General features: G+C 30.1%; 1 protein-coding gene and 4 long non-coding RNA genes across 15 annotated transcripts in view; 2 read left to right on the forward strand and 3 right to left on the reverse strand.

The window, feature by feature from the left end:
* Positions 1–580: 580 nt before the first annotated feature.
* On the reverse strand, positions 581–14,748 carry LOC126749661 (uncharacterized). 5 transcript variants are annotated; one of them, XR_007665242.1, is made up of 3 exons: positions 14,608–14,748; positions 13,231–13,402; positions 581–702 (listed from the first exon to the last, which is right to left on the reverse strand). It is a non-coding gene; the product is annotated as an uncharacterized LOC126749661 (long non-coding RNA). The 5 variants fall into 5 exon arrangements; XR_007665243.1 differs by lacking the exon at positions 581–702 and adding an exon at positions 2,150–2,252; XR_007665241.1 differs by lacking the exon at positions 581–702 and adding an exon at positions 2,303–2,424.
* LOC126749660 (uncharacterized) lies at positions 9,052–12,025 on the forward strand. Its single transcript, XR_007665240.1, has 4 exons — positions 9,052–9,189; positions 11,061–11,346; positions 11,401–11,535; positions 11,607–12,025. It is a non-coding gene; the product is annotated as an uncharacterized LOC126749660 (long non-coding RNA).
* Positions 14,749–15,002: 254 nt separating the features above from the next.
* Positions 15,003–28,144, reverse strand: LOC126749662 (uncharacterized). 3 transcript variants are annotated; one of them, XR_007665246.1, is made up of 3 exons: positions 28,004–28,144; positions 25,939–26,110; positions 15,003–15,124 (listed from the first exon to the last, which is right to left on the reverse strand). It is a non-coding gene; the product is annotated as an uncharacterized LOC126749662 (long non-coding RNA). The 3 variants fall into 3 exon arrangements; XR_007665247.1 differs by lacking the exon at positions 15,003–15,124 and adding an exon at positions 16,229–16,331; XR_007665248.1 differs by lacking the exon at positions 15,003–15,124 and adding an exon at positions 24,588–24,734.
* Positions 21,523–38,121, forward strand: LOC126749659 (uncharacterized). 5 transcript variants are annotated; one of them, XR_007665236.1, is made up of 4 exons: positions 21,523–21,897; positions 23,769–24,054; positions 24,109–24,243; positions 37,703–38,121. It is a non-coding gene; the product is annotated as an uncharacterized LOC126749659 (long non-coding RNA). The 5 variants fall into 5 exon arrangements; XR_007665239.1 differs by lacking the exon at positions 24,109–24,243 and adding an exon at positions 37,497–37,631; XR_007665238.1 differs by lacking the exons at positions 23,769–24,054; positions 24,109–24,243 and adding exons at positions 37,157–37,442; positions 37,497–37,631.
* A 16,178-nt stretch (positions 38,122–54,299) lies between these two features.
* Positions 54,300–72,089, reverse strand: part of LOC126749658 (ATP-dependent RNA helicase WM6) — a 17,922-nt gene continuing 132 nt past the window's right edge. Inside the window, exons 1-4 of the mRNA XM_050459352.1 lie at positions 71,283–72,089; positions 70,863–71,009; positions 65,194–65,449; positions 54,300–54,536 (exon numbers count right to left, since the gene is read on the reverse strand). The exon at positions 71,283–72,089 is cut by the window's right edge and continues 132 nt beyond it. Of these exons, the coding sequence (XP_050315309.1) occupies positions 54,523–54,536; positions 65,194–65,449; positions 70,863–71,009; positions 71,283–71,411 (546 nt within the window). The 5' untranslated portion in view covers positions 71,412–72,089 and the 3' untranslated portion in view covers positions 54,300–54,522. The remainder of the gene's footprint in view (positions 54,537–65,193; positions 65,450–70,862; positions 71,010–71,282) is intronic.

Genomic DNA, 72,089 nt, shown 5'->3' on the forward strand with positions numbered 1-72,089 from the left:
ACACATCTCGTGAGAGTTGCACATAATTATCAAAATTTAAAAAATTATAGTTTTTGAGAAAAATCGAAATTTCGGTTTTTACAATTAACATGTACTTTTTTAGATCGAAAATTTTGCATAACTTTTTTGTTATTAAAGATAGAGCTTTCATTTAAAAACTGCCAAGTACTCCTTGCAAAGGTGCATCTTGTACGTAATTATGAAAACTAAAAAAATTATAGTTTTTGAGAAAAATCAAAATTTCGGTTTTTTACAATTAACATGTACTTTTTTAGATCGAAAATTTTGCATAACTTTTTTGTTATTAAAGATAGAGCTTTCATTTAAAAACTGCCAAGTACCCCTTGCAAAGGTGCATCTTGTACGTAATTATGAAAACTAAAAAAATTATAGTTTTTGAGAAAAATCAAAATTTCGGTTTTTTACAATTAACATGTACTTTTTTAGATCGAAAATTTTGCATAACTTTTTTGTTATTAAAGATAGAGCTTTCATTTAAAAACTGCCAAGTACCCCTTGCAAAGGTGCATCTTGTACGTAATTATGAAAACTAAAAAAATTATAGTTTTTGAGAAAAATCAAAATTTCGGTTTTTTACAATTAACATGTACTTTTTTAGATCGAAAATTTTGCATAACTTTTTTGTTATTAAAGATAGAGCTTTCATTTAAAAACTGTCAAGTACTCCTTGCAGAGGGGCACCTTGTACATAATTATCAAAATTAAAAAAATTATAGTTTTTGAAAAAAATCAAAATTTCGGTTTTTTACAATTAACATGTACTTTTTTAGATCGAAAATTTTGCATAACTTTTTTGTTATTAAAGATAGAGCTTTCATTTAAAAACTGCCAAGTACTCCTTGCAAAGGTGCATCTTGTACGTAATTATGAAAACTAAAAAAATTATAGTTTTTGAGAAAAATCAAAATTTCGGTTTTTTACAATTAACATGTACTTTTTTAGATCGAAAATTTTGCATAACTTTTTTGTTATTAAAGATAGAGCTTTCATTTAAAAACTGCCAAGTACCCCTTGCAAAGGTGCATCTTGTACGTAATTATGAAAACTAAAAAAATTATAGTTTTTGAGAAAAATCAAAATTTCGGTTTTTTACAATTAACATGTACTTTTTTAGATCGAAAATTTTGCATAACTTTTTTGTTATTAAAGATAGAGCTTTCATTTAAAAACTGTCAAGAACTCCTTGCAGAGGGGCACCTTGCACATAATTATCAAAATTGGAAAAATTATAGTGTTTGAGAAAAATCGAAATTTCGGTTGTTTACAATTAACATGTCCTTTTTTAGATCGAAAATTTTGCATAACTTTTTTGTTATTAAAGATAGAGCTTTCATTTAAAAACTGCCAAGTACTCCTTGCAAAGGTGCATCTTGTACGTAATTATGAAAACTAAAAAAATTATAGTTTTTGAGAAAAATCAAAATTTCGGTTTTTTTACAATTAACATGTACTTTTTTAGATCGAAAATTTTGCATAACTTTTTTATTATTAAAGATAGAGCTTTCATTTAAAAACTGTCAAGGACTCCTGGCAAAGGGGCACCTTGCACATAATTATCAAAATTGGAAAAATTATAGTGTTTGAGAAAAATCGAAATTTCGGTTGTTTACAATTAACATGTCCTTTTTTAGATCGAAAATTTTGCATAACTTTTTTGTTATTAAAGATAGAGCTTTCATTTAAAAACTGCCAAGTACTCCTCGCAAGGGGGCACTTTGCACATAATTATCAAAATTGAAAAAATTATAGTTTTTGAGAAAAATCGAAATTTCGACACATCTCGTGAGAGTGTACTTTTTTAGATCGAAAATTTTGCATAACACTTTTGTTATTAAAGATAGAGCTTTCATTTAAAAACTGTCAAGTACTCCTGGTAAAGGGGCACCTTGCACATAATTATCAAAATTGAAAAAATTATAGTTTTTAAGAAAAATCGAAATTTCGGTTTTTTTACAATTAACATGTACTTTTTTAGATCGAAAATTTTGCATAACTTTTTTGTTATTAAAGATAGAGCTTTCATTTAAAAACTGTCAAGTACTCCTTGCAAAGGGGCACCTTGTACGGAATAATCAAAAACTAAAAAAATTGTAGTTTTTGAGAAAAATCGAAATTTCGGTTTTTTACAATTAACATGTACTTTTTTAGATCGAAAATTTTGCATAACTTTTTTGTTATTAAAGATAGAGCTTTCATTTAAAAACTGTCAAGTACTCCTTGCAGAGGGGCACCTTGTACATAAATATCAAAATTAAAAAAACTATAGTTTTTGAAAAAAATCAAAATTTCGGTTTTTTACAATTAACATGTACTTTTTTAGATCGAAAATTTTGCATAACTTTTTTGTTATTAAAGATAGAGCTTTCATTTAAAAACTGTCAAGTACTCCTTGCAGAGGGGCACCTTGTACGTAATAATCAAAAACTAAAAATATTATAGTTTTTGAGAAAAATCGAAATTTCGGTTTTTTACAATTAACATGTACTTTTTTAGATCGAAAATTTTGCATAACTTTTTTATTATTAAAGATAGAGCTTTCATTTAAAAACTGTCAAGTAACACATCTCGTGAGAGTCCTTGTACGTAATAATCAAAAACTAAAAATATTATAGTTTTTGAGAAAAATCAAAATTTCGGTTTTTTACAATTAACATGTACTTTTTTAGATCGAAAATTTTGCATAACTTTTTTGTTATTAAAGATAGAGCTTTCATTTAAAAACTGCCAAGTACCCCTTGCAAAGGTGCATCTTGTATGTAATTATGAAAAATAAAAATATTATAGTTTTTGAGAAAAATCAAAGTTTCGGTTTTTTACAATTAACATGTACTTTTTTAGATCGAAAATTTTGCATAACTTTTTTGTTATTAAAGATAGAGCTTTCATTTAAAAACTGTCAAGAACTCCTTGCAGAGGGGTACCTTGCACATAATTATCAAAATTGGAAAAATTATAGTGTTTGAGAAAAATCGAAATTTCGGTTGTTTACAATTAACATGTCCTTTTTTAGATCGAAAATTTTGCATAACTTTTTTGTTATTAAAGATAGAGCTTTCATTTAAAAACTGCCAAGTACTCCTCGCAAGGGGGCACTTTGCACATAATTATCAAAATTGAAAAAATTATAGTTTTTGAGAAAAATCGAAATTTCGGTTTTTTACAATTAACATGTACTTTTTTAGATCGAAAATTTTGCATAACACTTTTGTTATTAAAGATAGAGCTTTCATTTAAAAACTGTCAAGTACTCCTGGTAAAGGGGCACCTTGCACATAATTATCAAAATTGAAAAAATTATAGTTTTTAAGAAAAATCGAAATTTCGGTTTTTTACAATTAACATGTACTTTTTAAGATCGAAAATTTTGCATAACTTTTTTGTTATTAAAGATAGAGCTTTCATTTAAAAACTGTCAAGTACTCCTTGCAAAGGGGCACCTTGTACGTAATAATCAAAAACTAAAAAAATTGTAGTTTTTGAGAAAAATCGAAATTTCGGTTTTTTACAATTAACATGTACTTTTTTAGATCGAAAATTTTGCATAACTTTTTTGTTATTAAAGATAGAGCTTTCATTTAAAAACTGTCAAGTACTCCTTGCAGAGGGGCACCTTGTACGTAATAATCAAAAACTAAAAATATTATAGTTTTTGAGAAAAATCGAAATTTCGGTTTTTTACAATTAACATGTACTTTTTTAGATCGAAAATTTTGCATAACTTTTTTATTATTAAAGATAGAGCTTTCATTTAAAAACTGTCAAGGACTCCTGGCAAAGGGGCACCTTGCACATAATTATCAAAATTTAAAAAATTATAGTTTTTGAGAAAAATCGAAATTTCGGTTTTTACAATTAACATGTACTTTTTTAGATCGAAAATTTTGCATAACTTTTTTGTTATTAGAGATAGAGCCTTCATTTAAAAACTGTCAAGTGTTCCTTTTGAAAGGGCATCTTGTACCTAATTACCAAAAACTGAAAATTTTATAGTTTTTGAGAAAAATCGAAATTTCGGTTTTTTACCATTAACATGTACTTTATTAGATCGAAAATTTTGCATAACTTTTTTGTTATTAGAGATAGAGCCTTCATTTAAAAACTGTCAAGTGTTCCTTGTGAAGAGGCATCTTGTACCTAATTACCAAAAACTGAAAAATTTATAGTTTTTGAGAAAAATCGAAATTTTGGTATTTTTCTATTAACATGTACTTTATTAGATCGAAAATTTTGCATAACTTTTTTGTTATTAGAGATAGAGCCTTCATTTAAAAACTGTCAAGTGTTCCTTGTGAAGGGGCATCTTGTACCTAATTACCAAAAACTGAAAAATTTATAGTTTTTGAGAAAAATCGAAATTTCGGTTTTTTACCATTAACATGTACTTTATTAGATCGAATATTTTGCATAACTTTTTTGTTATTAGAGATAGAGCCTTCATTTAAAAACTGTCAAGTGTTCCTTGTGAAGAGGCATCTTGTACCTAATTACCAAAAACTGAAAAATTTATAGTTTTTGAGAAAAATCGAAATTTTGGTATTTTACTATTAACATGTACTTTATTAGATCGAAAATTTTGCATAACTTTTTTGTTATTAGAGATAGAGCCTTCATTTAAAAACTGTCAAGTGTTCCTTGTGAAGGGGCATCTTGTACCTAATTACCAAAGACTGAAAAATTTATAGTTTTTGAGAAAAATCGAAATTTCGGTATTTTACTATTAACATGTACTTTATTAGATCGAAAATTTTGCATAACTTTTTTGTTATTAGAGATAGAGCCTTCATTTAAAAACTGTCAAGGACTCCTGGCAAAGGGGCACCTTGCACATAATTATCAAAATTTAAAAAATTATAGTTTTTGAGAAAAATCGAAATTTCGGTTTTTACAATTAACATGTACTTTTTTAGATCGAAAATTTTGCATAACTTTTTTGTTTTTAGAGATAGAGCCTTCATTTAAAAACTGTCAAGGACTCCTGGCAAAGGGGCACCTTGCACATAATTATCAAAATTTAAAAACTTATAGTTTTTGAGAAAAATCGAAATTTCGGTTTTTTACAATTAACATGTACTTTTTTAGATCGAAAATTTTGCATAACTTTTTTGTTATTAGAGATAGAGCCTTCATTTAAAAACTGTCAAGTGTTCCTTGTGAAGGGGCATCTTGTACCTAATTACCAAAAACTGAAAAATTTATAGTTTTTGAGAAAAATCGAAATTTCGGTTTTTTACCATTAACATGTACTTTATTAGATCGAATATTTTGCATAACTTTTTTGTTATTAGAGATAGAGCCTTCATTTAAAAACTGTCAAGTGTTTCTTGTGAAGAGGCATCTTGTACCTAATTACCAAAAACTGAAAAATGTATAGTTTTTGAGAAAAATCGAAATTTTGGTATTTTACTATTAACATGTACTTTATTAGATCGAAAATTTTGCATAACTTTTTTGTTATTAGAGATAGAGCCTTCATTTAAAAACTGTCAAGTGTTCCTTGTGAAGGGGCATCTTGTACCTAATTACCAAAGACTGAAAAATTTATAGTTTTTAAGAAAAATCGAAATTTCGGTATTTTACTATTAACATGTACTTTATTAGATCGAAAATTTTGCATAACTTTTTTGTTATTAGAGATAGAGCCTTCATTTAAAAACTGTCAAGGACTCCTGGCAAAGGGGCACCTTGCACATAATTATCAAAATTTAAAAAATTATAGTTTTTGAGAAAAATCGAAATTTCGGTTTTTACAATTAACATGTACTTTTTTAGATCGAAAATTTTGCATAACTTTTTTGTTATTAGAGATAGAGCCTTCATTTAAAAACTGTCAAGGACTCCTGGCAAAGGGGCACCTTGCACATAATTATCAAAATTTAAAAAATTATAGTTTTTGAGAAAAATCGAAATTTCGGTTTTTTACAATTAACATGTACTTTATTAGATCGAAAATTTTGCATAACTTTTTTGTTATTAGAGATAGAGCCTTCATTTAAAAACTGTCAAGTGTTCCTTGTGAAGGGGCATCTTGTACCTAATTACCAAAAACTGAAAAATTTATAGTTTTTGAGAAAAATCGAAATTTCGGTTTTTTACCATTAACATGTACTTTATTAGATCGAAAATTTTGCATAACTTTTTTGTTATTAGAGATAGATCCTTCATTTAAAAACTGTCAAGTGTTTCTTGTGAAGGGGCATCTTGTACCTAATTACCAAAAACTGAAAAATTTATAGTTTTTGAGAAAAATCGAAATTTTGGTATTTTACTATTAACATGTACTTTTTTAGATCGAAAATTTTGCATAACTTTTTTGTTACTAGAAATAGAGCCTTCATTTAAAGACTGTCAAGTGTTCTTTGTGAAGGGGCATTTTGTACCTAATTACCAAAGACTGAAAAATTTATAGTTTTTGAGAAAAATCGAAATTTCGGTATTTTACTATTAACATGTACTTTATTAGATCGAAAATTTTGCATAACTTTTTTGTTATTAGAGATAGAGCCTTCATTTAAAAACTGTCAAGTGTTCCTTGTGAAGGGGCATCTTGTACCTAATTACCAAAAACTGAAAAATTTATAGTTTTTGAGAAAAATGGAAATTTCGGTTTTTTACCATTAACATGTACTTTATTAGATCGAAAATTTTGCATAACTTTTTTTGTTATTAGAGATAGAGCCTTCATTTAAAAACTGTCAAGTGTTCCTTGTGAAGGGGCATCTTGTACCTAATTACCAAAAACTGAAAAATTTATAGTTTTTGAGAAAAATCGAAATTTCGGTATTTTACTATTAACATGTACTTTATTAGATCGAAAATTTTGCATAACTTTTTTGTTACTAGAGATAGAGCCTTCATTTAAAGACTGTCAAGTGTTCTTTGTGAAGGGGCATCTTGTACCTAATTACCAAAGACTGAAAAATTTATAGTTTTTGAGAAAAATCGAAATTTCGGTATTTTACTATTAACATGTACTTTATTAGATCGAATATTTTGCATAACTTTTTTGGTATTAGAGATAGAGCCTTCATTTAAAAACTGTCAAGTGTTCCTTGTGAAGGGGCATCTTGTACCTAATTACCAAAAACTGAAAAATTTATAGTTTTTGAGAAAAATCGAAATTTCGGTTTTTTACAATTAACATGTACTTTTTTAGATCGAAAATTTTGCATAACTTTTTTGTTATTAAAGATAGAGCTTTCATTTAAAAACTGTCAAGGACTCCTGGCAAAGGGGCACCTTGCACATAATTATCAAAATTGAAAAAATTATAGTTTTTGAGAAAAATCTAAATTTCGGTTTTTTACAATTAACATGTACTTTTTTAGATCTAAAATTTTGCATAACTTTTTTGTTATTAAAGATAGAGCTTTCATTTAAAAACTGTTAAGTACTCCTTGCAAATGGGCACCTAGTACGTAATTATGAAAAACTCAAAAATTTACGGTTTTTGAAAAAAATCGAAATTTCGGTTTTTTACAATTAACATGTACTTTTTTAGATCGAAAATTTTGCATAACTTTTTTGTTATTAAAGATAGAGCTTTCATTTAAAAACTGTCAAGTACTCCTTGCAAAGGGGCACCTTGAACATAATTATCAAAATTGAAAAAGTTATAGTTTTTGAGAAAAATCGAAATTTCGGTTTTTTTACTATTAACATGTAGTTTTTTAGATCGAAAATTTTGCATAACTTTTTTACTATTAAAGATAGAGCTTTCATTTAAAAACTGTTAAGTGCTCCTTGTGAAGGGGCACCTTGTACGTAATTACCAAAAATTGAAAAGTTTACGGTTTTTAAGAAAAATCGAAATTTCGTTTTTTTACTATTAACATGTACTTTTTTAGATCGAAAATTTTGCATAACTTTTTTGTTATTAAAGATAGAGCTTTCATTTAAAAATTGTCAAGTACTCCTGGCAAAGGGGCACGTTGCACATAATTATCAAAATTAAAAAAATTTTAGTTTTTGAGAAAAATCGAAATTTCGGTTTTTCACAATTAACATGTACTTTTTTAGATCGAAAATTTTGCCTAACTTTTTTATTATTAAAGATAGAGCTTTCATTTAAAAATTGTCAAGTACTCCTGGCAAAGGGGCACCTTGCACATAATTATCAAAATTTAAAAAATTTTAGTTTTTGAGAAAAATCGAAATTTCGGTTTTTTACAATTAACATGTACTTTTTTAGATCGAAAATTTTGCATAACTTTTTTGTTATTAATGATAGAGCTTTCATTTAAAAACTGTCAAGTACTTTTGGCAAAGGGGCACCTTGCACATAATTATCAAAATTGAAAAAATTATAGTTTTTGAGAAAAATCGAATTTTCGGTTTTTTACAATCAACATGTACTTTTTTAGATCGAAAATTTTGCGTAACTTTTTTGGTAATAAAGATAGAGCTTTCATTTAAAAAATGTCAAGTACTCTTAGTAAAGGGGCATCTTGTACGAAATTATTAAGAACTGAAAAATTTACGGTTTTCTTCAAAAATCGAAATTTCGGTTTTTACCATTACCATGTACTTTATTAGATCGATAACTTGGAGCCCATCTTTCGCCTCAAAAACGAGGTCGAAGAAATACCCGATTTCTTAGTTCTGCTCGGATTTCCTTATAACCCGGTATTTTCGTGATCTACCTAATGAGAACAATCCGCTGGTATAGTTGTAATAATGGAAAGGAGGGAGTATATAATTTCTTACTGAAAAACAGTGTGGGGTGGGTGGGGGGAATAAGGGTTGACTCACTCGTTCACATCTGACCGAACCTTTTATCCTTCAGCTCTCTCTGCATCGACCAGGACCAACCTCTAAAAATGACCGAAACAGTGGTGGGGGACGTATATCGAGACATGCAGCACAGTTTGTCATGGATCGTCTCCTTTATGGGCCTATTATTCGGTCGGACCTGATACACCAGAGGACGTTAGTGGTCGCTTTCTTTACCTACTTGATCAAGGACAATGTAGAGAGCAAACAGGCGGTTTTGATAAAAAATCTACTGGAGATGATTCTGGATGTCCAGCTGGACCAGAGCTGCTTGGTGCGGAAGATTGGGGTTCAAGGATTGGGGTATGCTGCGGAGAATTTGAGTAAGGAGCTCGTAGTGCGGTACTGCAATCAGATACTAAGCATTTTGATGAACTGCTTGGATTATCACAATTTAGGGTAAGTTTCTTAACTTTTCTCAAAAATCTTCTATAACTCTGTTATTTTTTGTTTTACGGATAAATGTCGTTTTTTATGATTTGTTCTATTTTTGATCAGGAATTCAATGCTAAAAGAAAATTTTCCATATTCGTACTGGTTTTTGGAGAAAATGAGGAAAAACTGTTTAAAGGTTTTTCCCCATTTTCTAGAAAACTGTTGGACTTGAAAATGATTTTTCTACTGTATCTTATGCGCATTAAGATTCTAAACAACTTTTGTTTAAACAATTTTTTTTTCCAACCAATAGTTTTCTCGAAAAAAAAATAAAAACCGTAATTATGAACATTTTTCCATGGGTACCCCTTGGATCTCTTGCAGACAATTTTTTGGGAAAATTGGGTATAACTTTTTATTGGTAAATTTTTTAAAAAAGTTTTATGAGACTTTTTTGAAGTGTTTTCGATGATTTATCGGTTTATAAAAAAAAAAAAATTCAAAAATTTTTTTTTCAGTTTTGACTTAAAAATCGTCAAATTTTTCAAAAATTTCTCATAACTCCTTTATTTTTAATTTTTTAACTAAATGTTATTCTTTATGATTTGTTCTATTTTTGATCGGGAATTCAATGCTAGAAGAAAGTTTTTCATATTCCCATTGGTTTTCGATAAAATGAGGAAAAACTGTTTAAAGGTTTTTTCCAATTTTCTGGAAAACTGCTGAACCTAAAAATTATTTTTCTACTGCATCTTATGCGCATTGAGATTCTAAATAACTTTTGCTAAAACAATTTTTTTCTCCAACCAATAGTTTTCTCGAAAAAAAATAAAAACCGTAATTATGAACTTTTTTCCATGGGTACCCCCTTGGATCTTTTGCAGACAATTTTTTGGGAAAATTGGGTATAACTTTTTAGTGGTAAATTTTTCAAAAAAATTTTATAAGACTTTTTTGACGTGTTTTGGATGATTTATCGGTTTCCAGAAAAAAAAAAATTTCAATTTTTAAAAAATTTCAAATTTTTTAGAAACCTTACCATAAGTCCTTTATTTTTCGTTTTATGGTTAAATGTTATTCTTTATAATTTGTTCTATTTTTAATCCAAAAAAAGATTTATTGTTATAAGGTGTTTAAATCATGGGCAGAATGGCAGGTTTGGCACATCAATAACTTCTTTCGCGTATATGACACCTTTGAAGAAGAAGAAGAGAAGTAGCAGTAACGAGAGTGAGAACGAAACGAGGGTGAGAAAGGGACAGACTACTGGTTTATACATATACAGATATCTGGTTTCCCCGACTTCTGTAAGCGTTTCAATATCTGTCCCTTCCCTTCTCTTCCCTCATTTCTCTTCTCACTTTGGTTACTGCTACTTCTCTTTTTCTTCTCTTCTTCTGGAAAAAATTATTGATTTCTTACAGGCAGTTGAGGCCAAAGTTTCTTTTTATTCTTCTTCTTCTTCTTCTCCCTCTTCTTCTTTAAAGACCTGAAATACCTGGGTGACCTTTACACATACTTACTTTAAATAAATCTCTTCCAGGAGAATCACAAATAAAACATCTAATTTTGACAGTGACAATTTATTAATTGATTGATTTTATTGACTGATAAATGACCGGCAAGCTTTCCTGATCTTGTTTCCTGTAATTATCACTGACTTTGTTTCTGGTGATCAAATCTCGATATGGATTTTATTGAGTTTTTAGTCCACATTATCAATATTGTCCATTTTCTAAGTCAATTCAGTGAAAATTCCAGGATTTATTTCTTAATAAATAAATAGGACCTGAAGAAATAACTCGACAACGATCAACTTAACCGTAGGTTCCTTGAAAGATCCTATTCTTATTTTAATCATTTACAAAATGATGGACCTATTCTTCCTTATCTAGGAACGAAAGCGAGCTGATCCTGGAATCGTTGCAATCCTTCTCGAAACTCCTGAACAGTTTGCCAGGGTACAAATTCCATCCCTTTCAAGTTACCGCAGCAGTGAGGATCAAGTTCCTATTCAGTCAAGAGGATCCACGTCTAAGGAGGACTTCGATCCAGTTATTAGGAGATCTGGCAACGTCCCTTGGTTAGGAGACCAATTTGGAGGCATCCAAGGAGCAGATCCAAGGGAACCTCATCACTTTACTTTTGCATCTATGCGATCCAGACGTGTATGTTGTCAAGGTATGACTTTTTGGATCATTTTACTCACTTAACTCATGCATCTACCCCATTTAGGCCTGTAAAAGTACGATCCAGAAGGTCGGCCCTTATCTGGATTGTCTGGAGGTAAACCGCATGATCCAGGAGTGTTTGGGCGACGAAACCGACTTGATGTTCACGGATTTTATTAAGGAGTTAATTAAACGCATGGTAAGTAAATGGCAGCACCTTAAATGTAATATTAATGCAGTTCGTCTGTAATATATTTTGAATTTAATTAGGGATATATGGAATCAATGATATCAAGGTTATCTGGGGGTCAAATCGAGGACGAACTGGTTTAAAGGTCGTGTCTAAGGGCCAATGCCGCCCTTGTCACCGGTTTGTTCTACGCCGAACTACTACCCGAGAATAAACCGAAAGTTCCATTGGAAACTGTCTGTGATAAACTGATCAGACTGATGCAAGACGAGTCAGAAGAAGTTAGGATTAAGGCAAGTCAAGCTATATCATGTTTGTTTTTATAATTATTGTAGAACGGATTGTGCTAGGGGGATAGTATGAATAAGTCTTTTTATCGAAATTTCGGTTTTTTACCATTAACATGTACTTTATTAGATCGAAAATTTTGCATAACTTTTTTGTTATTAAAGATAGAGCTTTCATTTAAAAACTGTCAAGTACTCCTTGCAGAGGGGCACCTTGCACATAATTATCAAAATTAAAAAAAATATTGTTTTTGAGAAAAATCAAAATTTCGGTTTTTTACAATTAACATGTACTTTTTTAGATCGAAAATTTTGCATAACTTTTTTGTTATTAAAGATAGAGCTTTCATTTAACAACTGTCAAGTACTCCTTGCAGAAGGGCACCTTGCACATAATTATCAAAATTGGAAAAATTATAGTTTTTGAGAAAAGTCGAAATTTCGATTTTTTACAATTAACATGTACTTTTTTGGATCGAAAATTTTGCATAACTTTTTTGTTATTAAAGATAAAGCTTTCATTTAAAAACTGTCAAGTACTCCTTGCAGAAGGACACCTTGCACATAATTATCAAAATTAAAAAAATTATAGTTTTTGAGAAAAATCAAAATTTCGGTTTTTTACAATTAACATGTACTTTTTTAGATCGAAAATTTTGCATAACTTTTTTGTTATTAAAGATAGAGCTTTCATTTAAAAACTCTCAAGTACTCCTTGCAGAGGGGCACCTTGCACATAATTATCAAAATTGGAACAAATATAGTTTTTGAGAAAAGTCGAAATTTCGATTTTTTACAATTATCATGTACTTTTTTAGATCGAAAATTTTGCATAACTTTTTTGTTATTAAAGATAGAGCTTTCATTTAAAAACTGTCAAGTACTCCTTGCAGAGCGGCACCTTGCACATAATTATCAAAATTGGAAAAATTATAGTTTTTGAGAAAAGTCGAAATTTCGATTTTTTACAATTATCATGTACTTTTTTAGATCGAAAATTTTGCATAACTTTTTTGTTATTAAAGATAGAGCTTTCATTTAAAAACTGTCAAGTACTCCTTGCAAAGGGGCACCTTGCACATAATTATCAAAATTGGAAAAATTATAGTTTTTGAGAAAAGTCGAAATTTCGATTTTTTACAATTATCATGTACTTTTTTAGATCGAAAATTTTGCATAACTTTTTTGTTATTAAAGATAGAGCTTTCATTTAAAAACTGTCAAGTACTCCTTGCAGAGCGGCACCTTGCACATAATTATCAAAATTGGAAAAATTATAGTTTTTGAGAAAAATCGAAATTTCGGTTTTTTACAATTATCATGTACTTTTTTAGATCGAAAATTTTGCATAACTTTTTTGTTATTAAAGATAGAGCTTTCATTTAAAAACTGTCAAGTACTCCTTGCAAAGGGGCACCTTGCACATAATTATCAAAATTAAAAAAATTATAGTTTTTGAGAAAAATCAAAATTTCGGTTTTTTACAATTAACATGTACTTTTTTAGATCGAAAATTTTGCATAACTTTTTTGTTATTAAAGATAGAGCTTTCATTTAAAAACTGTCAAGTACTCCTTGCAGAGGGGCACCTTGCACATAATTATCAAAATTGGAAAAATTATAGTTTTTGAGAAAAGTCGAAATTTCGATTTTTTACAATTATCATGTACTTTTTTAGATCGAAAATTTTGCATAACTTTTTTGTTATTAAAGATAGAGCTTTCATTTAAAAACTCTCAAGTACTCCTTGCAGAGGGGCACCTTGCACATAATTATCAAAATTGGAACAAATATAGTTTTTGAGAAAAGTCGAAATTTCGATTTTTTACAATCATCATGTACTTTTTTAGATCGAAAATTTTGCATAACTTTTTTGTTATTAAAGATAGAGCTTTCATTTAAAAACTGTCAAGTACTCCTTGCAGAGGGGCACCTTGCACATAATTATCAAAATTGGAACAATTATAGTTTTTGAGAAAAGTCGAAATTTCGGTTTTTTACAATTATCATGTACTTTTTTTAGATCGAAAATTTTGCATAACTTTTTTGTTATTAAAGATAGAGCTTTCATTTAAAAACTGTCAAATACTCCTTGCAAAGGGGCACCTTGCACATAATTATCAAAATTGGAACAATTATAGTTTTTGAGAAAAATCGAAATTTCGGTTTTTTACAATTATCATGTACTTTTTTAGATCGAAAATTTTGCATAACTTTTTTGTTATTAAAGATAGAGCTTTCATTTAAAAACTCTCAAGTACTCCTTGCAGAGGGGCACCTTGCACATAATTATCAAAATTGGAAAAATTATAGTTTTTGAGAAAAGTCGAAATTTCGATTTTTTACAATTATCATGTACTTTTTTAGATCGAAAATTTTGCATAACTTTTTTGTTATTAAAGATAGAGCTTTCATTTAAAAACTGTCAAGTACTCCTTGCAAAGGGGCATCTTGCACATAATTATCAAAATTGGAACAATTATAGTTTTTGAGAAAAATCGAAATTTCGGTTTTTTACAATTATCATGTACTTTTTTAGATCGAAAATTTTGCATAACTTTTTTGTTATTAAAGATAGAGCTTTCATTTAAAAACTCTTAAGTACTCCTTGCAGAGGGGCACCTTGCACATAATTATCAAAATTGGAAAAATTAAAGTTTTTGAGAAAAGTCGAAATTTCGATTTTTTACAATTATCATGTACTTTTTTAGATCGAAAATTTTGCATAACTTTTTTGTTATTAAAGATAGAGCTTTCATTTAGAAACTGTCAAGTACTCCTTGCAGAGGGGCACCTTGCACATAATTATCAAAATTAAAAAAATTATAGTTTTTGAGAAAAATCAAAATTTCGGTTTTTTACTATTAACATGTACTTTTTTAGATCGAAAATTTTGCATAACTTTTTTGTTATTAAAGATAGAGCTTTCATTTAAAAACTGTTAAGTACTCCTTGCAAAGGGGCACCTAGTACGTAATTATGAAAAACTCAAAAATTTACGGTTTTTGAAAAAAATCGAAATTTCGGTTTTTTACAATTAACATGTACTTTTTTAGATCTAAAATTTTGCATAACTTTTTTGTTATTAAAGATAGAGCTTTCATTTAAAAACTGTCAAGTACTCCTTGCAGAGGGGCACCTTGTACATAATTATCAAAATTAAAAAAATTATAGTTTTTGAAAAAAATCAAAATTTCGGTTTTTTACAATTAACATGTACTTTTTTAGATCGAAAATTTTGCATAACTTTTTTGTTATTAAAGATAGAGCTTTCATTTAAAAACTGTCAAGTACTCCTTGCAGAGGGGCACCTTGTACGTAATAATCAAAAACTAAAAATATTATAGTTTTTGAGAAAAATCGAAATTTCGGTTTTTTACAATTAACATGTACTTTTTTAGATCGAAAATTTTGCATAACTTTTTTATTATTAAAGATAGAGCTTTCATTTAAAAACTGTCAAGTACTCCTTGCAGAGGGGCACCTTGTACGTAATAATCAAAAACTAAAAATATTATAGTTTTTGAGAAAAATCAAAATTTCGGTTTTTTACAATTAACATGTACTTTTTTAGATCGAAAATTTTGCATAACTTTTTTGTTATTAAAGATAGAGCTTTCATTTAAAAACTGCCAAGTACCCCTTGCAAAGGTGCATCTTGTATGTAATTATGAAAAATAAAAATATTATAGTTTTTGAGAAAAATCAAAGTTTCGGTTTTTTACAATTAACATGTACTTTTTTAGATCGAAAATTTTGCATAACTTTTTTGTTATTAAAGATAGAGCTTTCATTTAAAAACTGTCAAGAACTCCTTGCAGAGGGGTACCTTGCACATAATTATCAAAATTGGAAAAATTATAGTGTTTGAGAAAAATCGAAATTTCGGTTGTTTACAATTAACATGTCCTTTTTTAGATCGAAAATTTTGCATAACTTTTTTGTTATTAAAGATAGAGCTTTCATTTAAAAACTGCCAAGTACTCCTCGCAAGGGGGCACTTTGCACATAATTATCAAAATTGAAAAAATTATAGTTTTTGAGAAAAATCGAAATTTCGGTTTTTTACAATTAACATGTACTTTTTTAGATCGAAAATTTTGCATAACACTTTTGTTATTAAAGATAGAGCTTTCATTTAAAAACTGTCAAGTACTCCTGGTAAAGGGGCACCTTGCACATAATTATCAAAATTGAAAAAATTATAGTTTTTAAGAAAAATCGAAATTTCGGTTTTTTACAATTAACATGTACTTTTTTAGATCGAAAATTTTGCATAACTTTTTTGTTATTAAAGATAGAGCTTTCATTTAAAAACTGTCAAGTACTCCTTGCAAAGGGGCACCTTGTACGTAATAATCAAAAACTAAAAAAATTGTAGTTTTTGAGAAAAATCGAAATTTCGGTTTTTTACAATTAACATGTACTTTTTTAGATCGAAAATTTTGCATAACTTTTTTGTTATTAAAGATAGAGCTTTCATTTAAAAACTGTCAAGTACTCCTTGCAGAGGGGCACCTTGTACGTAATAATCAAAAACTAAAAATATTATAGTTTTTGAGAAAAATCGAAATTTCGGTTTTTTACAATTAACATGTACTTTTTTAGATCGAAAATTTTGCATAACTTTTTTATTATTAAAGATAGAGCTTTCATTTAAAAACTGTCAAGGACTCCTGGCAAAGGGGCACCTTGCACATAATTATCAAAATTTAAAAAATTATAGTTTTTGAGAAAAATCGAAATTTCGGTTTTTACAATTAACATGTACTTTTTTAGATCGAAAATTTTGCATAACTTTTTTGTTATTAGAGATAGAGCCTTCATTTAAAAACTGTCAAGTGTTCCTTGTGAAGGGGCATCTTGTACCTAATTACCAAAAACTGAAAATTTTATAGTTTTTGAGAAAAATCGAAATTTCGGTTTTTTACCATTAACATGTACTTTATTAGATCGAAAATTTTGCATAACTTTTTTGTTATTAGAGATAGAGCCTTCATTTAAAAACTGTCAAGTGTTCCTTGTGAAGAGGCATCTTGTACCTAATTACCAAAAACTGAAAAATTTATAGTTTTTGAGAAAAATCGAAATTTTGGTATTTTTCTATTAACATGTACTTTATTAGATCGAAAATTTTGCATAACTTTTTTGTTATTAGAGATAGAGCCTTCATTTAAAAACTGTCAAGTGTTCCTTGTGAAGGGGCATCTTGTACCTAATTACCAAAAACTGAAAAATTTATAGTTTTTGAGAAAAATCGAAATTTCGGTTTTTTACCATTAACATGTACTTTATTAGATCGAATATTTTGCATAACTTTTTTGTTATTAGAGATAGAGCCTTCATTTAAAAACTGTCAAGTGTTCCTTGTGAAGAGGCATCTTGTACCTAATTACCAAAAACTGAAAAATTTATAGTTTTTGAGAAAAATCGAAATTTTGGTATTTTACTATTAACATGTACTTTATTAGATCGAAAATTTTGCATAACTTTTTTGTTATTAGAGATAGAGCCTTCATTTAAAAACTGTCAAGTGTTCCTTGTGAAGGGGCATCTTGTACCTAATTACCAAAGACTGAAAAATTTATAGTTTTTGAGAAAAATCGAAATTTCGGTATTTTACTATTAACATGTACTTTATTAGATCGAAAATTTTGCATAACTTTTTTGTTATTAGAGATAGAGCCTTCATTTAAAAACTGTCAAGGACTCCTGGCAAAGGGGCACCTTGCACATAATTATCAAAATTTAAAAAATTATAGTTTTTGAGAAAAATCGAAATTTCGGTTTTTACAATTAACATGTACTTTTTTAGATCGAAAATTTTGCATAACTTTTTTGTTTTTAGAGATAGAGCCTTCATTTAAAAACTGTCAAGGACTCCTGGCAAAGGGGCACCTTGCACATAATTATCAAAATTTAAAAACTTATAGTTTTTGAGAAAAATCGAAATTTCGGTTTTTTACAATTAACATGTACTTTTTTAGATCGAAAATTTTGCATAACTTTTTTGTTATTAGAGATAGAGCCTTCATTTAAAAACTGTCAAGTGTTCCTTGTGAAGGGGCATCTTGTACCTAATTACCAAAAACTGAAAAATTTATAGTTTTTGAGAAAAATCGAAATTTCGGTTTTTTACCATTAACATGTACTTTATTAGATCGAATATTTTGCATAACTTTTTTGTTATTAGAGATAGAGCCTTCATTTAAAAACTGTCAAGTGTTTCTTGTGAAGAGGCATCTTGTACCTAATTACCAAAAACTGAAAAATTTATAGTTTTTGAGAAAAATCGAAATTTTGGTATTTTACTATTAACATGTACTTTATTAGATCGAAAATTTTGCATAACTTTTTTGTTATTAGAGATAGAGCCTTCATTTAAAAACTGTCAAGTGTTCCTTGTGAAGGGGCATCTTGTACCTAATTACCAAAGACTGAAAAATTTATAGTTTTTAAGAAAAATCGAAATTTCGGTATTTTACTATTAACATGTACTTTATTAGATCGAAAATTTTGCATAACTTTTTTGTTATTAGAGATAGAGCCTTCATTTAAAAACTGTCAAGGACTCCTGGCAAAGGGGCACCTTGCACATAATTATCAAAATTTAAAAAATTATAGTTTTTGAGAAAAATCGAAATTTCGGTTTTTACAATTAACATGTACTTTTTTAGATCGAAAATTTTGCATAACTTTTTTGTTATTAGAGATAGAGCCTTCATTTAAAAACTGTCAAGGACTCCTGGCAAAGGGGCACCTTGCACATAATTATCAAAATTTAAAAAATTATAGTTTTTGAGAAAAATCGAAATTTCGGTTTTTTACAATTAACATGTACTTTATTAGATCGAAAATTTTGCATAACTTTTTTGTTATTAGAGATAGAGCCTTCATTTAAAAACTGTCAAGTGTTCCTTGTGAAGGGGCATCTTGTACCTAATTACCAAAAACTGAAAAATTTATAGTTTTTGAGAAAAATCGAAATTTCGGTTTTTTACCATTAACATGTACTTTATTAGATCGAAAATTTTGCATAACTTTTTTGTTATTAGAGATAGATCCTTCATTTAAAAACTGTCAAGTGTTTCTTGTGAAGGGGCATCTTGTACCTAATTACCAAAAACTGAAAAATTTATAGTTTTTGAGAAAAATCGAAATTTTGGTATTTTACTATTAACATGTACTTTTTTAGATCGAAAATTTTGCATAACTTTTTTGTTACTAGAAATAGAGCCTTCATTTAAAGACTGTCAAGTGTTCTTTGTGAAGGGGCATTTTGTACCTAATTACCAAAGACTGAAAAATTTATAGTTTTTGAGAAAAATCGAAATTTCGGTATTTTACTATTAACATGTACTTTATTAGATCGAAAATTTTGCATAACTTTTTTGTTATTAGAGATAGAGCCTTCATTTAAAAACTGTCAAGTGTTCCTTGTGAAGGGGCATCTTGTACCTAATTACCAAAAACTGAAAAATTTATAGTTTTTGAGAAAAATGGAAATTTCGGTTTTTTACCATTAACATGTACTTTATTAGATCGAAAATTTTGCATAACTTTTTTTGTTATTAGAGATAGAGCCTTCATTTAAAAACTGTCAAGTGTTCCTTGTGAAGGGGCATCTTGTACCTAATTACCAAAAACTGAAAAATTTATAGTTTTTGAGAAAAATCGAAATTTCGGTATTTTACTATTAACATGTACTTTATTAGATCGAAAATTTTGCATAACTTTTTTGTTACTAGAGATAGAGCCTTCATTTAAAGACTGTCAAGTGTTCTTTGTGAAGGGGCATCTTGTACCTAATTACCAAAGACTGAAAAATTTATAGTTTTTGAGAAAAATCGAAATTTCGGTATTTTACTATTAACATGTACTTTATTAGATCGAATATTTTGCATAACTTTTTTGGTATTAGAGATAGAGCCTTCATTTAAAAACTGTCAAGTGTTCCTTGTGAAGGGGCATCTTGTACCTAATTACCAAAAACTGAAAAATTTATAGTTTTTGAGAAAAAGCGAAATTTCGGTTTTTTACAATTAACATGTACTTTTTTAGATCGAAAATTTTGCATAACTTTTTTGTTATTAAAGATAGAGCTTTCATTTAAAAACTGTCAAGGACTCCTGGCAAAGGGGCACCTTGCACATAATTATCAAAATTGAAAAAATTATAGTTTTTGAGAAAAATCTAAATTTCGGTTTTTTACAATTAACATGTACTTTTTTAGATCTAAAATTTTGCATAACTTTTTTGTTATTAAAGATAGAGCTTTCATTTAAAAACTGTTAAGTACTCCTTGCAAAGGGGCACCTAGTACGTAATTATGAAAAACTCAAAAATTTACGGTTTTTGAAAAAAATCGAAATTTCGGTTTTTTACAATTAACATGTACTTTTTTAGATCGAAAATTTTGCATAACTTTTTTGTTATTAAAGATAGAGCTTTCATTTAAAAACTGTCAAGTACTCCTTGCAAAGGGGCACCTTGAACATAATTATCAAAATTGAAAAAGTTATAGTTTTTGAGAAAAATCGAAATTTCGGTTTTTTTACTATTAACATGTAGTTTTTTAGATCGAAAATTTTGCATAACTTTTTTACTATTAAAGATAGAGCTTTCATTTAAAAACTGTTAAGTGCTCCTTGTGAAGGGGCACCTTGTACGTAATTACCAAAAATTGAAAAGTTTACGGTTTTTAAGAAAAATCGAAATTTCGTTTTTTTACTATTAACATGTACTTTTTTAGATCGAAAATTTTGCATAACTTTTTTGTTATTAAAGATAGAGCTTTCATTTAAAAATTGTCAAGTACTCCTGGCAAAGGGGCACGTTGCACATAATTATCAAAATTAAAAAAATTTTAGTTTTTGAGAAAAATCGAAATTTCGGTTTTTCACAATTAACATGTACTTTTTTAGATCGAAAATTTTGCCTAACTTTTTTATTATTAAAGATAGAGCTTTCATTTAAAAATTGTCAAGTACTCCTGGCAAAGGGGCACCTTGCACATAATTATCAAAATTTAAAAAATTTTAGTTTTTGAGAAAAATCGAAATTTCGGTTTTTTACAATTAACATGTACTTTTTTAGATCGAAAATTTTGCATAACTTTTTTGTTATTAATGATAGAGCTTTCATTTAAAAACTGTCAAGTACTTTTGGCAAAGGGGCACCTTGCACATAATTATCAAAATTGAAAAAATTATAGTTTTTGAGAAAAATCGAATTTTCGGTTTTTTACAATCAACATGTACTTTTTTAGATCGAAAATTTTGCGTTTAACCGAAACTTTTTTGGTAATAAAGATAGAGCTTTCATTTAAAAAATGTCAAGTACTCTTAGTAAAGGGGCATCTTGTACGAAATTATTAAGAACTGAAAAATTTACGGTTTTCTTCAAAAATCGAAATTTCGGTTTTTACCATTACCATGTACTTTATTAGATCGATAACTTGGAGCCCATCTTTCGCCTCAAAAACGAGGTCGAAGAAATACCCGATTTCTTAGTTCTGCTCGGATTTCCTTATAACCCGGTATTTTCGTGATCTACCTAATGAGAACAATCCGCTGGTATAGTTGTAATAATGGAAAGGAGGGAGTATATAATTTCTTACTGAAAAACAGTGTGGGGTGGGTGGGGGGAATAAGGGTTGACTCACTCGTTCACATCTGACCGAACCTTTTATCCTTCAGCTCTCTCTGCATCGACCAGGACCAACCTCTAAAAATGACCGAAACAGTGGTGGGGGACGTATATCGAGACATGCAGCACAGTTTGTCATGGATCGTCTCCTTTATGGGCCTATTATTCGGTCGGACCTGATACACCAGAGGACGTTAGTGGTCGCTTTCTTTACCTACTTGATCAAGGACAATGTAGAGAGCAAACAGGCGGTTTTGATAGAAAATCTACTGGAGATGATTCTGGATGTCCAGCTGGACCAGAGCTGCTTGGTGCGGAAGATTGGGGTTCAAGGATTGGGGTATGCTGCGGAGAATTTGAGTAAGGAGCTCGTAGTGCGGTACTGCAATCAGATACTAAGCATTTTGATGAACTGCTTGGATTATCACAATTTAGGGTAAGTGTCTTAACTTTTCTCAAAAATCTTCTATAACTCTGTTATTTTTTGTTTTACGGATAAATGTCGTTTTTTATGATTTGTTCTATTTTTGATCAGGAATTCAATGCTAAAAGAAAATTTTCCATATTCGTACTGGTTTTTGGAGAAAATGAGGAAAAACTGTTTAAAGGTTTTTCCCCATTTTCTAGAAAACTGTTGGACTTGAAAATGATTTTTCTACTGTATCTTATGCGCATTAAGATTCTAAACAACTTTTGTTTAAACAATTTTTTTTTCCAACCAATAGTTTTCTCGAAAAAAAAATAAAAACCGTAATTATGAACATTTTTCCATGGGTACCCCTTGGATCTCTTGCAGACAATTTTTTGGGAAAATTGGGTATAACTTTTTATTGGTAAATTTTTTAAAAAAGTTTTATGAGACTTTTTTGAAGTGTTTTCGATGATTTATCGGTTTATAAAAAAAAAAAAATTCAAAAATTTTTTTTTCAGTTTTGACTTAAAAATCGTCAAATTTTTCAAAAATTTCTCATAACTCCTTTATTTTTAATTTTTTAACTAAATGTTATTCTTTATGATTTGTTCTATTTTTGATCGGGAATTCAATGCTAGAAGAAAGTTTTTCATATTCCCATTGGTTTTCGATAAAATGAGGAAAAACTGTTTAAAGGTTTTTTCCAATTTTCTGGAAAACTGCTGAACCTAAAAATTATTTTTCTACTGCATCTTATGCGCATTGAGATTCTAAATAACTTTTGCTAAAACAATTTTTTTCTCCAACCAATAGTTTTCTCGAAAAAAAATAAAAACCGTAATTATGAACTTTTTTCCATGGGTACCCCCTTGGATCTTTTGCAGACAATTTTTTGGGAAAATTGGGTATAACTTTTTAGTGGTAAATTTTTCAAAAAAATTTTATAAGACTTTTTTGACGTGTTTTGGATGATTTATCGGTTTCCAGAAAAAAAAAAATTTCAATTTTTAAAAAATTTCAAATTTTTTAGAAACCTTACCATAAGTCCTTTATTTTTCGTTTTATGGTTAAATGTTATTCTTTATAATTTGTTCTATTTTTAATCCAAAAAAAGATTTATTGTTATAAGGTGTTTAAATCATGGGCAGAATGGCAGGTTTGGCACATCAATAACTTCTTTCGCGTATATGACACCTTTGAAGAAGAAGAAGAGAAGTAGCAGTAACGAGAGTGAGAACGAAACGAGGGTGAGAAAGGGACAGACTACTGGTTTATACATATACAGATATCTGGTTTCCCCGACTTCTGTAAGCGTTTCAATATCTGTCCCTTCCCTTCTCTTCCCTCATTTCTCTTCTCACTTTGGTTACTGCTACTTCTCTTTTTCTTCTCTTCTTCTGGAAAAAATTATTGATTTCTTACAGGCAGTTGAGGCCAAAGTTTCTTTTTATTCTTCTTCTTCTTCTTCTCCCTCTTCTTCTTTAAAGACCTGAAATACCTGGGTGACCTTTACACATACTTACTTTAAATAAATCTCTTCCAGGAGAATCACAAATAAAACATCTAATTTTGACAGTGACAATTTATTAATTGATTGATTTTATTGACTGATAAATGACCGGCAAGCTTTCCTGATCTTGTTTCCTGTAATTATCACTGACTTTGTTTCTGGTGATCAAATCTCGATATGGATTTTATTGAGTTTTTAGTCCACATTATCAATATTGTCCATTTTCTAAGTCAATTCAGTGAAAATTCCAGGATTTATTTCTTAATAAATAAATAGGACCTGAAGAAATAACTCGACAACGATCAACTTAACCGTAGGTTCCTTGAAAGATCCTATTCTTATTTTAATCATTTACAAAATGATGGACCTATTCTTCCTTATCTAGGAACGAAAGCGAGCTGATCCTGGAATCGTTGCAATCCTTCTCGAAACTCCTGAACAGTTTGCCAGGGTACAAATTCCATCCCTTTCAAGTTACCGCAGCAGTGAGGATCAAGTTCCTATTCAGTCAAGAGGATCCACGTCTAAGGAGGACTTCGATCCAGTTATTAGGAGATCTGGCAACGTCCCTTGGTTAGGAGACCAATTTGGAGGCATCCAAGGAGCAGATCCAAGGGAACCTCATCACTTTACTTTTGCATCTATGCGATCCAGACGTGTATGTTGTCAAGGTATGACTTTTTGGATCATTTTACTCACTTAACTCATGCATCTACCCCATTTAGGCCTGTAAAAGTACGATCCAGAAGGTCGGCCCTTATCTGGATTGTCTGGAGGTAAACCGCATGATCCAGGAGTGTTTGGGCGACGAAACCGACTTGATGTTCACGGATTTTATTAAGGAGTTAATTAAACGCATGGTAAGTAAATGGCAGCACCTTAAATGTAATATTAATGCAGTTCGTCTGTAATATATTTTGAATTTAATTAGGGATATATGGAATCAATGATATCAAGGTTATCTGGGGGTCAAATCGAGGACGAACTGGTTTAAAGGTCGTGTCTAAGGGCCAATGCCGCCCTTGTCACCGGTTTGTTCTACGCCGAACTACTACCAGAGAATAAACCGAAAGTTCCATTGGAAACTGTCTGTGATAAACTGATCAGACTGATGCAAGACGAGTCAGAAGAAGTTAGGATTAAGGCAAGTCAAGCTATATCATGTTTGTTTTTATAATTATTGTAGAACGGATTGTGCTAGGGGGATAGTATGAATAAGTCTTTTTATCGAAATTTCGGTTTTTTACCATTAACATGTACTTTATTAGATCGAAAATTTTGCATAACTTTTTTGTTATTAAAGATAGAGCTTTCATTTAAAAACTGTCAAGTACTCCTTGCAGAGGGGCACCTTGCACATAATTATCAAAATTAAAAAAAATATTGTTTTTGAGAAAAATCAAAATTTCGGTTTTTTACAATTAACATGTACTTTTTTAGATCGAAAATTTTGCATAACTTTTTTGTTATTAAAGATAGAGCTTTCATTTAACAACTGTCAAGTACTCCTTGCAGAAGGGCACCTTGCACATAATTATCAAAATTGGAAAAATTATAGTTTTTGAGAAAAGTCGAAATTTCGATTTTTTACAATTAACATGTACTTTTTTGGATCGAAAATTTTGCATAACTTTTTTGTTATTAAAGATAAAGCTTTCATTTAAAAACTGTCAAGTACTCCTTGCAGAAGGACACCTTGCACATAATTATCAAAATTAAAAAAATTATAGTTTTTGAGAAAAATCAAAATTTCGGTTTTTTACAATTAACATGTACTTTTTTAGATCGAAAATTTTGCATAACTTTTTTGTTATTAAAGATAGAGCTTTCATTTAAAAACTCTCAAGTACTCCTTGCAGAGGGGCACCTTGCACATAATTATCAAAATTGGAACAAATATAGTTTTTGAGAAAAGTCGAAATTTCGATTTTTTACAATTATCATGTACTTTTTTAGATCGAAAATTTTGCATAACTTTTTTGTTATTAAAGATAGAGCTTTCATTTAAAAACTGTCAAGTACTCCTTGCAGAGCGGCACCTTGCACATAATTATCAAAATTGGAAAAATTATAGTTTTTGAGAAAAGTCGAAATTTCGATTTTTTACAATTATCATGTACTTTTTTAGATCGAAAATTTTGCATAACTTTTTTGTTATTAAAGATAGAGCTTTCATTTAAAAACTGTCAAGTACTCCTTGCAAAGGGGCACCTTGCACATAATTATCAAAATTGGAAAAATTATAGTTTTTGAGAAAAGTCGAAATTTCGATTTTTTACAATTATCATGTACTTTTTTAGATCGAAAATTTTGCATAACTTTTTTGTTATTAAAGATAGAGCTTTCATTTAAAAACTGTCAAGTACTCCTTGCAGAGCGGCACCTTGCACATAATTATCAAAATTGGAAAAATTATAGTTTTTGAGAAAAATCGAAATTTCGGTTTTTTACAATTATCATGTACTTTTTTAGATCGAAAATTTTGCATAACTTTTTTGTTATTAAAGATAGAGCTTTCATTTAAAAACTGTCAAGTACTCCTTGCAAAGGGGCACCTTGCACATAATTATCAAAATTAAAAAAATTATAGTTTTTGAGAAAAATCAAAATTTCGGTTTTTTACAATTAACATGTACTTTTTTAGATCGAAAATTTTGCATAACTTTTTTGTTATTAAAGATAGAGCTTTCATTTAAAAACTGTCAAGTACTCCTTGCAGAGGGGCACCTTGCACATAATTATCAAAATTGGAAAAATTATAGTTTTTGAGAAAAGTCGAAATTTCGATTTTTTACAATTATCATGTACTTTTTTAGATCGAAAATTTTGCATAACTTTTTTGTTATTAAAGATAGAGCTTTCATTTAAAAACTCTCAAGTACTCCTTGCAGAGGGGCACCTTGCACATAATTATCAAAATTGGAACAAATATAGTTTTTGAGAAAAGTCGAAATTTCGATTTTTTACAATCATCATGTACTTTTTTAGATCGAAAATTTTGCATAACTTTTTTGTTATTAAAGATAGAGCTTTCATTTAAAAACTGTCAAGTACTCCTTGCAGAGGGGCACCTTGCACATAATTATCAAAATTGGAAAAATTATAGTTTTTGAGAAAAGTCGAAATTTCGATTTTTTACAATTATCATGTACTTTTTTAGATCGAAAATTTTGCATAACTTTTTTGTTATTAAAGATAGAGCTTTCATTTAAAAACTGTCAAGTACTCCTTGCAAAGGGGCACCTTGCACATAATTATCAAAATTGGAACGAATATAGTTTTTGAGAAAAGTCGAAATTTCGATTTTTTACAATTATCATGTACTTTTTTAGATCGAAAATTTTGCATAACTTTTTTGTTATTAAAGATAGAGCTTTCATTTAAAAACTGTCAAGTACTCCTTGCAAAGGGGCACCTTGCACATAATTATCAAAATTGGAACGAATATAGTTTTTGAGAAAAATCGAAATTTCGGTTTTTTACAATTATCATGTACTTTTTTAGATCGAAAATTTTGCATAACTTTTTTGTTATTAAAGATAGAGCTTTCATTTAAAAACTCTCAAGTACTCCTTGCAGAGGGGCACCTTGCACATAATTATCAAAATTGGAACGAATATAGTTTTTGAGAAAAGTCGAAATTTCGATTTTTTACAATTATCATGTACTTTTTTAGATCGAAAATTTTGCATAAATTTTTTGTTATTAAAGATAGAGCTTTCATTTAAAAACTGTCAAGTACTCCTTGCAAAGGGGCACCTTGCACATAATTATCAAAATTGGAACAATTATAGTTTTTGAGAAAAATCGAAATTTCGGTTTTTTACAATTATCATGTACTTTTTTTAGATCGAAAATTTTGCATAACTTTTTTGTTATTAAAGATAGAGCTTTCATTTAAAAACTGTCAAGTACTCCTTGCAAAGGGGCACCTTGCACATAATTATCAAAATTGGAACAATTATAGTTTTTGAGAAAAATCGAAATTTCGGTTTTTTACAATTATCATGTACTTTTTTAGATCGAAAATTTTGCATAACTTTTTTGTTATTAAAGATAGAGCTTTCATTTAAAAACTCTCAAGTACTCCTTGCAGAGGGGCACCTTGCACATAATTATCAAAATTGGAAAAATTATAGTTTTTGAGAAAAGTCGAAATTTCGATTTTTTACAATTATCATGTACTTTTTTAGATCGAAAATTTTGCATAACTTTTTTGTTATTAAAGATAGAGCTTTCATTTAAAAACTGTCAAGTACTCCTTGCAAAGGGGCATCTTGCACATAATTATCAAAATTGGAACAATTATAGTTTTTGAGAAAAATCGAAATTTCGGTTTTTTACAATTATCATGTACTTTTTTAGATCGAAAATTTTGCATAACTTTTTTGTTATTAAAGATAGAGCTTTCATTTAAAAACTCTCAAGTACTCCTTGCAGAGGGGCACCTTGCACATAATTATCAAAATTGGAAAAATTAAAGTTTTTGAGAAAAGTCGAAATTTCGATTTTTTACAATTATCATGTACTTTTTTAGATCGAAAATTTTGCATAACTTTTTTGTTATTAAAGATAGAGCTTTCATTTAGAAACTGTCAAGTACTCCTTGCAGAGGGGCACCTTGCACATAATTATCAAAATTAAAAAAATTATAGTTTTTGAGAAAAATCAAAATTTCGGTTTTTTACTATTAACATGTACTTTTTTAGATCGAAAATTTTGCATAACTTTTTTGTTATTAAAGATAGAGCTTTCATTTAAAAACTGTTAAGTACTCCTTGCAAAGGGGCACCTAGTACGTAATTATGAAAAACTCAAAAATTTACGGTTTTTGAAAAAAATCGAAATTTCGGTTTTTTACAATTAACATGTACTTTTTTAGATCTAAAATTTTGCATAACTTTTTTGTTATTAAAGATAGAGCTTTCATTTAAAAACTGTCAAGTACTCCTTGCAGAGGAGCACCTTGTACATAATTATCAAAATTAAAAAAATTATAGTTTTTGAAAAAAATCAAAATTTCGGTTTTTTACAATTAACATGTACTTTTTTAGATCGAAAATTTTGCATAACTTTTTTGTTATTAAAGATAGAGCTTTCATTTAAAAACTGTCAAGTACTCCTTGCAGAGGGGCACCTTGTACGTAATAATCAAAAACTAAAAATATTATAGTTTTTGAGAAAAATCGAAATTTCGGTTTTTTACAATTAACATGTACTTTTTTAGATCGAAAATTTTGCATAACTTTTTTATTATTAAAGATAGAGCTTTCATTTAAAAACTGTCAAGTACTCCTTGCAGAGGGGCACCTTGTACGTAATAATCAAAAACTAAAAATATTATAGTTTTTGAGAAAAATCAAAATTTCGGTTTTTTACAATTAACATGTACTTTTTTAGATCGAAAATTTTGCATAACTTTTTTGTTATTAAAGATAGAGCTTTCATTTAAAAACTGCCAAGTACCCCTTGCAAAGGTGCATCTTGTATGTAATTATGAAAAATAAAAATATTATAGTTTTTGAGAAAAATCAAAGTTTCGGTTTTTTACAATTAACATGTACTTTTTTAGATCGAAAATTTTGCATAACTTTTTTGTTATTAAAGATAGAGCTTTCATTTAAAAACTGTCAAGAACTCCTTGCAGAGGGGTACCTTGCACATAATTATCAAAATTGGAAAAATTATAGTGTTTGAGAAAAATCGAAATTTCGGTTGTTTACAATTAACATGTCCTTTTTTAGATCGAAAATTTTGCATAACTTTTTTGTTATTAAAGATAGAGCTTTCATTTAAAAACTGCCAAGTACTCCTCGCAAGGGGGCACTTTGCACATAATTATCAAAATTGAAAAAATTATAGTTTTTGAGAAAAATCGAAATTTCGGTTTTTTACAATTAACATGTACTTTTTTAGATCGAAAATTTTGCATAACACTTTTGTTATTAAAGATAGAGCTTTCATTTAAAAACTGTCAAGTACTCCTGGTAAAGGGGCACCTTGCACATAATTATCAAAATTGAAAAAATTATAGTTTTTAAGAAAAATCGAAATTTCGGTTTTTTACAATTAACATGTACTTTTTTAGATCGAAAATTTTGCATAACTTTTTTGTTATTAAAGATAGAGCTTTCATTTAAAAACTGTCAAGTACTCCTTGCAAAGGGGCACCTTGTACGTAATAATCAAAAACTAAAAAAATTGTAGTTTTTGAGAAAAATCGAAATTTCGGTTTTTTACAATTAACATGTACTTTTTTAGATCGAAAATTTTGCATAACTTTTTTGTTATTAAAGATAGAGCTTTCATTTAAAAACTGTCAAGTACTCCTTGCAGAGGGGCACCTTGTACGTAATAATCAAAAACTAAAAATAATATAGTTTTTGAGAAAAATCGAAATTTCGGTTTTTTACAATTAACATGTACTTTTTTAGATCGAAAATTTTGCATAACTTTTTTATTATTAAAGATAGAGCTTTCATTTAAAAACTGTCAAGGACTCCTGGCAAAGGGGCACCTTGCACATAATTATCAAAATTTAAAAAATTATAGTTTTTGAGAAAAATCGAAATTTCGGTTTTTACAATTAACATGTACTTTTTTAGATCGAAAATTTTGCATAACTTTTTTGTTATTAGAGATAGAGCCTTCATTTAAAAACTGTCAAGTGTTCCTTGTGAAGGGGCATCTTGTACCTAATTACCAAAAACTGAAAATTTTATAGTTTTTGAGAAAAATCGAAATTTCGGTTTTTTACCATTAACATGTACTTTATTAGATCGAAAATTTTGCATAACTTTTTTGTTATTAGAGATAGAGCCTTCATTTAAAAACTGTCAAGTGTTCCTTGTGAAGAGGCATCTTGTACCTAATTACCAAAAACTGAAAAATTTATAGTTTTTGAGAAAAATCGAAATTTTGGTATTTTTCTATTAACATGTACTTTATTAGATCGAAAATTTTGCATAACTTTTTTGTTATTAGAGATAGAGCCTTCATTTAAAAACTGTCAAGTGTTCCTTGTGAAGGGGCATCTTGTACCTAATTACCAAAAACTGAAAAATTTATAGTTTTTGAGAAAAATCGAAATTTCGGTTTTTTACCATTAACATGTACTTTATTAGATCGAATATTTTGCATAACTTTTTTGTTATTAGAGATAGAGCCTTCATTTAAAAACTGTCAAGTGTTCCTTGTGAAGAGGCATCTTGTACCTAATTACCAAAAACTGAAAAATTTATAGTTTTTGAGAAAAATCGAAATTTTGGTATTTTACTATTAACATGTACTTTATTAGATCGAAAATTTTGCATAACTTTTTTGTTATTAGAGATAGAGCCTTCATTTAAAAACTGTCAAGTGTTCCTTGTGAAGGGGCATCTTGTACCTAATTACCAAAGACTGAAAAATTTATAGTTTTTGAGAAAAATCGAAATTTCGGTATTTTACTATTAACATGTACTTTATTAGATCGAAAATTTTGCATAACTTTTTTGTTATTAGAGATAGAGCCTTCATTTAAAAACTGTCAAGGACTCCTGGCAAAGGGGCACCTTGCACATAATTATCAAAATTTAAAAAATTATAGTTTTTGAGAAAAATCGAAATTTCGGTTTTTACAATTAACATGTACTTTTTTAGATCGAAAATTTTGCATAACTTTTTTGTTTTTAGAGATAGAGCCTTCATTTAAAAACTGTCAAGGACTCCTGGCAAAGGGGCACCTTGCACATAATTATCAAAATTTAAAAACTTATAGTTTTTGAGAAAAATCGAAATTTCGGTTTTTTACAATTAACATGTACTTTTTTAGATCGAAAATTTTGCATAACTTTTTTGTTATTAGAGATAGAGCCTTCATTTAAAAACTGTCAAGTGTTCCTTGTGAAGGGGCATCTTGTACCTAATTACCAAAAACTGAAAAATTTATAGTTTTTGAGAAAAATCGAAATTTCGGTTTTTTACCATTAACATGTACTTTATTAGATCGAATATTTTGCATAACTTTTTTGTTATTAGAGATAGAGCCTTCATTTAAAAACTGTCAAGTGTTTCTTGTGAAGAGGCATCTTGTACCTAATTACCAAAAACTGAAAAATTTATAGTTTTTGAGAAAAATCGAAATTTTGGTATTTTACTATTAACATGTACTTTATTAGATCGAAAATTTTGCATAACTTTTTTGTTATTAGAGATAGAGCCTTCATTTAAAAACTGTCAAGTGTTCCTTGTGAAGGGGCATCTTGTACCTAATTACCAAAGACTGAAAAATTTATAGTTTTTAAGAAAAATCGAAATTTCGGTATTTTACTATTAACATGTACTTTATTAGATCGAAAATTTTGCATAACTTTTTTGTTATTAGAGATAGAGCCTTCATTTAAAAACTGTCAAGGACTCCTGGCAAAGGGGCACCTTGCACATAATTATCAAAATTTAAAAAATTATAGTTTTTGAGAAAAATCGAAATTTCGGTTTTTACAATTAACATGTACTTTTTTAGATCGAAAATTTTGCATAACTTTTTTGTTATTAGAGATAGAGCCTTCATTTAAAAACTGTCAAGGACTCCTGGCAAAGGGGCACCTTGCACATAATTATCAAAATTTAAAAAATTATAGTTTTTGAGAAAAATCGAAATTTCGGTTTTTTACAATTAACATGTACTTTATTAGATCGAAAATTTTGCATAACTTTTTTGTTATTAGAGATAGAGCCTTCATTTAAAAACTGTCAAGTGTTCCTTGTGAAGGGGCATCTTGTACCTAATTACCAAAAACTGAAAAATTTATAGTTTTTGAGAAAAATCGAAATTTCGGTTTTTTACCATTAACATGTACTTTATTAGATCGAAAATTTTGCATAACTTTTTTGTTATTAGAGATAGATCCTTCATTTAAAAACTGTCAAGTGTTTCTTGTGAAGGGGCATCTTGTACCTAATTACCAAAAACTGAAAAATTTATAGTTTTTGAGAAAAATCGAAATTTTGGTATTTTACTATTAACATGTACTTTTTTAGATCGAAAATTTTGCATAACTTTTTTGTTACTAGAAATAGAGCCTTCATTTAAAGACTGTCAAGTGTTCTTTGTGAAGGGGCATTTTGTACCTAATTACCAAAGACTGAAAAATTTATAGTTTTTGAGAAAAATCGAAATTTCGGTATTTTACTATTAACATGTACTTTATTAGATCGAAAATTTTGCATAACTTTTTTGTTATTAGAGATAGAGCCTTCATTTAAAAACTGTCAAGTGTTCCTTGTGAAGGGGCATCTTGTACCTAATTACCAAAAACTGAAAAATTTATAGTTTTTGAGAAAAATGGAAATTTCGGTTTTTTACCATTAACATGTACTTTATTAGATCGAAAATTTTGCATAACTTTTTTTGTTATTAGAGATAGAGCCTTCATTTAAAAACTGTCAAGTGTTCCTTGTGAAGGGGCATCTTGTACCTAATTACCAAAAACTGAAAAATTTATAGTTTTTGAGAAAAATCGAAATTTCGGTATTTTACTATTAACATGTACTTTATTAGATCGAAAATTTTGCATAACTTTTTTGTTACTAGAGATAGAGCCTTCATTTAAAGACTGTCAAGTGTTCTTTGTGAAGGGGCATCTTGTACCTAATTACCAAAGACTGAAAAATTTATAGTTTTTGAGAAAAATCGAAATTTCGGTATTTTACTATTAACATGTACTTTATTAGATCGAATATTTTGCATAACTTTTTTGGTATTAGAGATAGAGCCTTCATTTAAAAACTGTCAAGTGTTCCTTGTGAAGGGGCATCTTGTACCTAATTACCAAAAACTGAAAAATTTATAGTTTTTGAGAAAAATCGAAATTTCGGTTTTTTACAATTAACATGTACTTTTTTAGATCGAAAATTTTGCATAACTTTTTTGTTATTAAAGATAGAGCTTTCATTTAAAAACTGTCAAGGACTCCTGGCAAAGGGGCACCTTGCACATAATTATCAAAATTGAAAAAATTATAGTTTTTGAGAAAAATCTAAATTTCGGTTTTTTACAATTAACATGTACTTTTTTAGATCTAAAATTTTGCATAACTTTTTTGTTATTAAAGATAGAGCTTTCATTTAAAAACTGTTAAGTACTCCTTGCAAAGGGGCACCTAGTACGTAATTATGAAAAACTCAAAAATTTACGGTTTTTGAAAAAAATCGAAATTTCGGTTTTTTACAATTAACATGTACTTTTTTAGATCGAAAATTTTGCATAACTTTTTTGTTATTAAAGATAGAGCTTTCATTTAAAAACTGTCAAGTACTCCTTGCAAAGGGGCACCTTGAACATAATTATCAAAATTGAAAAAGTTATAGTTTTTGAGAAAAATCGAAATTTCGGTTTTTTTACTATTAACATGTAGTTTTTTAGATCGAAAATTTTGCATAACTTTTTTACTATTAAAGATAGAGCTTTCATTTAAAAACTGTTAAGTGCTCCTTGTGAAGGGGCACCTTGTACGTAATTACCAAAAATTGAAAAGTTTACGGTTTTTAAGAAAAATCGAAATTTCGTTTTTTTACTATTAACATGTACTTTTTTAGATCGAAAATTTTGCATAACTTTTTTGTTATTAAAGATAGAGCTTTCATTTAAAAATTGTCAAGTACTCCTGGCAAAGGGGCACGTTGCACATAATTATCAAAATTAAAAAAATTTTAGTTTTTGAGAAAAATCGAAATTTCGGTTTTTCACAATTAACATGTACTTTTTTAGATCGAAAATTTTGCCTAACTTTTTTATTATTAAAGATAGAGCTTTCATTTAAAAATTGTCAAGTACTCCTGGCAAAGGGGCACCTTGCACATAATTATCAAAATTTAAAAAATTTTAGTTTTTGAGAAAAATCGAAATTTCGGTTTTTTACAATTAACATGTACTTTTTTAGATCGAAAATTTTGCATAACTTTTTTGTTATTAATGATAGAGCTTTCATTTAAAAACTGTCAAGTACTTTTGGCAAAGGGGCACCTTGCACATAATTATCAAAATTGAAAAAATTATAGTTTTTGAGAAAAATCGAATTTTCGGTTTTTTACAATCAACATGTACTTTTTTAGATCGAAAATTTTGCGTAACTTTTTTGGTAATAAAGATAGAGCTTTCATTTAAAAAATGTCAAGTACTCTTAGTAAAGGGGCATCTTGTACGAAATTATTAAGAACTGAAAAATTTACGGTTTTCTTCAAAAATCGAAATTTCGGTTTTTACCATTACCATGTACTTTATTAGATCGATAACTTGGAGCCCATCTTTCGCCTCAAAAACGAGGTCGAAGAAATACCCGATTTCTTAGTTCTGCTCGGATTTCCTTATAACCCGGTATTTTCGTGATCTACCTAATGAGAACAATCCGCTGGTATAGTTGTAATAATGGAAAGGAGGGAGTATATAATTTCTTACTGAAAAACAGTGTGGGGTGGGTGGGGGGAATAAGGGTTGACTCACTCGTTCACATCTGACCGAACCTTTTATCCTTCAGCTCTCTCTGCATCGACCAGGACCAACCTCTAAAAATGACCGAAACAGTGGTGGGGGACGTATATCGAGACATGCAGCACAGTTTGTCATGGATCGTCTCCTTTATGGGCCTATTATTCGGTCGGACCTGATACACCAGAGGACGTTAGTGGTCGCTTTCTTTACCTACTTGATCAAGGACAATGTAGAGAGCAAACAGGCGGTTTTGATAGAAAATCTACTGGAGATGATTCTGGATGTCCAGCTGGACCAGAGCTGCTTGGTGCGGAAGATTGGGGTTCAAGGATTGGGGTATGCTGCGGAGAATTTGAGTAAGGAGCTCGTAGTGCGGTACTGCAATCAGATACTAAGCATTTTGATGAACTGCTTGGATTATCACAATTTAGGGTAAGTTTCTTAACTTTTCTCAAAAATCTTCTATAACTCTGTTATTTTTTGTTTTACGGATAAATGTCGTTTTTTATGATTTGTTCTATTTTTGATCAGGAATTCAATGCTAAAAGAAAATTTTCCATATTCGTACTGGTTTTTGGAGAAAATGAGGAAAAACTGTTTAAAGGTTTTTCCCCATTTTCTAGAAAACTGTTGGACTTGAAAATGATTTTTCTACTGTATCTTATGCGCATTAAGATTCTAAACAACTTTTGTTTAAACAATTTTTTTTTCCAACCAATAGTTTTCTCGAAAAAAAAATAAAAACCGTAATTATGAACATTTTTCCATGGGTACCCCTTGGATCTCTTGCAGACAATTTTTTGGGAAAATTGGGTATAACTTTTTATTGGTAAATTTTTTAAAAAAGTTTTATGAGACTTTTTTGAAGTGTTTTCGATGATTTATCGGTTTATAAAAAAAAAAAAATTCAAAAATTTTTTTTTCAGTTTTGACTTAAAAATCGTCAAATTTTTCAAAAATTTCTCATAACTCCTTTATTTTTAATTTTTTAACTAAATGTTATTCTTTATGATTTGTTCTATTTTTGATCGGGAATTCAATGCTAGAAGAAAGTTTTTCATATTCCCATTGGTTTTCGATAAAATGAGGAAAAACTGTTTAAAGGTTTTTTCCAATTTTCTGGAAAACTGCTGAACCTAAAAATTATTTTTCTACTGCATCTTATGCGCATTGAGATTCTAAATAACTTTTGCTAAAACAATTTTTTTCTCCAACCAATAGTTTTCTCGAAAAAAAATAAAAACCGTAATTATGAACTTTTTTCCATGGGTACCCCCTTGGATCTTTTGCAGACAATTTTTTGGGAAAATTGGGTATAACTTTTTAGTGGTAAATTTTTCAAAAAAGTTTTATAAGACTTTTTTGACGTGTTTTGGATGATTTATCGGTTTCCAGAAAAAAAAAAATTTCAATTTTTAAAAAATTTCAAATTTTTTAGAAACCTTACCATAAGTCCTTTATTTTTCGTTTTATGGTTAAATGTTATTCTTTATAATTTGTTCTATTTTTAATCCAAAAAAAGATTTATTGTTATAAGGTGTTTAAATCATGGGCAGAATGGCAGGTTTGGCACATCAATAACTTCTTTCGCGTATATGACACCTTTGAAGAAGAAGAAGAGAAGTAGCAGTAACGAGAGTGAGAACGAAACGAGGGTGAGAAAGGGACAGACTACTGGTTTATACATATACAGATATCTGGTTTCCCCGACTTCTGTAAGCGTTTCAATATCTGTCCCTTCCCTTCTCTTCCCTCATTTCTCTTCTCACTTTGGTTACTGCTACTTCTCTTTTTCTTCTCTTCTTCTGGAAAAAATTATTGATTTCTTACAGGCAGTTGAGGCCAAAGTTTCTTTTTATTCTTCTTCTTCTTCTTCTCCCTCTTCTTCTTTAAAGACCTGAAATACCTGGGTGACCTTTACACATACTTACTTTAAATAAATCTCTTCCAGGAGAATCACAAATAAAACATCTAATTTTGACAGTGACAATTTATTAATTGATTGATTTTATTGACTGATAAATGACCGGCAAGCTTTCCTGATCTTGTTTCCTGTAATTATCACTGACTTTGTTTCTGGTGATCAAATCTCGATATGGATTTTATTGAGTTTTTAGTCCACATTATCAATATTGTCCATTTTCTAAGTCAATTCAGTGAAAATTCCAGGATTTATTTCTTAATAAATAAATAGGACCTGAAGAAATAACTCGACAACGATCAACTTAACCGTAGGTTCCTTGAAAGATCCTATTCTTATTTTAATCATTTACAAAATGATGGACCTATTCTTCCTTATCTAGGAACGAAAGCGAGCTGATCCTGGAATCGTTGCAATCCTTCTCGAAACTCCTGAACAGTTTGCCAGGGTACAAATTCCATCCCTTTCAAGTTACCGCAGCAGTGAGGATCAAGTTCCTATTCAGTCAAGAGGATCCACGTCTAAGGAGGACTTCGATCCAGTTATTAGGAGATCTGGCAACGTCCCTTGGTTAGGAGACCAATTTGGAGGCATCCAAGGAGCAGATCCAAGGGAACCTCATCACTTTACTTTTGCATCTATGCGATCCAGACGTGTATGTTGTCAAGGTATGACTTTTTGGATCATTTTACTCACTTAACTCATGCATCTACCCCATTTAGGCCTGTAAAAGTACGATCCAGAAGGTCGGCCCTTATCTGGATTGTCTGGAGGTAAACCGCATGATCCAGGAGTGTTTGGGCGACGAAACCGACTTGATGTTCACGGATTTTATTAAGGAGTTAATTAAACGCATGGTAAGTAAATGGCAGCACCTTAAATGTAATATTAATGCAGTTCGTCTGTAATATATTTTGAATTTAATTAGGGATATATGGAATCAATGATATCAAGGTTATCTGGGGGTCAAATCGAGGACGAACTGGTTTAAAGGTCGTGTCTAAGGGCCAATGCCGCCCTTGTCACCGGTTTGTTCTACGCCGAACTACTACCCGAGAATAAACCGAAAGTTCCATTGGAAACTGTCTGTGATAAACTGATCAGACTGATGCAAGACGAGTCAGAAGAAGTTAGGATTAAGGCAAGTCAAGCTATATCATGTTTGTTTTTATAATTATTGTAGAACGGATTGTGCTAGGGGGATAGTATGAATAAGTCTTTTTATCGAAATTTCGGTTTTTTACCATTAACATGTACTTTATTAGATCGAAAATTTTGCATAACTTTTTTGTTATTAAAGATAGAGCTTTCATTTAAAAACTGTCAAGTACTCCTTGCAGAGGGGCACCTTGCACATAATTATCAAAATTAAAAAAAATATTGTTTTTGAGAAAAATCAAAATTTCGGTTTTTTACAATTAACATGTACTTTTTTAGATCGAAAATTTTGCATAACTTTTTTGTTATTAAAGATAGAGCTTTCATTTAACAACTGTCAAGTACTCCTTGCAGAAGGGCACCTTGCACATAATTATCAAAATTGGAAAAATTATAGTTTTTGAGAAAAGTCGAAATTTCGATTTTTTACAATTAACATGTACTTTTTTGGATCGAAAATTTTGCATAACTTTTTTGTTATTAAAGATAAAGCTTTCATTTAAAAACTGTCAAGTACTCCTTGCAGAAGGACACCTTGCACATAATTATCAAAATTAAAAAAATTATAGTTTTTGAGAAAAATCAAAATTTCGGTTTTTTACAATTAACATGTACTTTTTTAGATCGAAAATTTTGCATAACTTTTTTGTTATTAAAGATAGAGCTTTCATTTAAAAACTCTCAAGTACTCCTTGCAGAGGGGCACCTTGCACATAATTATCAAAATTGGAACAAATATAGTTTTTGAGAAAAGTCGAAATTTCGATTTTTTACAATTATCATGTACTTTTTTAGATCGAAAATTTTGCATAACTTTTTTGTTATTAAAGATAGAGCTTTCATTTAAAAACTGTCAAGTACTCCTTGCAGAGCGGCACCTTGCACATAATTATCAAAATTGGAAAAATTATAGTTTTTGAGAAAAGTCGAAATTTCGATTTTTTACAATTATCATGTACTTTTTTAGATCGAAAATTTTGCATAACTTTTTTGTTATTAAAGATAGAGCTTTCATTTAAAAACTGTCAAGTACTCCTTGCAAAGGGGCACCTTGCACATAATTATCAAAATTGGAAAAATTATAGTTTTTGAGAAAAGTCGAAATTTCGATTTTTTACAATTATCATGTACTTTTTTAGATCGAAAATTTTGCATAACTTTTTTGTTATTAAAGATAGAGCTTTCATTTAAAAACTGTCAAGTACTCCTTGCAGAGCGGCACCTTGCACATAATTATCAAAATTGGAAAAATTATAGTTTTTGAGAAAAATCGAAATTTCGGTTTTTTACAATTATCATGTACTTTTTTAGATCGAAAATTTTGCATAACTTTTTTGTTATTAAAGATAGAGCTTTCATTTAAAAACTGTCAAGTACTCCTTGCAAAGGGGCACCTTGCACATAATTATCAAAATTAAAAAAATTATAGTTTTTGAGAAAAATCAAAATTTCGGTTTTTTACAATTAACATGTACTTTTTTAGATCGAAAATTTTGCATAACTTTTTTGTTATTAAAGATAGAGCTTTCATTTAAAAACTGTCAAGTACTCCTTGCAGAGGGGCACCTTGCACATAATTATCAAAATTGGAAAAATTATAGTTTTTGAGAAAAGTCGAAATTTCGATTTTTTACAATTATCATGTACTTTTTTAGATCGAAAATTTTGCATAACTTTTTTGTTATTAAAGATAGAGCTTTCATTTAAAAACTCTCAAGTACTCCTTGCAGAGGGGCACCTTGCACATAATTATCAAAATTGGAACAAATATAGTTTTTGAGAAAAGTCGAAATTTCGATTTTTTACAATCATCATGTACTTTTTTAGATCGAAAATTTTGCATAACTTTTTTGTTATTAAAGATAGAGCTTTCATTTAAAAACTGTCAAGTACTCCTTGCAGAGGGGCACCTTGCACATAATTATCAAAATTGGAAAAATTATAGTTTTTGAGAAAAGTCGAAATTTCGATTTTTTACAATTATCATGTACTTTTTTAGATCGAAAATTTTGCATAACTTTTTTGTTATTAAAGATAGAGCTTTCATTTAAAAACTGTCAAGTACTCCTTGCAAAGGGGCACCTTGCACATAATTATCAAAATTGGAGCAATTATAGTTTTTGAGAAAAATCGAAATTTCGGTTTTTTACAATTATCATGTACTTTTTTAGATCGAAAATTTTGCATAACTTTTTTGTTATTAAAGATAGAGCTTTCATTTAAAAACTCTCAAGTACTCCTTGCAGAGGGGCACCTTGCACATAATTATCAAAATTGGAACGAATATAGTTTTTGAGAAAAGTCGAAATTTCGATTTTTTACAATTATCATGTACTTTTTTAGATCGAAAATTTTGCATAAATTTTTTGTTATTAAAGATAGAGCTTTCATTTAAAAACTGTCAAGTACTCCTTGCAAAGGGGCACCTTGCACATAATTATCAAAATTGGAACAATTATAGTTTTTGAGAAAAATCGAAATTTCGGTTTTTTACAATTATCATGTACTTTTTTTAGATCGAAAATTTTGCATAACTTTTTTGTTATTAAAGATAGAGCTTTCATTTAAAAACTGTCAAGTACTCCTTGCAAAGGGGCACCTTGCACATAATTATCAAAATTGGAACAATTATAGTTTTTGAGAAAAATCGAAATTTCGGTTTTTTACAATTATCATGTACTTTTTTAGATCGAAAATTTTGCATAACTTTTTTGTTATTAAAGATAGAGCTTTCATTTAAAAACTCTCAAGTACTCCTTGCAGAGGGGCACCTTGCACATAATTATCAAAATTGGAAAAATTATAGTTTTTGAGAAAAGTCGAAATTTCGATTTTTTACAATTATCATGTACTTTTTTAGATCGAAAATTTTGCATAACTTTTTTGTTATTAAAGATAGAGCTTTCATTTAAAAACTGTCAAGTACTCCTTGCAAAGGGGCACCTTGCACATAATTATCAAAATTGGAACAATTATAGTTTTTGAGAAAAATCGAAATTTCGGTTTTTTACAATTATCATGTACTTTTTTAGATCGAAAATTTTGCATAACTTTTTTGTTATTAAAGATAGAGCTTTCATTTAAAAACTCTCAAGTACTCCTTGCAGAGGGGCACCTTGCACATAATTATCAAAATTGGAAAAATTAAAGTTTTTGAGAAAAGTCGAAATTTCGATTTTTTACAATTATCATGTACTTTTTTAGATCGAAAATTTTGCATAACTTTTTTGTTATTAAAGATAGAGCTTTCATTTAGAAACTGTCAAGTACTCCTTGCAGAGGGGCACCTTGCACATAATTATCAAAATTAAAAAAATTATAGTTTTTGAGAAAAATCAAAATTTCGGTTTTTTACTATTAACATGTACTTTTTTAGATCGAAAATTTTGCATAACTTTTTTGTTATTAAAGATAGAGCTTTCATTTAAAAACTGTCAAGTACTCCTTGCAGAGGGGCACCTTGCACATAATTATCAAAATTAAAAAAATTATAGTTTTTGAGAAAAATCAAAATTTCGGTTTTTTACTATTAACATGTACTTTTTTAGATCGAAAATTTTGCATAAATTTTTTGTTATTAAAGATAGAGCTTTCATTTAAAAACTGTCAAGTACTCCTTGCAAAGGGGCACCTTGCACATAATTATCAAAATTGGAACAATTATAGTTTTTGAGAAAAATCGAAATTTCGGTTTTTTACAATTAACATGTACTTTATTAGATCGAAAATTTTGCATAACTTTTTTGGTATTAGAGATAGAGCCTTCATTTAAAAACTGTCAAGGGTTTCTTGTGAAGGGGCATCTTGTACTAATTACCAAAAACTGAAAAATTTATAGTTTTTGAGAAAAATCGAAATTTCGGTATTTTACTATTAACATGTGTTTTATTAGATCGAAAATTTTGCATAACTTTTTTGGTATTAGAGATAGAGCCTTCATTTAAAGACTGTCAAGGCTTTCTTGTGAAGGGGTATCTTGTACTTAATTACCAGAAACTGAAAAATTTATAGTTTTTGAGAAAAATCGAAATTTCGGTATTTTACTATTAACATGTACTTTATTATATCGAAAATTTTGCATAACTTTTTTGGTATTAGAGATAGAGCCTTCATTTAAAGACTGTCAAGTGTTCTTTGTGAAGGGGCATCTTGTACCTAATTACCAAAAACTGAAAAATTTATAGTTTTTGAGAAAAATCGAAATTTCGGTATTTTACTATTAACATGTACTTTATTAGATCGAAAATTTTGCATAACTTTTTTGGTATTAGAGATAGAGCCTTCATTTAAAAACTGTCAAGGGTTTCTTGTGAAGGGGCATCTTGTACCTAATTACCAAAAACTGAAAAATTTATAGTTTTTGAGAAAAATCGAAATTTCGGTATTTTACTATTAACATGTACTTTATTAGATCGAAAATTTTGCATAACTTTTTTGGTATTAGAGATAGAGCCTTCATTTAAAAACGGTCAAGTGTTCTTTGTGAAGGGGCATTTTGTACCTAATTACCAAAAACTGAAAAATTTATAGTTTTTGAGAAAAATCGAAATTTCGGTATTTTACTATTAACATGTACTTTATTAGATCGAAAATTTTGCATAACTTTTTTGGTATTAGAGATAGAGCCTTCATTTAAAGACTGTCAAGTGTTCTTTGTGAAGGGGCATCTTGTACCTAATTACCAAAAACTGAAAAATTTATAGTTTTTGAGAAAAATCGAAATTTCGGTATTTTACTATTAACATGTGTTTTATTAGATCGAAAATTTTGCATAACTTTTTTGGTATTAGAGATAGAGCCTTCATTTAAAGACTGTCAAGGCTTTCTTGTGAAGGGGCATCTTGTACTTAATTACCAAAAACTGAAAAATTTATAGTTTTTGAGAAAAATCGAAATTTCGGTATTTTACTATTAACATGTACTTTATTAGATCGAAAATTTTGCATAACTTTTTTGGTATTAGAGATAGAGCCTTCATTTAAAGACTGTCAAGTGTTCTTTGTGAAGGGGCATCTTGTACCTAATTACCAAAAACTGAAAAATTTATAGTTTTTGAGAAAAATCGAAATTTCGGTATTTTACTATTAACATGTACTTTATTAGATCGAAAATTTTGCATAACTTTTTTGGTATTAGAGATAGAGCCTTCATTTAAAGACTGTCAAGTGTTCTTTGTGAAGGGGCATCTTGTACCTAATTACCAAAAACTGAAAAATTTATAGTTTTTAAGAAAAATCAAAATTTCGGTATTTTACTATTAACATGTACTTTATTAGATCGAAAATTTTGCATAACTTTTTTGGTATTAGAGATAGAGCCTTCATTTAAAGACTGTCAAGGCTTTCTTGTGAAGGGGCATCTTGTACTTAATTACCAAAAACTGAAAAATTTATAGTTTTTGAGAAAAATCGAAATTTCGGTATTTTACTATTAACATGTACTTTATTAGATCGAAAATTTTGCATAACTTTTTTGGTATTAGAGATAGAGCCTTCATTTAAAAACTGTCAAGTGTTCTTTGTGAAGGGGCATCTTGTACCTAATTACCAAAAACTGAAAAATTTATAGTTTTTGAGAAAAATCGAAATTTCGGTATTTTACTATTAACATGTACTTTATTAGATCGAAAATTTTGCATAACTTTTTTGGTATTAGAGATAGAGCCTTCATTTAAAGACTGTCAAGTGTTCTTTGTGAAGGGGCATCTTGTACCTAATTACCAAAAACTGAAAAATTTATAGTTTTTGAGAAAAATCGAAATTTCGGTATTTTACTATTAACATGTGTTTTATTAGATCGAAAATTTTGCATAACTTTTTTGGTATTAGAGATAGAGCCTTCATTTAAAGACTGTCAAGGCTTTCTTGTGAGGGGGCATCTTGTACTTAATTACCAAAAACTGAAAAATTTATAGTTTTTGAGAAAAATCGAAATTTCGGTATTTTACTATTAACATGTGTTTTATTAGATCGAAAATTTTGCATAACTTTTTTGGTATTAGAGATAGAGCCTTCATTTAAAGACTGTCAAGGCTTTCTTGTGAAGGGGCATCTTGTACTTAATTACCAAAAACTGAAAAATTTATAGTTTTTGAGAAAAATCGAAATTTCGGTATTTTACTATTAACATGTACTTTATTAGATCGAAAATTTTGCATAACTTTTTTGGTATTAGAGATAGAGCCTTCATTTAAAAACTGTCAAGGGTTTCTTGTGAAGGGGCATCTTGTACCTAATTACCAAAAACTGAAAAATTTATAGTTTTTAAGAAAAATCAAAATTTCGGTATTTTACTATTAACATGTACTTTATTAGATCGAAAATTTTGCATAACTTTTTTGGTATTAAAGATAGAGCCTTCATTTAAAGACTGTCAAGGCTTTCTTGTGAAGGGGCATCTTGTACCTAATTACCAAAAACTGAAAAATTTATAGTTTTTGAGAAAAATCGAAATTTCGGTATTTTACTATTAACATGTACTTTATTAGATCGAAAATTTTGCATAACTTTTTTGGTATTAGAGATAGAGCCTTCATTTAAAGACTGTCAAGTGTTCTTTGTGAAGGGGCATCTTGTACCTAATTACCAAAAACTGAAAAATTTATAGTTTTTGAGAAAAATCGAAATTTCGGTATTTTACTATTAACATGTGTTTTATTAGATCGAAAATTTTGCATAACTTTTTTGGTATTAGAGATAGAGCCTTCATTTAAAGACTGTCAAGGCTTTCTTGTGAGGGGGCATCTTGTACTTAATTACCAAAAACTGAAAAATTTATAGTTTTTGAGAAAAATCGAAATTTCGGTATTTTACTATTAACATGTGTTTTATTAGATCGAAAATTTTGCATAACTTTCTTGGTATTAGAGATAGAGCCTTCATTTAAAGACTGTCAAGGCTTTCTTGTGAAGGGGCATCTTGTACTTAATTACCAAAAACTGAAAAATTTATAGTTTTTGAGAAAAATCGAAATTTCGGTATTTTACTATTAACATGTGTTTTATTAGATCGAAAATTTTGCATAACTTTTTTGGTATTAGAGATAGAGCCTTCATTTAAAGACTGTCAAGTGTTCTTTGTGAAGGGGCATCTTGTACCTAATTACCAAAAACTGAAAAATTTATAGTTTTTAAGAAAAATCGAAATTTCGGTATTTTACTATTAACATGTACTTTATTAGATCGAAAATTTTGCATAACTTTTTTGGTATTAGAGATAGAGCCTTCATTTAAAAACTGTCAAGGGTTTCTTGTGAAGGGGCATCTTGTACCTAATTACCAAAAACTGAAAAATTTATAGTTTTTGAGAAAAATCGAAATTTCGGTATTTTACTATTAACATGTACTTTATTGGATCGAAAATTTTGCATAACTTTTTTGGTATTAGAGATAGAGCCTTCATTTAAAAACTGTCAAGGGTTTCTTGTGAAGGGGCATCTTGTACCTAATTACCAAAAACTGAAAACTTTATAGTTTTTGAGTAAAATCGAAATTTCGGTATTTTACTATTAACATGTACTTTATTAGATCGAAAATTTTGCATAACTTTTTTGGTATTAGAGATAGAGCCTTCATTTAAAAACTGTCAAGGGTTTCTTGTGAAGGGGCATCTTGTACCTAATTACCAAAAACTGAAAAATTTATAGTTTTTGAGAAAAATCGAAATTTCGGTATTTTACTATTAACATGCACTTTATTAGATCGAAAATTTTGCATAACTTTTTTGGTATTAGAGATAGAGCCTTCATTTTAAAACTGTCAAGGGTTTCTTGTGAAGGGGCATCTTGTACCTAATTACCAAAAACTGAAAAATTTATAGTTTTTGAGAAAAATCGAAATTTCGGTATTTTACTATTAACATGTACTTTATTAGATCGAAAATTTTGCATAACTTTTTTGGTATTAGAGATAGAGCCTTCATTTAAAAACTGTCAAGTGTTCTTTGTGAAGGGGCATCTTGTACCTAATTACCAAAAACTGAAAAATTTATAGTTTTTGAGAAAAATCGAAATTTCGGTATTTTACTATTAACATGTACTTTATTAGATCGAAAATTTTGCATAACTTTTTTGGTATTAGAGATAGAGCCTTCATTTAAAAACTGTCAAGGGTTTCTTCTGAAGGGGCATCTTGTACCTAATTACCAAAAACTGAAAACTTTATAGTTTTTGAGTAAAATCGAAATTTCGGTATTTTACTATTAACATGTGTTTTATTAGATCGAAAATTTTGCATAACTTTTTTGGTATTAGAGATAGAGCCTTCATTTAAAAACTGTCAAGTGTTCTTTGTGAAGGGGCATCTTGTACCTAATTACCAAAAACTGAAAAATTTATAGTTTTTGAGAAAAATCGAAATTTCGGTATTTTACTATTAACATGTACTTTATTAGATCGAAAATTTTGCATAACTTTTTTGGTATTAGAGATAGAGCCTTCATTTAAAAACTGTCAAGGGTTTCTTGTGAAGGGGCATCTTGTACCTAATTACCAAAAACTGAAAACTTTATAGTTTTTGAGTAAAATCGAAATTTCGGTATTTTACTATTAACATGTACTTTATTAGATCGAAAATTTTGCATAACTTTTTTGGTATTAGAGATAGAGCCTTCATTTAAAAACTGTCAAGTGTTCTTTGTGAAGGGGCATCTTGTACCTAATTACCAAAAACTGAAAAATTTATAGTTTTTGAGAAAAATCGAAATTTCGGTATTTTACTATTAACATGCACTTTATTAGATCGAAAATTTTGCATAACTTTTTTGGTATTAGAGATAGAGCCTTCATTTAAAAACTGTCAAGGGTTTCTTGTGAAGGGGCATCTTGTACCTAATTACCAAAAACTGAAAAATTTATAGTTTTTGAGAAAAATCGAAATTTCGGTATTTTACTATTAACATGTACTTTATTAGATCGAAAATTTTGCATAACTTTTTTGGTATTAGAGATAGAGCCTTCATTTAAAAACTGTCAAGGGTTTCTTCTGAAGGGGCATCTTGTACCTAATTACCAAAAACTGAAAAATTTATAGTTTTTGAGAAAAATCGAAATTTCGGTATTTTACTATTAACATGTACTTTATTAGATCGAAAATTTTGCATAACTTTTTTGGTATTAGAGATAGAGCCTTCATTTAAAAACTGTCAAGTGTTCTTTGTGAAGGGGCATCTTGTACCTAATTACCAAAAACTGAAAAATTTATAGTTTTTGAGAAAAATCGAAATTTCGGTATTTTACTATTAACATGTACTTTATTAGATCGAAAATTTTGCATAACTTTTTTGGTATTAGAGATAGAGCCTTCATTTAAAAACTGTCAAGTGTTCCTTGTGAAGGGGCATCTTGTACCCAATTAACAAAAACTGAAAAATTTATAGTTTTTGAGAAAAATCAAAATTTCGGTATTTTACTATTAACATGTACTTTATTAGATCGAAAATTTTGCATAACTTTTTTGGTATTAGAGATAGAGCCTTCATTTAAAAACTGTCAAGTGTTCCTTGTGAAGGGACATCTTGTACCCAATTAACAAAAACTGAAAAATTTATAGTTTTTGAGAAAAATCAAAATTTCGGTATTTTACTATTAACATGTACTTTATTAGATCGAAAATTTTGCATAACTTTTTTGGTATTAGAGATAGAGCCTTCATTTAAAAACTGTCAAGTGTTCCTTGTGAAGGGGCATCTTGAACCCAATTAACAAAAACTGAAAAAATTATAGTTTTTGAGAAAAATCAAAATTTCGGTATTTTACTATTAACATGTACTTTATTAGATCGAAAATTTTGCATAACTTTTTTGGTATTAGAGATAGAGCCTTCATTTAAAAACTGTCAAGGGTTTCTTGTAAAGGGGCATCTTGTACCCAATTAACAAAAACTGAAAAAATTATAGTTTTTGAGAAAAATCAAAATTTCGGTATTTTACTATTAACATGTACTTTATTAGATCGAAAATTTTGCATAACTTTTTTGGTATTAGAGATAGAGCCTCCATTTAAAAACTGTCAAGGGTTTCTTGTAAAGGGGCATCTTGTACCCAATTAACAAAAACTGAAAAATTTATAGTTTTTGAGAAAAATCGAAATTTCGGTTTTTTACTATTAACATGTACTTTATTAGATCGAAAATTTTGCATAACTTTTTTGGTATTAGAGATAGAGCCTTCATTTAAAAACTGTCAAGTGTTCCTTGTGAAGGGACATCTTGTACCCAATTAACAAAAACTGAAAAATTTATAGTTTTTGAGAAAAATCAAAATTTCGGTATTTTACTATTAACATGTACTTTATTAGATCGAAAATTTTGCATAACTTTTTTGGTATTAGAGATAGAGCCTTCATTTAAAAACTGTCAAGTGTTCCTTGTGAAGGGGCATCTTGTACCCAATTAACAAAAACTGAAAAATTTATAGTTTTTGAGAAAAATCAAAATTTCGGTATTTTACTATTAACATGTACTTTATTAGATCGAAAATTTTGCATAACTTTTTTGGTATTAGAGATAGAGCCTTCATTTAAAAACTGTCAAGTGTTCCTTGTGAAGGGACATCTTGTACCCAATTAACAAAAACTGAAAAATTTATAGTTTTTGAGAAAAATCAAAATTTCGGTATTTTACTATTAACATGTACTTTATTAGATCGAAAATTTTGCATAACTTTTTTGGTATTAGAGATAGAGCCTTCATTTAAAAACTGTCAAGTGTTCCTTGTGAAGGGGCATCTTGAACCCAATTAACAAAAACTGAAAAAATTATAGTTTTTGAGAAAAATCAAAATTTCGGTATTTTACTATTAACATGTACTTTATTAGATCGAAAATTTTGCATAACTTTTTTGGTATTAGAGATAGAGCCTTCATTTAAAAACTGTCAAGGGTTTCTTGTAAAGGGGCATCTTGTACCCAATTAACAAAAACTGAAAAAATTATAGTTTTTGAGAAAAATCAAAATTTCGGTATTTTACTATTAACATGTACTTTATTAGATCGAAAATTTTGCATAACTTTTTTGGTATTAGAGATAGAGCCTCCATTTAAAAACTGTCAAGGGTTTCTTGTAAAGGGGCATCTTGTACCCAATTAACAAAAACTGAAAAATTTATAGTTTTTGAGAAAAATCGAAATTTCGGTTTTTTACTATTAACATGTACTTTATTAGATCGAAAATTTTGCATAACTTTTTTGGTATTAGAGATAGAGCCTTCATTTAAAAACTGTCAAGGGTTTCTTGTAAAGGGGCATCTTGTACCCAATTAACAAAAACTGAAAAATTTATAGTTTTTGAGAAAAATCGAAATTTCGGTTTTTTACTATTAACATGTACTTTATTAGATCGAAAATTTTGCATAACTTTTTTGGTATTAGAGATAGAGCCTTCATTTAAAAACTGTCAAGTGTTCCTTGTGAAGGGGCATCTTGAACCCAATTAACAAAAACTGAAAAAATTATAGTTTTTGAGAAAAATCAAAATTTCGGTATTTTACTATTAACATGTACTTTATTAGATCGAAAATTTTGCATAACTTTTTTGGTATTAGAGATAGAGCCTTCATTTAAAAACTGTCAAGGGTTTCTTGTGAAGGGGCATCTTGTACCCAATTAACAAAAACTGAAAAATTTATAGTTTTTGAGAAAAATCAAAATTTCGGTATTTTACTATTAACATGTACTTTATTAGATCGAAAATTTTGCATAACTTTTTTGGTATTAGAGATAGAGCCTTCATTTAAAAACTGTCAAGGGTTTCTTGTAAAGGGGCATCTTGTACCCAATTAACAAAAACTGAAAAATTTATAGTTTTTGAGAAAAATCAAAATTTCGGTATTTTACTATTAACATGTACTTTATTAGATCGAAAATTTTGCATAACTTTTTTGGTATTAGAGATAGAGCCTTCATTTAAAAACTGTCAAGGGTTTCTTGTGAAGGGGCATCTTGTACCCAATTAACAAAAACTGAAAAATTTATAGTTTTTGAGAAAAATCAAAATTTCGGTATTTTACTATTAACATGTACTTTATTAGATCGAAAATTTTGCATAACTTTTTTGGTATTAGAGATAGAGCCTTCATTTAAAAACTGTCAAGTGTTCCTTGTGAAGGGGCATCTTGAACCCAATTAACAAAAACTGAAAAAATTATAGTTTTTGAGAAAAATCAAAATTTCGGTATTTTACTATTAACATGTACTTTATTAGATCGAAAATTTTGCATAACTTTTTTGGTATTAGAGATAGAGCCTTCATTTAAAAACTGTCAAGGGTTTCTTGTAAAGGGGCATCTTGTACCCAATTAACAAAAACTGAAAAAATTATAGTTTTTGAGAAAAATCAAAATTTCGGTATTTTACTATTAACATGTACTTTATTAGATCGAAAATTTTGCATAACTTTTTTGGTATTAGAGATAGAGCCTTCATTTAAAAACTGTCAAGGGTTTCTTGTAAAGGGGCATCTTGTACCCAATTAACAAAAACTGAAAAATTTATAGTTTTTGAGAAAAATCGAAATTTCGGTTTTTTACTATTAACATGTACTTTATTAGATCGAAAATTTTGCATAACTTTTTTGGTATTAGAGATAGAGCCTTCATTTAAAAACTGTCAAGGGTTTCTTGTAAAGGGGCATTTTGTACCCAATTAACAAAAACTGAAAAATTTATAGTTTTTGAGAAAAATCGAAATTTCGGTTTTTTACTATTAACATGTACTTTATTAGATCGAAAATTTTGCATAACTTTTTTGGTATTAGAGATAGAGCCTTCATTTAAAAACTGTCAAGTGTTCCTTGTGAAGGGGCATCTTGAACCCAATTAACAAAAACTGAAAAAATTATAGTTTTTGAGAAAAATCAAAATTTCGGTATTTTACTATTAACATGTACTTTATTAGATCGAAAATTTTGCATAACTTTTTTGGTATTAGAGATAGAGCCTTCATTTAAAAACTGTCAAGGGTTTCTTGTGAAGGGGCATCTTGTACCCAATTAACAAAAACTGAAAAATTTATAGTTTTTGAGAAAAATCAAAATTTCGGTATTTTACTATTAACATGTACTTTATTAGATCGAAAATTTTGCATAACTTTTTTGGTATTAGAGATAGAGCCTTCATTTAAAAACTGTCAAGTGTTCCTTGTGAAGGGGCATCTTGTACCCAATTAACAAAAACTGAAAAATTTATAGTTTTTGAGAAAAATCAAAATTTCGGTATTTTACTATTAACATGTACTTTATTAGATCGAAAATTTTGCATAACTTTTTTGGTATTAGAGATAGAGCCTTCATTTAAAAACTGTCAAGGGTTTTTTGTGAAGGGGCATCTTGTACCCAATTAACAAAAACTGAAAAATTTATAGTTTTTGAGAAAAATCAAAATTTCGGTATTTTACTATTAACATGTACTTTATTAGATCGAAAATTTTGCATAACTTTTTTGGTATTAGAGATAGAGCCTTCATTTAAAAACTGTCAAGTGTTCCTTGTGAAGGGGCATCTTGTACCCAATTAACAAAAACTGAAAAATTTATAGTTTTTGAGAAAAATCAAAATTTCGGTATTTTACTATTAACATGTACTTTATTAGATCGAAAATTTTGCATAACTTTTTTGGTATTAGAGATAGAGCCTTCATTTAAAAACTGTCAAGTGTTCCTTGTGAAGGGGCATCTTGTACCCAATTAACAAAAACTGAAAAATTTATAGTTTTTGAGAAAAATCAAAATTTCGGTATTTTACTATTAACATGTACTTTATTAGATCCAAAATTTTGCATAACTTTTTTGGTATTAGAGATAGAGCCTTCATTTAAAAACTGTCAAGGGTTTTTTGTGAAGGGGCATCTTGTACCCAATTAACAAAAACTGAAAAATTTATAGTTTTTGAGAAAAATCAAAATTTCGGTTTTTTACAATTAACATGTACTTTATTAGATCGAAAATTTTGCATAACTTTTTTGTTATTAAAGATAGAGCTTTCATTTAAAAACTGCCAAGTACTCCTTGCAAAGGGGCATCTTGTACGTAATTATCAAATACTGAAAAATTTATAGTTTTTGAGAAAAATCGAAATTTCGGTATTTTACTATTAACATGTACTTTATTAGATCGAAAATTTTGCATAACTTTTTTGTTATTAAAGATAGAGCCTTCATTTAAAAACTGTCAAGGGTTTCTTGTGAAGGGGCATCTTGTACCTAATTACAAAAACTGAAAAATTTATAGGTTTTGAGAAAAATTTAAATTTCTGTTTTTTACAATTAACATGTACTTTATTAGATCGAAAATTTTGCATAACTTTTTTGTTATTAGAGATAGAGCCTTCATTTAAAAACTGTCAAGGGTTTCTTGTGAAGGGGCATCTTGTACCTAATTACCAAAAACTGAAAAATTTATAGTTTTTGAGAAAAATCGAAATTTTGGTTTTTTACCATTAACATGTACTTTATTTGATCGAAAATTTTGCATAACTTTTTTGCTATATAAGAAAAGGTTGTTATTTAAAAACTGACATGTACCCCTAATCATAGAGGATCTTTTATGCCCTTACCAAAAACGCTGAAAAATTAACGATTTTTGTGAAAAAGTAAATTATTTAAATTTCCGATATTAGTAGAAGGTGGTACGAACCGAAACTGCTGTAGCTCAGTTAATTTTGCACCTAAAAAAATGTTTCGGATAGGACAATCATCTTCAGGGATCCCTCTAAAGTTTCCTAAAAAAATTACAAGAATCCCACAACAACTCTTTGAGTTACCCTCAAATTTGCCTCTATATACACCATGTTAAATCTCATAAAATTGAATTTTTAGCTTCCTAGGTCCACCTTTTGCAAACCTATGTGTAACTTAAAAAGCCAAATTTATATACCAAAATGTTCCTTATGAATTGCCTCAACTTTAAGTGAAAACCTCACTCAAATCCCTCAAATGGTTTTTCAGTTATCATGGAGGGAAATGAGATTTTTATAGGTAAAGGTGCTATGATTCAAAAATACCGTAGTTCAGATAGTTTTTTACCTGAGAAAATGTTTCGTACAGGAAATTAATCTTCAGGGATCCCTCTTCAGGTACTTAAGAAAATCCTTCAACAACTTTTTGAGTCGCACTCAAATTTGTCTTTAAATATTCTTATGACCTAAAATTCAATTTTTACCATTCGAAGTTCAGCTTTTGCAAAACGAATTTATTAGTTTTTAATTTTAGGGTAAATTAGGTTTGACTAACAAGTCTTCCTGAAGCTTATTATTCCTGTTTCCTTTTTTACAATAAATCTAACGTTTGATGAACATGGTAAAAAACAGACATTTCACTTTTACTAAAAAACCTTCAATTTTTCAGAGTTTTTGGTAATTACATAAAAGATGCCCCTTGACTGAGTGCACACGTCAGTATTTAAATGAAACCTCTATCTTCAACAACAAAAAAGTTATTGCATATTTTCCTTAAGTAATATAATGGGTTAGACAAAGATATTATTATTAAGTATACTTACCCCATATACATTTGTAAGGAGGAGGAGGGGATAAATAAAATGTTCCTTTGTGATATTTAGTAAGTACCATTTATTGTATCCAATAGACTGTTAGGAATAGAATGCTTTGAATCTGTATAGTTAAATGGGCATTAAATAATAATAATAAAATATTAATAAACTTGATTTTGTTGTTTCTTTAATTAATAACCGAACTTTCTCCTTCTTCTTTCTCTCATCCTCGGTGGTCGAGTGGTCATATGCAAATTTTCCAACATTAAAGAGGGAGAAGAAGAAGCCAAATAATGATGGTACTCAGGAAGTACCATCAAATGGAAGCCTAAGTTGGGACAGAAGAAGATCGTTTAATGTACTAAGTAAATTTGACCTTGAAAGGTATTTTCAAGGTCACTTGAAGGTCGAATCAAGGTAAGTAGTTGTTAGAAAAATTGGTGCAAGTGAGTTTGACCTCGCGGATAATTCTCAAGGTCACTAGAAGGTCGAGACAAGGTGAGTAGTTGTTAGAAAATAAGTGCAAGTGAGGTGTGACCTCGCGGATAATTTTCAAGGTCACTAGAAGGTCGAGACAAGGTGAGTAGTTGTTAGAAAAATTGGTGCAAGTGATTGTGACCTCGCAGATAATTCTCAAGGTCACTAGAAGGTCGACACAAGGTGACAGGGTCGAATTAAAATTGGTGGAAGTGAGTTTGACCTCGCGGTAAATTCTCAAGGTCACTACAAGGTCGAGACAAGGTGAGTAGGTCGTAGAAAAATTGGTGCAAGTGAGTTTGACCTCGCGGAAAATTTTCAAGGTCAGTCGAAGGTCAACACAAGGTCGTTTTCTAGTAGTTATTTTAACTTACCTTGCATGTATTACAAATTAGGTAAAAAAAAACAACAAATTTAATGCTGGTGCAGTAAGTTTTATTACAAAAGTACTTTTTTTACAATTCAAAGACAAAATTTCAGAGCTTCCTTAAAATACAAAACGAACAGAACACTTAAATGCTTTCTTTGAACACATACGCATACACACACACAAAACGTAATCAGTAAGTCTTCTCTTAATGTAACCTTAATTAAGAATACTGTACATGCCATACAGTGACTCCTCTCTTCAGTCCTTCACCGACCTTCAACTGTAAATAAAAAATAAAAATGTATTAAGTTTCCAGTGTAAATATGGATATACAAGTATATAGTAATATTAATCAATATATTTATAGGGGGGAAAGTTGTCCCTTCGTAGTGTTCATCGTTAATCCAAGTTAAAAAGGGCCTTTTATCTGTAACAAATTAGCACAGATTTAACTAGCTAACGCAACAGATACCCATTCGAATAGTAAAATCGCGGGACCCCAAATGTTAGCCGGCTTTTTGAGCGGGCTAACCATCGGCGTTTTACGTCGCCATTGAGGTATGGGGTTAAAACTACGATATTATTTTAGTTGCAATTTGCCGAGGTATTTGCGTTTTGTTTTGTGTTATAATTGATATACATTATTATACAATTGATTGCGTTTTGTTTTGTAATTACTTTAAACTTTTGTGTTTAGTGTAAGTTTAAGTTTTTTTTTTTGAGTTTGTATTAAAGTATTGCATAACAATGAATATTATTCCAAAAAAAACCTGCCCGCGCCCGGGTGGTGGTAAATGTGAATATTTTAATTGTGGAAATTCACGAAGAAACTCTACAAGTCGAATGTTTAGGTTTCCAGTTAAAACTAAGGATATTTGTGACCAATGGATAATAAATTGTGGTAAGTATTTTTTAGATTTTAAGAATTAAGCTTCTTTTTCTTGGTTATAATTTAAAATAATAATAAGGAGGGTGCGTTATTTTTTATCTAAAAATATGCTATTCATGCTTATGGTATGGTGGTCTCATTATAATAGTATCACAGATATAACTAGTATAGGGTAACTATATACAGGGTGACAATTTGAAAACTTTTAATGCGACCCTGTATAAAATTTTGAAAAAATCTTATGCAGGTGAATACTACTCAAAAAAAACTTTAATTTGAGGTACCACAAAAAGGGTGGTTCCATTTAAGATTTTGGGGTTGAGGTGCATGGGGCCCAAGGGGTGCTTCACCTCTTCCTCTTGCCACCAACCTACGAAGCGACAAGATATTTTGTGACAAAAATTCAATGTTAGGCATTTAATAATTATGCCGGTTGGTCAGTGTCTTAAAATTGAAATATCATAAATGGTTAGAGTTCGAATAAATTAGAAAAAAGCCTTTAGTGTTTTAATAACTTTTAGGAATTTTAAAATAAATTGAAAATCTGTTAGGCAAAAATATTAAAATTAAAATTTTTTCCTTTGTTTATTATTTATTTTATTTATTTTAAAATCTCTACAAAATTAACTATTCATGCATATTTACCTAACTGACTACCAGCTTTTTAATAAAATTATTAAAATTTTTAAATGTTAACGTTAAGTTCCCTCAGAAGTTAATTTTTTAATTCCTTTGAAGAAATTGCACAGGTCATGAATTCTTAATAATTGATTAAATAAATTATTGTTTATTAAAATTCAATTATTGTTCGAAACTATTTTAAAGAGATTTTGACGATATATATATTTAATATTGACATTTTAATACCGTAAAATTAAATGTAAAAAATATACTGGTTGGACACTTGTATTCTGGGACTTGGGAAATACATGCAAATATTTTAAATGATCAGTCTAAGCACAGATTTACCTAGCTAAGTTAGATTTTACTTAGCTAGTTAAATCTGTGGTCTAAAGAATGCAGGTAAATAAGTCGGGAATTAAATAAAACAATTTTTGTTAATTACGGTCCTCATTATCAACAAAGTGTGTAATATGAAACAAAAAACTGTAAAAAAATTAATTTTTTAAATTTTAATTTCGCAAATGCTAAACAATTTTTTTTTATATTTAAGGAAATGCTAAATTGGCTGGTATTGGCGATGAAACCTTACGTGCTAAATATTTATGTCAAAACCACTTTTAAAGCGAGGACTTTCGGACAGCTAAACAATTTTACCTGAAGAAAGACGCTGTTCCGAAAAACTATGCAGCTTACACCAGCAGTCCGTTTACCAGCGACTGCGCAGAAGATTTGCAGGTATCAGTTCCAAAGAAAACGTATGCAGAAATGAACAGTTCATTGCTTGACCTTAGCTCGGAGGCTCGCTCGGAGGTTTCTTCCAGGAAAAAAGTAAAATATGATAACGAATTGGAAAATAAGTTTGTCAGTGAAATAACTTCATTAACAGATCATGTTGAGACTCCAACAAAATTAAAATTAAGAAAAAAAATTAGATTTACTACAAAAAAGAATAAAAATTATAAGAAAACTATTTTCAGATTACAAAATAAAATAGAAAAATCCAAATTAATGTTTTCATCACCGCTACCGCTGTTAACTTTTTTATCACCAGTGGCAAAAACTTTTGTAGGAATGCAGTTAAGAGGTAAAAAACGTGTGATTTGGAATCAAAAAGAAAAAGAATTTTGTTTATCATTTTACTATAAATCTCCATCGGCTTACCTTTTCTTAAGAAAAAAAGGCATCGTATTACCCGCTCTGTCAACTGCTCAAAACTGGATTTCACAAAATGATTTTAAGACGGGCATTGACGAAGATATTCAAGTTTTTTTAAAACAAAAAGCTATGGTAATGAAAAAAAATGAAAAAAAATGTCTCATAGCTTTTGATGAAATAAGCATCAAGGAAAATTTAGAATTTAATAAAAAGTTAGATCTAATAGAGGGATTTGAAGACCTAGGACCTTTAGGTAGGACTCAGAAAAAAGCTAATCACGCTCTTGTTTTTTTACTCTTGGATTTTTACCCGTTGCTGTAGTTTGTGACCAAGGGACGAATAATACGGGCGCAATGAAATTGTTAGGTGTCAATACAGATAAACCATACTTTTATGTAAACGGCAAAAAGATAATTGCATTGTATGATGTTCCTCATCTTTTCAAAAGCATCAGGAATAATTGGCAATCAGGAATAAGATTTGAATTATTTAATAAAAATATTTGTTTTGACATAATAGCAAAAATCTATGAAATTGACAAGGCATCTCAAACGGCCAGAATTCTTCCAAAAATAACTGATAAGCATATTAATCCTGATGCGTTTGAAAAGATGTCCTGTAAATTGGCACTACAACTTTTTTCTAATACAATGGCTGCAGCCGTTAAGACGTCTGTCACAAAAGGCTTTATTGATAGGGAAACGGGCACTAATACGGCAGAATTCTTAGAAATTATGAATAATTTATTCGACGCCCTTAATAGCAAAAGATTATTTTCAAAAAATCCTTATAACTGTGGAATAAGTTCGCAAAACACACGGGTTATAGATATTTTGCAAAAAGGAAGACGTGTTTTCGAGTCTCTAATAAAAGTGAGTGAAACTTTAAATAAAAACAAACAAATAAAGAAAATTTCAAAAAGTAGGCCGCCGTGTTTTAAAGGTCTGGTTCAGTCCATAACTGCCATTCAAATTTTGTATGAAGACCAAAAAAAAGAAAATAATCATTTTTTGCTAACTAACAGATTAAATCAGGATTTTTTGGAAAATTTCTTTTCAATTGCTCGGCAACGTGGTGGCTGGAATCTTAATCCTACGGCTAGATCTTTCCGATTATTTTTCAGAATTAAAAGCGTAACGGATTTATTGACCCCTTCAAAAATTTCCAATTGTGAAATTGATTCTGACAAACAATTAATTTTAATTGATTCTTCTAAAAAAAAAGCAAACCCATCAACGAGTTTGGGAACAAATGAAACCCCTGAAATTGAAAATATTGTTGATATACCAAAAAATCAAGTCAAAATGTCCCTTAAGACGAAAACTTCTTTAGAAGAATGTGGCAATTCGTATTACACCGGGTATCTAGTAAAGAAAGTGCTGGAAAAATTTAATTGTGAAGATTGTGCCCATTCTTTAAAATCAGCTACCTACCTAACCGATCCTTCACAAATATTTCTTTTAAATAAAAATTACGGTGGGCACGAAAACGCGTATTTAGTCAGTCCTTCTACAGAAGTTACCGCAATTGTGGAAAAATCGATGCACATTTTTTCAAATGAGTTTAAAAAAATTAAACATCAAGAATTTGTGGGGACCAAAATAAAAAACAAAGTTTTATCAAAAAATATGAAGTGGTTAGGACCAGCTGATCAAATTTGCTATAAACATAAAGTTTTTTTTTTAACAAAGCTTGTTTATACTAATCTTTATAAATTTTGTAAATGGACCCGAAAAACTTTGCACAATAAAAAACAAAAAATTAAAAACTTAAAACACGAATAAACTAAAAAATTAAAAAAAAAAACATTAAATTATAAAATATTAGTTTTTTCTATATAAAAGCAAAATTTTAACTTTTAAAACGATTTTCCGAGTCTATACAGGGTGTCTCATAATCAACATCACAGGCTATAACTCTTATTTTTGAAGATAAAATTAAAAAAAAAAAAAATTATTTAATGTAAGGATCCTACCCAAAATTATTTAAAAAACTACCCCCTTACAAAATCATCCCCTAAAAACCACCCCCAACTTTGTTTTGTTCAATGGCACCCCCACTATTTTTTTATATTTTTAGAATTTTTGTAAAATAACTAATTCAATCGTATAATAAGCATTTTGTGTTAACATCAACTTAAGGAATTTTTAAGTTTTAAAAATTAAAGGTTTTTGTGGCAAAAATAGGAACACAAATTTTTTTTAGTGCTTTTATTAAATAAATCAATAAAAATACTTTTGTTTTATTTAATAGAATACCAAATTAATGTAATATGTCGACTAATAAATGAAAATTGAAATAAAAACAAACTTAGTATTCTTATTTTTGCCACAAAAACCTTTAATTTTCAAAATTGAAAAATTCCTTACGTTGATGTTAACACATAATAATTTTTGTTATGCAATGAAATTAGTTATTTTACAAACATTCTAAAAATTAAAAAAAAATAAGGGGAGTGCCATTAAACAAAACAAAGTTGGAAGTGGTTTCTGGGGGATGATGAAGGTAGTTTTCCCTACAACTAAGTATTGAAAATATTTTTTGTATAAATGTTTATCTTTAAAATATTATAGCCTCTGACAATGATTGTGGAACACCCTGTATACATATTTCTTGCCATTTTTTGTTTTATTTAAAAACTTGAATACTTATACTTTATATTTTTTTTAATCCACATTAAAGAATTTTACTAAAGTTTCGACCCCTTTGCCGTTATACATTTTATATTTGTTTAATTAATAAACATTTTTTTAAAGTCGATAAAATTCTTTTTTTTTATACAAGATACTGATTTTCTTATTTACATTTTTATACTTTTATATAAAAAAATATAAATCATAGAGACTATACCAATAATAATAAATTTTTAACATCACTATTTTATATACGACATAATATTTCTTTTTAAATTTCTAACACTAAATTTGTATATTTTCGAGTAAAATTGTTTTTTTTTTTGCTTATTAATCAGCTTAGAATACTTTATAATAACCACGTTTTGAATCAGTGACTAAGTAAATATGTATTTATTTTTATTTTATTAATTATTATTTTGTAATATAAATATTATGCATACTGTAAGTACATACTATGTCATATTGTAATTAACTGTAAATATTGTACATAGTTTATACAAATTAATATACATATATATTTTCATAATTTAAAAGACGAAGTCCTTTTATTTTAGTTACGGTTCTAATTTTACATATTGGCAACAGGGCGCCGCATTTCGAACAATATATTACAGCTTTGGTATCAGTGCTGCTGCGGCGGCCGATTTTTATCAGGTCCAAACTTCGCTATTCGAATGGGTATCTGTTGCGTTAGCTAGTTAAATCTGTGAAATTAGTTATATTTTATGATAACAACAACTATAATTATACTATCACTACTCAAATAAAGAGTTCTATAAAGGTCTGTGATAACATCAACCAATTTAAATGCTTACTATACTGCACTTTTATTTAGACCCTCTGTATTTATATTTGCTAAATAAAGATATATTACACAAATTAGGTTAACTTATTGGGCAAATTAACAGAAACAGTCTTCAACTACAACTTGGAGATAAAACACATCTGCTTCTTTAATTGATTAATCATCATTCCTAATTCCTTTAATATTTATTAAGTATCCAATATCCCCTTGTTAAACTTTTGCCTTATTTGACAAAGAAGTGCCGAAACGTTCATTTCATGGCTTACACGGTCAAAAGCTTTCGCGAAATCACAAATGGATCATCCAGGGTTCATAAATTAACAGAATCCAAGCATCTTTCATTTAAAATGCTCCTGAGGGTACCATCGGTATGGAAACAGTACCGCAACTAGTATGGTCATAAAAAAAAGCTCTATCCAGTACTGACGACAGAAATCATGCAGAAATTCAATGGTTAATAGAGAGAAAACGGCACTAGGTACAACCACTCGAGAAGGAACCTGCGCCAAAAAGAACTCAAACATTTTTTTGAGAGTCTAGTCCAGGAATTTGAAGCAAAACAGTGATTTTTCAGAAGAATTTCTTACTGGGTAAATGTGTGGGGTGGGTAAGGGTTTTGTATTATAAAAAACAAACAAAATATTGTTTATTTAAGGTAATCTGAAAAAAAGGAATTATATTTCTTTTCAAGCACTTGAGAGACTATTCCAGGCATTTGAGGCACTTTGACTGCCGGTAAGAGACTTCTAAGTGTCTTCCAAGTACTTGAGAGTCAATTCCAGGCATTTGAGGCACTTTCGACTGCCTGTAAGAGACTTCTAAGTGTCTTCCAAGTACTTGAGAGTCAATTCCAGGCATTTGAGGCACTTTCGACTGCCTGTAAGAGACTTCTAAGTGTCTTCCAAGTACTTGAGGGTCAGTTCCAGGCATTTGAGGCACTTTGACTGCCTGTAAATGACTTCTAAGTCTTCTTAAGTTTCTTCCAAGTACTTAAGGATCAATTCCAGGCATTTGAGGCACTTTCGACTGCCTGTAAGAGACTTTTAACTCTCTTTCAGACACTTGAGAGTATTTAAGGGTCTCTTCCGGGCATTTGACTGCCGGTAAGAGACTTCTAAGTCTTCTTAAGTGTCTTCCAAGCACTTGTGGGTCAATTCCAGGCATTTGAGGCACTTTGACTGCCTGTAAATGACTTCTAAGTCTTCTTAAGTGTCTTCCCAGTACTTGAGGGTATTTGAAGGACAATTCCAGGCATTTGAGGCACTTTGACTGCCTGTAAATGACTTCTAAGTCTTCTTAAGTTTTTTCCAAGTACTTGAGGGTCAATTCCAGGCATTTGAGGCACTTTGACTGCCTGTAAATGACTTCTAAGTCTTCTTAAGTGTCTTCCAAGTACTAGAGGGTCAATTCCAGGCATTTGAGGCACTTTCGACTGCCTGTAAGAGACTTTTAACTCTCTTTCAGACACTTGAGAGTATTTAAGGGTCTTTTCCAGACATTTGACTGCCGGTAAGAGACTTCTAAGTCTTCTTAAGTGTCTTCCCAGTTCTTAAGGGTAATTGAAGGACAATTCCAGGCGTTTGAGGCACTTTTACTGCCTGTAAGAAACTTCTAAGTGTCTTCCAAGTACTTGAGGGTCAGTTCCAGGCGTTTGAGGCACTTTGACTGCCTGTAAATGACTTCTAAGCCTTCTTAAGTTTCTTCCAAGTACTTGAGGGTCAATTCCAGGCATTTGAGGCACTTTTACTGCCTGTAAGAAACTTCTGAGTGTCTTCCAAGTACTTGAGGGTCAATTCCAGGCATTTGAGGCACTTTCGACTGCCTGTAAGAGACTTCTAAGTGTCTTCCAAGTACTTGAGGGTCAATTCCAGGCATTTGAGGCACTTTGACTGCCTGTAAGAGACTTCTAAGTTTTCTTAAGTTTCTTCCAAGTACTTGAGGGTCAATTCCAGGCATTTGAGGCACTTTCGACTGCCTGTAAGAGACTTTTAACTCTCTTTCAGACACTTGAGAGTATTTAAGGGTCTTTTCCAGACATTTGACTGCCGGTAAGAGACTTCTAATTCTTCTTAAGTGTCTTCCAAGCACTTGTGGGTCAATTCCAGGCATTTGAGGCACTTTGACTGCCTGTAAATGACTTCTAAGTCTTCTTAAGTGTCTTCCAAATACTAGAGGGTCAATTCCAGGCATTTGAGGCACTTTCGACTGCCTGTAAGAGACTTTTAACTCTCTTTCAGACACTTGAGAGTATTTAAGGGTCTTTTCCAGGCATTTGACTGCCGGTAAGAGACTTCTAAGTCTTCTTAAGTGTCTTCCAAGCACTTGTGGGTCAATTCCAGGCATTTGAGGCACTTTGACTGCCTGTAAATGACTTCTAAGTCTTCTTAAGTGTCTTCCAAGTACTTGAGGGTCAGTTCCAGGCATTTGAGGCACTTTGACTGCCTGTAAATGACTTCTAAGTCTTCTTAAGTTTCTTCCAAGTACTTAAGGATCAATTCCAGGCATTTGAGGCACTTTCGACTGCCTGTAAGAGACTTTTAACTCTCTTTCAGACACTTGAGAGTATTTAAGGGTCTCTTCCGGGCATTTGACTGCCGGTAAGAGACTTCTAAGTCTTCTTAAGTGTCTTCCAAGCACTTGTGGGTCAATTCCAGGCATTTGAGGCACTTTGACTGCCTGTAAATGACTTCTAAGTCTTCTTAAGTGTCTTCCAAGTATTAGAGGGTCAATTCCAGTCATTTAAGGCACTTTGACTGCCTGTAAATGACTTCTAAGTCTTCTTAAATTTCTCCCAAGTACTTAAGGATCAATTCCAGGCATTTGAGGCACTTTCGACTGCCTGTAAGAGACTTTTAACTCTCTTTCAGACACTTGAGAGTATTTAAGGGTCTCTTCCGGGCATTTGACTGCCGGTAAGATACTTCTAAGTCTCCTTAAGTGTCTTCCCAGTACTTGAGGGTATTTGAAGGACAATTCCAGGCATTTGAAGCACTTTTACTGCCTGTAAGAGACTTCTAAGTCTTCTTAAGTGTCTTCCAAGCACTTGTGGGTCAATTCCAGGCATTTGAGGCACTTTTACTGCCTGTAAGAGACTTCTAAGTCTTCTTAAGTGTCTTCCAAGCACTTGTGGGTCAATTCCAGGCATTTGAGGCACTTTTACTGCCTGTAAGAGACTTTGAACTCTCTTTCAGACACTTGAGAGTATTTAAGGGTCTCTTCCAGACATTTGACTGCCGGTAAGAGACTTTAAGACTTCTTAAGTGTCTTCCCAGTACTTGAGGGTATTTGAAGAACAATTCCAGGCATTTGAGGCACTTTGACTGCCTGTAAGAGACTTCTAAGTCTTCTTAGGTGCCTTCTAAGCATTTGCGGAAATCTGAGCGTCTATTTCAAGAATTTGAAGCAAAACGGTGACTTTTCAGAGGCATTTTTTACTGGGTAAATGTGTGGGGTGGGTGGGGGGATAAGGGTTTTGTATTATAAAAAAATAAAATAATATAATATTTCATAATGTTCTTAAGTGCCTGGTGCATCTTAAACTTTGCAATTCGAATCGCCGTTACTGAAGTGTTTGCTGTATGAGAGGTTACAAGTGAAATTTCTTACTGAATATTATTTTTTGCTTCTTGACTATTAACAAATTGAGTGTCTACTATCTGGATAACAACTGGGCGAACTAAAATCACTAGTATCAGATTTATAATTAGGATTCTTCACGGAATGATTTCATCCAAAGTCCGAGATCTGAACGTCGTTTTTCAGTTCTGAAAAACTCAAAATAAAATGAAAACTTTTTATTTGGAGTATTTTCATCTTTCACGAACTGTATTTCAGATACTTTTAAGATTCCGTCTTCTAAAAATAACCCCGTAGATAAAAAAATCCAATAGGATTAAATCTGGGGACCTAGCTGTCCATTCAATAAAACCCCCCCTTCGAATCCATCAATTTGGGAAAATGTTGGTAAGATAATCTCGTACTGTTCGCGAATAATGTGGGGAGGGGGCGCCATCCTGTTGGAACCTAAAAAATTTATCTCGAGTGCCTTTAAAATTATAGACATTCATAAAAAACCGAAAAAATTTGACTCCTCCCCCTGTTGATCTTTTTAGTACTGTGGCTACAAAATTTTGAATTTCTTAACAATTTTTTTCTAATGAAACCCTGAATAACCCTGTCTAGAACAAAAAAAAACTGAAATTTATTCAACACTTATTGACTTATCTTAAATAACTGAATATCCACTTAATTTCGATAAAAATGGCACAACTACTGCAATTTTTATAGAGATATGAAGTATATTTTGTATACCATGTCCTATACATAACCTCAATATTTATTAAGAAATTAACGATTAAATTTTTCATAAATAATCATAAATTTTTGGAACAGTTTATAAAAATAAACGTTCCAATTGTTGACCATTAACTTTCTGACAGTAACCAAGTCAATATTCAAATTCTTTACTTATCGTTTGAGGCCGGATCCGTTGTATTTCGGCTCTACTTCTATTTTTTAATTCTTTTAAACTTTCAGGTTTATCCCATAGATAAAAATCCAATGGGGTTAAATCTGGCGACCTTGCCGGCCCATCCATCTATTTTGGGAAAATGTTGGTAAGGTAATCTCGTACTGTTCGCGAATAATGTGGGGGCTGTTAAAAAACTATGAAAAAACACGTTTGAATATGCCCAAACGACCCAAACGGTTGCAAATTTATTAATAATGTTAGTATTAGGTATAAGACATGGTATAAAATTCCATGCTGCAGAAGTCAAATAAACGATATCATTATTATTATTATTATTATTATTATTAAATAACTCACTATAAGAACTGAGGTCGATCTCGTCCGGTAACTCGGTGATATTGACGTCGAACCGGTCCTGGACCTCGTTCAGGATCTTCGCGTCCGATTCCTCGGAGACGAAAGTGATGGCGAGTCCTTTGGTGCCGAAACGTCCGGCGCGCGCCACCCGATGCAAATAAGTGTCCGAGTCCTCGGGCATGTCGTAGTTGAACACGATGTTGACCCGTTCGATGTCCATGCCGCGTCCGAATAGATTCGTGGCCACCAGGATGCGCTACGAACAAGTTCCACCCTCGTTATTTAACGTGTTTTTTTAAAGGTCAAAATGTGGGGAATGGTCGTTTATTACGGTCAGAGAGATTCCCATTTCGTAAATAATCACATATGTCATATGTCCCTACGATCTTGTCATCATTGTACTTTTAAATGTTATTTTTGATATTTTTTAGAGTTAAGAAGCATTATATTTCTTAGTATTAGTTTTAATTTATTTAATATTAACATAAAGTCCAGAACCGAAAATTTGCTAATTTTGCAATTACATTTTAATTGAATAATTCAAGATTCGCTTATTAAAATTTTTTGAAACTTTGCACGAGGGTTTGCCAGATTGGTCTCTTCAAAAAATTATCTTACATTTTTTTCTGTAAAATGTACATGGAAGCCAATAATTGACCCCCTTAATTTACATGGGATTTCCTATATCCTATGGATTTTCCTATTTCGGCCAAAATATTTATCTACAGTTTTTTTATTGCATCAAGTCTTCTGTCCCCTACCGAGCCTTAAATGTACGATAACCCACATCCTAAATGTTCTTTTCTGACAAAAGTAAACATTCAAAGCAAAGTTTTTCATAATCTGTCCACTTTTAATGGCAAATTATAAAACTTACGTAATACATTATTATTATTAGGTATTAAGTTACTGGGCTGAATACTGTCCTGTCTATTATTTTATGTGCACCTGACCCAGGAAGCCATATTTGTACCGGTTGTCGCGTCTGTGATTTTGAATAAAAAGTTCCAAAAATCATCAAGTCATGAGTTTCTCAAAAACGTGTTACACAAGGCGAGTTACCGAGTGTCCTTGAGAGTGAGATTTCAAAGACAATATTCTACCTACGCAAGAAGATGTTCTGAGGTGCTTTTTATGTATAAAACCGCCAGATTGTGGAAAAGAGCCAACAGTTTCAGAAATTTCAAGCATACTGGTTGACAAGATCCTAAGTTTATGGGAAAAAGCGTCAATTCCTACAGTCACACGTAAACGTGTGTTGCAACTTATTAAAATGCAGCATGATAAATATTCAAAGATTTTATGGTACCTGAAAGTCGAGAGAAATGAAAACTACTATGTTCTAAAAGTTGAAGCGTATAGCAGAGAACAAGAACTCTTCGACATAAGTGCCCGCAAGTACGAGCAAAATTTCAGGAGTTTACTCATCTAACAGCTGATTATTTTTACAGGTACCTCTAAAAGAACGCGCATTTCTCGCAGATAGTCTAGGCGAATTGTACTTTTTAGGGAACAAATTGTTATCCGGAAAAAGGTTTGAGGGGGTATCAGGAACGAGAAAAAAATTCATGCAGGAGCAGGTTAAGGGAATTAAAGTTTTGGGGGGGGGTGAAAAATTGTACTTTTCGATTTGCGGCGAAAGTTGACGCCAAAGAAAAAAATGTATAATGGAAAAGTTGTAGATAATAAAAAAATCTACAACTTTTATAGAGGCCACTTTGTGACATAACCTCAAAATTTCCAAGAAAATCGCGAAAAATTGCTGTTTTTTAATTTTTTTTGTTTTTCATTTTCGGACAAACATACTGATTTTGATCAAACTTGGCAAAAAGATACTTTCATGTGTCCTTAAAAACCACAATTTTTTTCAGACCGAAATATTGAAAATTTTCCAAGATAATAAGTTTTTAAAAAATAGACTTGCTATTTAAAAATGTGCTCAAAAATGCAAAAAACTAAAAAAATTTTTACAATAATTGTCAAGAATTTGTTTAAAAAACAAAAAATCTGATTACACCATTGAATTCTACGGGAAAAAATACAAAAAAACGTAAACGTAACGTAAACAGAACCACGGTAGCAGCGCACGAGCAATTGCGCGCGTGGCCAGATGAGTGCACATAGGCTGTGGCTATTGTGATAAAGAAGTTCACAAATTGTGGGCTTTAAGGTCCCTAAAAAGGTTTTTGGGCTGTTCCCCAAACCAATTTTTAGGCTATGTTCCCCAATAGATTTTGGGCATTTTGTTCCCTAAAAAAAAGAGTTTAGGCTGTTCCCTAAACTGATTTTTAGGCTGTTGGTAAAGTGATTTTTAGACATTTAGGTTCCCTAAAAGAATCTTTAGGCTTAAGTTCCCCATTACATGTTGGGCTTTATCTGCTCTAAAAATGTGCATAGGTTGTTCCCTAAACTGAGTTTTAGGCTAAGTTTCTCAACAGTTCCCTAAAAATAAATGTTTAGGCTATTTCATAATTTTTGACTATGGTCCCCATTGTATTTTGGGCTTATAAGATCCCCAAAAATTCTTTTGGGCTATTTTTTTTTTGTAGTTTTTTGTTGTTGTTTTGTTTTAAATTTAAATTGTTTACACATAAACAAAATAGGTCAGGAAGTTAGAAGGTCGAGGACGCCCAATGTCAGGAAGGCCGTGTTAGCTTATGTTATTTAAAACCACCTTATCTCATCGTTCCCAATATAAACAGTAAAAGTGCGGACGCTGAAGATTTTGTTAACGCGGCAATTTTTAAAAAGAAAAGGCAGTCTGATTTCGGTCACGACATAAAAGGCTGTATTTCGCATATTTTTAATGAATAAATCGAGGTTTTTGGAACAATTTGTGTGTTATTTGTGTTGAAATTATCTACAACAAATCGTAAAAGCTAACATATATTTAATCCATATTTAGATTCATTAATTACGTCCCTTAACTCGCGATTCTCTAAAGATTCTAGTATTGGTTTTTCTTTAAGTTTACTCCATCCAAAAAACATCAAAAATAATATTATTTTATCGTCGGATCAAATCATAAATGTTACTCAGCAGTTTGAATTGGAAAACTTTGTAGCTGAGTACAACACATGGGTAGCATCCTGGAAAACCAAGGCGGTTTACGAAAACTTGGATTTTGTTGAATTGCTTGTTAATGAATGCGAATTTTTTCCAAGTATTCAAAAAGCGCTAAAAATATGTTTGACACTTCCGCCAACTACTTGTACTATCGAACGTTCATTCAGTACACTTAGGCGTGTAAAAACATGGTTGCGGTCAGCAATAACCGAAAATAGATTATCAGGTCTTTGCATGATAAGCGTACACGGGAAGATGGTAGAAAATAAAAAAGATGAAATTATTTCTTCAGTTATTGATATTTTTGGTGCTGAAAAAAGGCATTTAAAATCTTTATTTTCCTAAAAACCGAAGGAATATTAAAAAATATTACTGTTATTCGTTGCATTAATTTTTTGTTTATTATTTATACAGGGTGCCTCCGATTAAGTCGGCACTATTGGTATCTTTGTTAATATTTAAGATACAGGGTCGGTTAAATTAGCAAACTAGTAGGATTTTTTCTGTTGATTAAAATGGTGAAAACAGAAAAAAAATTGAACATCGCGTTTTCGAGAAAATGTGAAAAATGTACTTTTGGTAAATGGAATCCCCTGTATATTTTTACATAAATCAAAAGATAATAATTTTCTTAATAAAAAAGTTTATTTACACTAATAGCCTAAACCTAAAAATAACAATGTTATAGTGATATTAATAATTTTGTCAAATTTAGGCAAGTTGACCTTGAACTTTAGAGAGGAAAACAAATAAATCACTGTTTGAATAATAAAATGACAGTAGCCGTAGAGATTTTATTAAATAAAGAAATACTGACAGTTACATGTTAGCAAAGTCTGTGATTTTTGTAAAATCTAAATTAGTAAAATGCCTTTTACGCATATTGAAAAATGTGATATGTTAGAATGTTACCTTGTATGTGAAATAGTGACAGAGCGCTAGAAGAGTACCGCCAGAGATTGCAGACTCGTAACTTGCCAAACCGTAGATACTTTTTAATTCTCTACACAAAATTTAGAAGTAATGAAAACGTGTATAAAAGAACTAGAAGAAGGAACCAATTTATAGTAAACGAGGATGTTGAAATTTCTATTTTGGCATATTTTAAAGCTCATATGGAAAACTCAACTAGAGATTTAGTAAGAGCTTACGGTGTGAGCTTAGTAACAATTTGGCGGGTCTTAAAGAAACACAAATTTGTGCCATATAAGTATCGACCAGTACAAATATTGTTGCCTGGCGATAACGAGAGAAGACTTGCTTTTTGCAACTGGTTACGTAATGCATATGAAGCTAATGATAATCTTTTAAACCGTATAATTTGAAGCGACGAAGCTAATTTTTCAAACAAAGGTATGTTTAACCGTAAAAATGTACACTATTGGTCCCAAGAAAATATTTTCCTTACTGATCCCAGAAATCCTCAAAATCAATTTAGTATAAACGTTTGGTGCGGCTTAATAGGAAGCCAAGTAATAGGACCTGTGTTTTATGATGGCACTTTGACTAGAAGGAGATATGTTGATCTCATATTATCTGGAGCGCTGGAAGATTATTTGGATAATGTTAACTTGGAGAGCCGGCAACAAATCGCAACAAGACGATAAATGGATTGCGACACGTGGCCCGATTCGCTGGCCACCTAGGTCACCAGACCTAACCCCTCTAGATTTTTATTTTTGGGGTTACATAAAAAATGAAGTGTATAAAAAAAATACAGAACCGTTGATGAACTTCAAACACATATTAGGCAAATAATTGGATCAATAGATAGAAGATCAATCTTAAAAGCTACAAGACGTGTGCTTAAGTGTACTCAGAAATGTATTGAACAAGATGGCGATGTTTTTGCTCATTTCTTGTAAATTAATAGTTTCACTTGATGTTATTTATTTCAAAGCCAACTTGCCTAAATTTGACAAAATTATTAATATCGCTATAACTTTGTTATTTTTAGGTTTAGGCTATTAGTGTAAATAAACTTTTTTATTAAGAAAATTATTATCTTTTAATTTATGTAAAAATATACAGGGGATTCCATTTAACAAAAGTACATTTTTCACATTTTCTCGAAAACGCGATGTTCAATTTTTTTTCTGTTTTCACCATTTTAATCAACAGAAAAAATCCTACTAGTTTGCTAATTTAACCGACCCTGTATCTTAAATATTAACAAAGATACCAATAGTGCCGACTTAATCGGAGGCACCCTGTATACGGTAAATGTTTTATTATTATCACCTTTAGAATATATTTGTTTTTATGTTCCTAAAATAATGTTTTTAATTTGTTGCAAATGTTTTCTAATAAGTAATACATTTTTTTATATACTTTTTATTCTAATACTTTTGCCCCAGACGTTTTGTTTTTTTTTTAGGATTTTAACAACTTTTGAAACAAAAATGGGCGCGGTACCTAAAAAAAATTTCGCCTGCGGCGCCAATTTAGGAAAGGTGCCCCCCTCTGTATAAACACGTAACGACGCCCATGCCTTCACCCCATTTAAGGGGTTACGTACATCAACCCTAATAATTTTTCTATAGGGGCTCAAATATTTAGGGTGTTTCAACAAAAACCTTCTGATCATCAGAAGTGGGACTCACCTTTTGGAAATCCTTGAACTGCTCATATCTGGAGAGTCTCTCTTTCTGGTCCATTCCTCTGTGTATACCGATGGCCGGGAAATTCTGTTCGGTCAACAATTGGGCCAATGCAACGCACCGTTGCACCGATTTCACGAATATTACCACCTGCAACAAACCAGTTCCCCTATTTACATAAAATTGCCTATAAAAGTACATAAGGAAGTTTAAAATCGTTCGCTAAAACGTCAGTGAGAGAGTTCAAAATGTCTTAAATCATTAGATCATAATAAGTATCGTTATCATCATGGTTAATTTAAACGAGGCGTGCGCGCCCTATCGAGAACGATTGCCGCTAGAGGGCGGGCAGTTCAAATCGCCGTAATGGCGGGACTTTTAAAATAAAAGGACAGTTAATAAACTACGAATATTACGACGTACCTGGTTGAACTCCAACACGTCCAACAGTTCGAACAGTTTCTTGTTCTTCTCGTTTTCCTTCAGTTTCACGTAGTGCTGTTGCAGTCCGTGCAGGGTCAACTTGGCCTCGTCGTCCACGTAAACTTCCATCGGCTGAAAAAACGTTAAAAAGTTCCAAATCCGACTTTCACCAGCGCCCTCTGGTCAAATTCGCGAAACAAACGTTATCAGAGAGATTCCCATTTACGTAAATAATCACACACGATTCGTATGTCATATGTCCCTACGTGCTTATCATCATTGCAAATATGGAGAGTGAAAAATGTCGAAGTTTATAGAAGATCTTTGGTATATTTTATTATGTATTTAAAGACAGTTATGTTAGTTCAGAATTTGGTTTCGAGGGCGCCACCTATCGAGGGTGACAGTTCATGGATTTATTATTTTATATGATTCTAATTATGAGAGTTGACTTGACTTGTTGAGGTCAATTCAGGGAAAACTGTATACTCTTTTTGATCATATTCTGCTAGACTTCGTTTAGTCAAGGTCATCATAAAAAAAAAAATCTATTAGGGTCAAATCTGGTGAGCGCGACGGCCAGTCTATTAGGAGTGTAATTTCTTCTTCTATCGATTTCAAACAAATTACAACTTGTGATCCGCTGTGTTGCAGAGGACAAAGTTATTTGCAAAGGAATATACTAGACCCAGAAGAACTGAATGCTACTGCAACAGCCCTAGCTACCTCAATTTTTAAACCAAAATGACGTTTTTACCCTTAAATCCATCCTCAGGAATCCCATTATAAGGATGTGAAAAAATTATG

Source organism: Anthonomus grandis, unplaced genomic scaffold (assembly GCF_022605725.1).
Source record: "Anthonomus grandis grandis unplaced genomic scaffold, icAntGran1.3 ctg00000490.1, whole genome shotgun sequence".
In the NCBI taxonomy this organism is placed as follows: Eukaryota; Metazoa; Arthropoda; class Insecta; order Coleoptera; family Curculionidae; genus Anthonomus; species Anthonomus grandis.